We start from the raw sequence: 72089 nt of genomic DNA on the forward strand, positions 1-72089 counted from the left end.
AAGCAATCCTTACAAGCCAAAGGAAAACTGGAGGCATCATTGTGGACATACTACAAAGAGGACTGAAAACAAAAACAATAAAAAGAAAAGCCTAATAATGATTTATTGTGACTCACTTATTCCAGGAATGTTTCTATTTAGTTTCTCTTCATTCTTATACCTCAGCAGGAATCGAATAAAATCTAATGATTGCCACTCAGATATTTAGAATAAATGAAGGAAAATAAGACGGAAGAATGTGCTATAATGAACATTCAATGTTTATGACATTTTCTACTCACAAGTGTTTCTAAATATGCAAAATCCTCATTTCTAGGTGATAGTAGAATGTGACCAAATGCAGGAACCACAACTGACAAAGACTGTCTTTCAAGGGAATTTAGATATTTCTATATTTCTGTCAGATATCAGTTTCCTGTTGGCAATCACAGAATTACAGCTAAACCATTGGGAGATTTTGCACTTTAACAACATAGGTTGTTGTAAAGTCTATGTAGCCAGAGACATAAAAACAAACGGTGATGTGTCCCTGTGTGTTGAATGCACTCCAGAGACAGGTGTCATGCTGCAAAGCAATCAGGTTAGATGTTAAAGAGAATATAGAATATAATATGCTAAAGCAATTCAAAGCAGGTGGTGCTGGATAGAGCACAGCTCCCTTCAAGGTCAAGAAGAGACTGGGATCAGGGGTCAGATTCAGGAACAACTGGTCTGTGCTCAGGCAAGAAGCTCTAGGAGAGCTCCCACCCGGTGGTGTGGTACCCTACAGCAATTCGTTTTTCATGTTGGTTTAGAAGGATACGATCTCATTTCTGGATCAAAGGCCTAGTAACATGAGGATCTACAGGGCTGTCACTCAGACAGTGCCCAGTCCTTCCTGGGGAACCTGCACTCACACCGTGTGTCATCACATAGCACTTAATTTCTGATATCGAAAAGGAAAGGTTGACCTCCTGCCAGGAAGAGCTCGTTGTTTGGCTGGTTTCCGTTGCCATGGGACCATTGCCCTGTTCTCTACCCACCCTTTTCAGGAAAGCCTGAGGTACCTACCCCCTGAGACAGGGGTCGTGCGTGTAAAGTCCATTCACTGAGAAGGTTGGGGCACAATACTCCAAGACTGAAATACCAGAGCCTGAACCTGAAGACTTGCCAGGAGCAAGAGCCTACCTTGTGAGTCACAAGGGCCTCTCTATCCACAGATGGGAATGGCTTGAAACCTGGCCAGAGCTTGACACTTTGCTGACCGTATTGACGTTGGGGTGCATGACGTTGCTCACGGGACTCCCTGGTATAGCTAGTGGGTGTTCCATTTCTCTTCAGGCCACAGGTCTTTCTCACTCCTTGGAACCCACACTTGCCCAAGGAGTTGTGCTAGTAACATTAGCTCCAGCTTCTTTCTGTTTTCACCTGAGATGAAGAACCTTAGCCCTCAGTGTATTCTTTTCAATTTCCTTACACTTATCCTCACTGTGTGTTCATCGGGAGACATTCCGTGCTGGAGTCGGGTAGCCTTTGTCTCCAGTTTTATTGGTGGAGTCTTGCCAAGTTCCCATCAATTTGGAATCGCTTGAGGAACTGGTGTTCTGGTGTCTTCCCGATGTTCCTTGGGAAAAGGAGGTACTGGGGACATGAATGTGTGAAGCATAAGAGTCTTGCCGGTGGGTAAGGGCAGGTGATATTGGGAGACAGTTGGCCTCACTGCTGTGACAAAAGTTGATAGAGATGGGGCATTTAGGGCCAAAGTCAGAAGTGAAGAAAAAAATCACATAGATAGGGCTGACTAGTATTCTTTTTTTTCATAGTTTATTGATAAATTGGTTTCTTACAATACCCAGTACTTATTCCAACTGCCCTCTTCAATGCCCATCACCCATTTTCTCTCCCCCCACCACCCATCCGACCTCCATTTGTTGTCTCTAAGAGTCTCTTATGGTTTGCCTAAAACCCTCTCTGTTTGTAACTATTTTTCCCCTTCCCTTCCCCCACATTCTTCTCTTAAGCTTCTCAAGAAGCACATGTGAGTGAAAACATATACCTATCCTTCTCTGACTGACTTATGTCGCTCAACATACAACCTTCCCGTTCCATCTACATTGCTGCCAATGACTTGATTTCATTCTTTCTCATTAGAGATAGGGCCGATTAACTCCCATTGAGCACACATGAAGGTTTTTTTCAACCCCCACCAACAACTACTTTCTGATATCGATGAAAACATGTCCTCCTCAAAAAGTGGGGTGTTGAAGTCTCTTGTTGTGCAAGGACTATTACTGTGTTCTTTGCCCTGCCATAGACTGCCTCAACATGCTGCTTTCGGAGATTCTCAGGGATCATGCACGCCCAGTTGTTTCGCCAGCAGGTGAACGTCAAAGAAATGGCTCAACAAACTAAATAGAATCAAAACCCAGTCCTACAGACTGGGGCATCAACTGGTATTGTGACTCTGCCTTCCAGATCACCACTGCTTTTACCCACAGACAGGAAAAGCTGCAAAGCTGGCAAGTGCCCAAACCCTTTACACTGATGTCAGATGTAGGGTTTCTTTTGCTACATTCAGGCTCCCAGGTGTAGCTAAACTATGTTCTTTGCTCTATACCCCCACAAGTTTTCCATTGTCATAGGACGCCAAGCTTCCCTGGGGAATCGTGCAGTCACTTCATTCACAGATTTATTCCATTATCATCTGGAACAGGGTTTGGACCCAACTGCATCCCTTCTGACTCCCCTGATCCCATTCTAAACAAGTATTCCAGTGAAGGATTGAGATTCTTAGCCTGCAATTATGTCTCTATGATTTTAATTGTGGAGTCCTGCAACGTTGCCCTAGATCCAAGAGAGTGCGGACAATGGGTTCTACATGGGCTCACCTGTGACACCTCTCTTGGCAAGAGAAGGCAAAAAGTCTTCTGGAATGGGGCAAGTGTTACTGGGAGGGAGCCATCTTCACTCCAGTGAAAGGGGAGTTGGAGATCAGAGGTCAGAGTCAGGAATCATGTGACTGTTACTCAGAAGAGTGCCCAGCATTCACAAGCAGCTAACACATGGCAATTCCCAAGGACACAGTGCCCTCCCTGAGACCTGTGTGCTTGTTAGCCTGAGGGCTGTTGTGACCCTGTTCCACAGGTCGCTGTGAGGTAACCACATGGTGAGAAGTCCAGTGTTGGAGCATGAGCATTGTTCTTCCCCCGGTGGTACGGCAGACAGTCCATTCAAGGACTCGGGGACCAGAACCCAATTCCACAGACATGGCTGCCAGCCAGCACAAAGAAGCCAACATTGAGATAGGTCGCGAGCGCCTCTGCCCACTGGTTGTAAGTGGAAGGCCAGAGCCAGAAGCCTTCCTGCCCTACGTAGCTCAGGATGCAGTGCTCTTGTGACTGGTGCTTCCTTACATCCCAACCCCACAGATTTTCCTTCTTACTCTCAGGACAAATAGCTTGCCTGAGAAATGGTGCTCATGTCCGCGGTCCCAGCTTCATTCCATTTTCATCTGAGGTGGACAACTTAGGCCTTCAGTGTTTTTCTTCTCACTTATTATTGTGATTATGATTATCATCATAATCATCATTTTTATTTATTGGCAAGTTCTTCCCTGTGGTGTTTGGTGGCAGGAGTCTGGAAGCCACCCTTCTGATTTTTAATTGTCAACTTTTTTTATAGTAGGTTCCCTGGATGCGGGAAAGCTTGGAAAATTAGTGCTTCATGGGCTTCCCTGGAAAACGTACACTGGCAACAGGAAGCAGGTACCCCAACCCCAGTGCGTTGGAAGCATTGGGCGCAAGAAAGTTTGCCTGTGGACAGAAGGCCGGGTGGAAAGCAGCCTGCCTTCCTTCTAGGGCAAAATGAATATATCAGCAGGAAGTAGGAGCAATGCAGCTGCCACCCAGACAGCAATCTCCCAGCAGTTGGCAGCAAGCTCCCACACCTTTGTCCCACCTGGACAAATCTCTTTCTGATATCACTGAGGAAGCATTACCATCTTACAGAGAACGCGGTGCTTGGTAGGCTGTGGTAGGCATGCCAATGGTCACCCTGCTGACACCTTCCCCCTGCTGCCTGAAATGCCTGCATTCCTAGCAGCTGAAGTGTTGCCTTTGCACATTGCAATCTCAGAGCTGGTCAGCCAAGAAAAGGATCAAAGTGGACAAGACCAGAGCCCGGTTCCACTCCTGTGGAGCCAACACCATCACTTAATTACCCCTGCCTTTATACATTGAAGGAAAGAGCTGGAAGACAGGTGAAGGCCAAAAGACTCTTTGACCTGAGGTAAGAATGTACAGAGCTAGCAGAAGGGATCTCAAGTTTAGCGTGATAAAGTTTTGCGGGGTGATGGTGGGGTTTGTGTGGTTAAGAGCTGACGGCCCGGAAAGCATTCTTGAAGACTTCTTTGGTGCACAGAGGTGATTTTATTAAAGCAGTGGAATAAGACCTGTGGGCAGAAAGAGACGCCTGCACTGGGCTTATGAAGACTGACTGTATATCCTAGGGTCTTGGGAAGGTAAAGTCTAAAGGCAAGTTTCCAAGGACACATTCATAAGACAAAGTCTCAAAGATCAATGGAAGCCAAGCTTTTGTCAAACTAAGGTAATTTCTCCCTCTAGGAAAGCATTAACATTAAGATAATAGGAAGATCTTGGAGAACAATTTTCCTCTGCCAGCTTCAAATAATTGTCAATTACTACAGATTACAAAAAAAATTCAAATTTAATGTTTTGAATGTTTATTTTTTGAGAGAGAGAGAGAGAGAGAGAGAGAGAGGAGGAGAGAATGAGTCTGGGAGGGGCAGAGAGAGAGAGAGAGAGGGGGACAGCATGTGAAACAGGCTCCAGGCTCTGAGGTGTCAGCACAGAACCAGACATGGGGCTGGAACTCAGGAACCCTGAGATCATGAGCTGGGCCAAAGTCGGAAGTTTAACCCACAGAGCCACCCAGGCACCCTAGGAAATCCTATTTGATCTGCCATTTCCTTCTCGCCTTTGTTCCCCCATCACTATGGAGAGGTGAGTGATACTGGCCCCTCAGGAAACTGAGTAGTTTTCTGGAGATTAGCCTGTTGATAACATTGCCTTTGCCTTGTAATTTCCTAAGATATTGATCAGGGTTGGGGCAGAAAGAGGGTGAGAGGATCCAAAGCAGGCTTCATGCCATGAGTGCAAAGCCAGATGCAGGGCTTCAATTCATGACCCTGAGATCATGACCTGACCCGAAATCAAGAGTCAGCTGCTTAACCCACTGAGCTACCCAGGCACCCCAACACTTGCTGATTTTCTAACTCTATATTGGTTCCCACCAGGCACACTGGGCCTGTCCATAACTCAGTGTTAAACCCAGGGAATGGTGGAGAGCTCCTATTCTGTTCCCATGCTACCTGAAAGCAACCATTTGCTGATTTACAAAAAGATCCATTGACCCCCTTTCACTTATCACTTGGTGCTGAAAAGGCTGCAGTTGGCATAAGAGTTATGATGAGGGAGCATGAGCAAGGCTGAGGGTAAACCACAAGTTAGCCGCCCCCTGCCACCCCATGGGGGATCTGAGGAATATCCCTTGGACGCCCCTGCTACCCAAGAACAAAGGAAAGGGGCTTAAGCCCTTGCTGTGCTAATGTCGGAAACAAAGGCACAGGAAAAATTAAATTCCCTTAATGCCTTTAGGCCTTGGACAACACCTTGAAACCAGCAGTGACCTCTCCCTAAGAGCTCAGCTGCCTAGATGAAGGCACTTTGATGGGGGCAAAAGAGAACTGTAGCCTAACATTACCCCAACCTGCAGGACCTTGTAAGTCCACTTCCTTTGCTCAGTTTCCCCAAGATATACACCCGCAATCATCCTCCAACTTCTGGTCCCCGGTCTACATCTAAAGGGTCTCATGACACGTTTGATTAAGGGATAATAGTGTTTCCCAAGTAAAAGTTACCCCCTGAAGGTGCTGGAAACCTTGCTTCCAAAATTCCTCAGAGACTTATTCCATCCCTGACCTCCTGCCAACCTGAGGGAATATAATGATGAGTTAGTTGTAGGACCCCAACACAGCTCTTCCAGGCATTAAGAAAACCACCTTTTTGCACCAAAGACGTCTTCCAGAATTCTGTGTTGGTCATCAGCTGTGGACCAGTCCACCATCATTCCCAAACATCATTTTGGCGTCCGAATGTGGGGCTTCGAATCTTCTCACCTTGACTCTGTGCTTCAGTGTCAATTTGGTATGTTTTCTTTTTCCTCATTTACTCTCATTTCAGGGGATGTTTGAGAAGTGGGGTCTTATGGGAACACTTTTCTGGGGATTGCTCTGGCTGCAATCCTCTAGCCTGTGGTGACTCTACGGGGAGGAGAAAACCTGTCGTTTGGTTAGAAGTTAGGACCTTGGCCAGAATGGTAGTGAGATGCAGAAACTTGATAACTTCTCTTTATTCCTTTCCATGTCTAAAGTGGTCTGTCTTGGGCAGTGGACAGCCACCTGACTACCATGTCTGCCCATCTTAAGACTCCTGTGTGTGAGGATTCCTCCTCATTGGTCTAATGTGACCCCCTCCATATCTCTGGGCTAGCCTCTTCTGTATGCCAGATCTCCACTGAGAGCTGACCAAAACCAGTAAACAATTGAATTAAAACACAACAGGGCGCCGTTTCCTAGGGAAGTTGGCTATGAAGACTATGCAGGTTGGAATGTCGCTAATATCATGATGGATTTCTCTACTGTTTTCCGTCCATGTCTTATTTCCACTACTATTTAAAATTGGGTCATTTCCTCTTGTCAAACTCCTCTAGTGTTTTCCATGGGTTGAAAATGGCAGTTTCTTTTCTGCCTTCTCAGCAAGGGAGACGCAGGTCTGTAAGTCAGGCACCCATCTGTTGTCTAGAATGCAGTGGGGAAGCCGGTGGGGGGGGGGGGCGGGAGGCTAGCATCTCTCCTTCAGGAGCCCTTCGTCACCTGGTTGGCAGTCATAGTGATTTTGTTCAAGGGATGCCTCGGGTCACTTTGATACTTCGGGAACCCCTGACAATTCCTGTGTGGGGATTGCTACTGGGGAGTCGGGATGGATTCTAGGGGTAATGGACCTTCTCTCTCTCTCCCCTTTTCTCTCGAGGTGGTACGTGGGAGTTCCTCTTTGGTCCACAAGGATTCTCCCTTAGGATGCCTTTTGAACCCACTGGAAACTGTTGGGTTTGCAAAATGTGGAAAGGACTGATCCTGTAACACTGCATGGCCTTACTAAACAGGGCAAATGGACAGCTGTTGCCCTAGGTCCAACCCTTCGGGGCTGCTGGGACACAGGGGCCTCTTGCAGAATGTGTTTGGTCAGTAGCTAGGCCAGTGAGCTCCCCCTTGATATGTTGGATGACAATTGTCTAAATAGGCTTCCTCCTGAGAGAACTCAGAACTCAGTCGCTGAAGGTAAGAGAAGCAATCAATCCCTGAAAAGGCAACACGGACTCTTCCTCTCTGCATGATAGATACGAGGGCCTCTCCGTCATTCCTTTCGTGGGTTAAGGGCTATAACTGGAGACAAATGTGCTCGGTTTACCTCAGGATGGAGACTTTTAAGGAAAATTCCCAGGCAGCTGCTGAAAATCCACTTATTTCGGGGAAATTCCCTGTCTTTTCCGGCTTGACTTGAACTGCCTTATTCCATTTTGGTGGAACAAAAGACCTGGTGTCTGCTCTTCTGTCCCAGTTGACAAGATTAGACCCGGGAAATTTTCCTTCTCTGCCTTCTGCTGGTACCCCAACTCTTCTGCCTTCCCCTCCCCTTCCTCCTGTTTCTGCACCAGCTTGGGTGGGGTCTATAGAACTGGTTCCCTTACCGCCCTCAGTGCCTCAGGCACCATAGGCCCCTCTTCCCACGCTAAATGTCAAGGGAACAAGAGCCTCCCCTTGCACCACACACTTCAGGTTCTTGGAGCCCACTGGCATCTCTGGTAAAAACTGATAACGGTGGAACAAATGAGTGTAGGTCTTTTCTGTGGGTGTAGGTGAACCAATTCCGTGTTTCAGCTAAATGAAGTTTGTTGGTTTCATTAAGATAGACCTGTCTTTAGAGTTACCAGCATTCAGTGTGAAATTTTTTTCTATCAACCTTTATGAAAGGTCAAATATGCTCAATGGATCTCGATTGCAATTTGTTACCAAATGAGGACTTGAAATAATGGTTAATTTCAACTGTCTTAAATGGTTAATTACTTGGGTAATTCTGAAGATCGCTTTCAAAATCTTTAGAAACCTGAGACTTTAGACTTATGCTTTTAAGTTTACACGGTGAATGACAAGATGTTCATGGGACATCTAAGTCCTTTCCAAAGAGAATGCAGGAGAAAGCTTTCATTATTGGACATACAGGTGGTCTTTTAACTTCTTCCTTTTCTACTTTTTATGTTTATCCTTTCTGAAGAGACAGAGGGACAGAATGTGAGTGGGGGAGCGGCAGAGTGAGCGGGAGACACAAAACCGAAGCAGTATCCAGGCTCTGAGCAGTCAACACAGAGCCCGACGTGGGGCTTGAACCCATGAACGGCTAGATCGTGACCCGAGCCGCAGTCAGACACTTAAAGACTGAGTCACCCAGTCGCCCCTGTGCTTTTAATGCACAGGAACTTATGCAGAGGAACTCCTTAATGCATAGGAACTAAGGCTATTTGGGCCTGTTTGAAAACATGCTTTGTGCTTAACTGACTCATGAATTAGCCATCTAAAGAATTCTGGTGCAAACAGTTCTCAACTGCTTACTAAGTTTTCATTGGCGACTAAGGTTCTAAAAGTTCAAATTCTGCTAAGTGTACTTAAGACTCATGGAAATAAGGAAAGAAGCTTTGTATGTTGGAAAATAGGAGGTATGTAAGAAAGATACAAAGAATGGCAATACACTTTTTGTTGAGGGTAAAAGTAAATTTGTGTTAACTCAAAAGGGTTGTTTGGAGAGAAATGACTTGGGACAAAACCTGAAGGCAAAGGAAAGTTGTAGCAGGTTCATGAAGGGAAATCTTTGGAAAGGAAATTTACGGGTGGTAAAGATGGACTAAGCCGTTTGTGGATTTTACGACTACACTGATATAAGTTTAAAATCCTGTTTTCTTCTGTTTTGGAAAGACAAAGTTTTCTTGGATTGTTGATCTGCTCTTCATAAGAAAATGTAAGCAAAGTTTTGTTTTGTGGTGTTTTTTTTTTCTTTCTCTTTTGTATGCCAGGAAAACCAAAGCTTTAGATGTGTTCTTTGTCAAGTCTGATGACTTAAAGTGAAAACTTCTAAATGGTAAAGGAGTTAGGTTTTGCTGACAGCTATAAAATTGTTCCATATTTGCCTTTGGAATGTCGTCTTGCCATCTCGGTTAAGTATCAACTTAAAGTTTTCCTTTTTATCATTTATTTTTGAAACACAGAGAGACAGAACATGAGCAGGGAAGGGGCAGATAGGGAGACACAGAATCTGAAGCAGGCTCCAGGCTCCAAGCTGTCAGTGACAGAGTGAGACGCGAGGCTGGATTTTACAAATCACGAGATTATGACCCGAGCTGCAGTCAGACGTTTAACAAACAGAGCCACCCCAGTGCCCCAATAATTTAAAGTTTCACATGGGTAATGATCTGTAATTCTATCTAGAATGTGCTCTATCACTTCCTAAGGCTTGAACAAACTTTCCCAGGATTTCAATTGTAAACGAAGTATTTTTGACCAATTAGACCTTTTTATGTGGCATGTATGCTAATTTGCTTGGAGAAGCGTTGTCAATGGTAAACCTTAGGTTCTGTTGCTTGGGTCAATGCTGTAACTGCTCAAAGACATGCAATGCTCAAGTTAATTTGTTCTGCTCTAGGGTCCTCTCCTGATATTCTTTGTATCACAGTGTTATGTGCCACAGAAAGAACCGAATGCCCTTGTCAGTTGCTTCATCCTGAAGTCTCATCAGATCTTTAACACTGTCCATTTCTGAGACTTTAACACGTGGTATTGTTCTCTCACAAAACCTTTTTCATCTTGTAGGAAACTCACAATAAAACCACTTTCAGGAGAAATACAGGAATTTGAAATCTTTCTGGCCTGGATAGGCTACAATAATTCAGCCTGGAGTTTCCTTAGAAGGGATTCAAGCAAAATACACTTTCAAAGATCCTTAGGATCAATGACTCTTCTTGCAGAGCTTATGGAAATAAATGAGGCCAAGTTTTTCAAGAGTGGTGTTGTTTTGCAAATGAACTAGTCTGGATTTGGCTATCTTGGGCAATGAGGGTTTTTAGAGAGAAAATCTACATTTCAGCAGTGGGCACTTACAGATGTTAAATCCTAGGTGTCTTTAAAGGTTTGCCTAAACTAGACGTGAGGTAACCTCGAGAGATCCTATCACAATACCACAGGCATGGACAACCTTGTTCTGTGGGCATAGTAATAAGACCCACCCTGGGTATAATCTTTAAACAGCTTGAAAATGGGATGCGTTTCCCCAACAACTGTATGCAAAGTTCTTTCTCACTGTCTACCTATCAATGGACAGTGCTCTAGTATTCACTGGTAGCTGAGTTAATTTGTAAATCTCTAAGTATGCAAACCATGTCCTCCCTCCACCTGATCGGACAGTTACTCGAAACCCACCCCATATAAACCCCCAAGACCTGGTTTATTCAAAGGATGGAAAATCTCATGCAACAGGGGATTTAACTGAAATAAAAAGCCCTTACTACATCATATTATGTCTTCCTACTGCAGTCATTTAGAGGGGCAATCTTCATGGGTTCCCGTATCGAAATAAAACCTCTACCCACTTTACAGGAAGTCAGTGGGCAAAGGAATGTGCCTTCTTTTTCCGAGGAACCTGTACGAGATCTCAAACCTCTGTTAGGATGGTCGCACCTTTTTCACTTTCCTTTCTCAATTCATACTAACAGGTCCTTCTTACGATGGGCCAATCAAAGGATCATGGCAGACATTTGAGTTCCCAACTGGAAAGACCAATCGGATTCCTGCTGCCTGTTCTCACTTCCATCTGAGGATGCTTCAAACCTCACAGCTAAAAACCTCACTGGCAGCACTGGTAGACACGGGGTTTGGAATCTGCTCTGACAAAATGCTGTGTATACATTCTAGATTACCACCCAGAGAATTCTGGATTTCTGACTGGCATGCATACTTAAATTTGTGCTTTAAACAATGCCTCTCTTTCCTTTAGTGACTGGCTACACTCCTGGACTTGAGCATGTTTGTCAACTACCAAAGGACTTTGGGCTTCTCTCTTGTTTTTCTAACTACGCTTTGCAGGGTTCTCCCATGCCTCTCTGCCTGGTGCCGACCCCATCACTACAATTACTTGCCAAACGATGAGACTTTCTACTCAAGAAGGCCGAACTTGGATTCAGCTGCCGCTGCCTTTTGTAATTCTTTTATATGTTGCTTAAGAAACCAATAAGGGCCCATATAGGTTAGGACGACTTTACGCCTCTACTCAGCAAAACGAAGCTACAGAAGATGAAACCTTCTACCTTCATCAATCTTCAAGGTTTCAGGGTTGACGTTATTCAGTGAGGATATGATGAGGCAGACTGAGGGATAAACACAACCTAGTCCCTCTTCCCCCCCCCGCCCCCCGGGGGGGGGATATTATTGTTTTCCTTGGACACTCTTGACAACCCAAGTAGAGAGACAAGGGGCTTAAGAACTTGCCATGGTAATGTGTGATACAGCAAATGAAAATGAAATTCCCTTACTGCCTATAGCCCACTGACAAGTCCCTGAAATGGGCAGAGTGACCTCCTAGAAGCTCAGCTCCTCAATCATGGTGATGACACTTTGCTAGGGTCAAAAGACAACCTTAGCGTAACATTATCCCAACAACGAGGGCCCTGCAAGTCAACTTTTAATTCAAATGCCCCAAGATATATGCTGGCAGTCTTACTCCAAGCTTAAGCACCCCCGATATACATTCAATGCATCTCATGACTTGGGTTTTATTCAGTGGCATTTCCCTAGCAACACCTAGCCCCTCAAGGTGCTGAAAACTTGCTTCCAACACTGCTTAGAGACTCTATCCCTGATGCCCTGCCAACCTGATGGTGTGTAATAATGTTATCTTTCAGGACCCCAGTGCAGTTCTTCCTGCATGTGGGTTCTGTCCCCATCATTTAATAAAATCACCTTCTTTGTATGAAAGATGTCTTCAGGAAATCTTTCTTGGTCTTGGGCTCTGGACCACGCCCACCATCACCCCCATTCTTCATCAGTTCGACAACAGAACCCCAACCACAGGCGGCTACAGATGCCTTCACCATGCAGAGCATTGGCAATATTCTTCAGGAGGTGCCACATGCCAGACACGGCCCACTAAAGCACTAGTACAGCAGAGCCACTCTTCAAATACCTGAGGGTTAGCCACAAGCTAACTAATCTGGTAACTAGTTGTCACTACTGGCTTCAAAGGACAGGGCAACAAAAGACAATGCCAGAAAATTTCCACCCTTGTCTGAAGACACAGTGCAGGAAGTCTCCCTTGGTACTAGCCCATACATGGTTTTTACTCCTGAGGCAACCATTCTGTCAGGATACCGTGCTCGTTCGTTGCTTCATTGCTCTATCGCATTCTCTCGTGTTAAGAAAGAATTTTGGTCTTCTCTGTAGCCTCCATCCTGTTGCTCTTTTCCAACAAAGTTCTCCCTGGTGTCCACCCAGGGACAGTGTCTCAGGGCCATTTACTCTACTTTTAACTGGGGTGTCAGGCTATATTCCTGTCACTGCGGGATCCCTTCGGCCACAGGATCCCTCAACCATTGCCTTTCTGTACTCTGTGGACAAAGGTAAGCCCAGGGCATTTCAAATTGCCCAGCAGGAATGCCTATGTGGAGTCAGGGTCACCGATATTGGGAGGGAGCTATCCTCTCTTCTGGGATAAGATACGGAGGTAGACATTTCCATCTCAGCTTGATTCCATAATTTGCTGAACTGAAACACTTTTGCCCTGTTTCTAGCCATTCTGATTATCCTGACCATACGGATAACCCTGTATTGGGTCTCAGGCAAGGACAATGAGGCTGTCCACCACATAGTGTGTGCCGGCCACTCCTAACGAGCTCTGAATCTGGTCTGTGCTAACCAAGAGCAACCAGTTTCTGAGATCCCAAGGAAGGATTGCCTTCGTGAGAGTTCATGGTGTTTGGTTGGCTGGTATAAGAAATGATGGCTAGCCAACTTGTTTCCCTCCCTGGCCATTAAAGATGATTTCATTCTGAAGAGCAGTTGGTTCACCATGGTCAGCATTCTCGAGGACCTGCTTAGCACAGAGACCTTTCAAGAAATTCTGCACCCCAGCCCTGTTCCAAACATTTGAGCATTCGCCTGCAACACAAGCCTGTTACCTTGGAATCACTGTCGTCTCTATCCCCTGACAGGATGGCAAGGGAAAAGAGTGAACTCCAGAAGCTTTGCCTCTCTTTCTGAAGTAAGAACTCGGGCATCTTGCCTTTTGGCTCCCACTGTAGACGACGGAAGCTTTCCTTTGCCCCACCCTTTTGTGTTTCTTGTCTATCTGTATCTTATTCCTGGGACGATCATCTTGCCAGGGAGTTGTCCCAGTCATTTTATCTCATTTTCTGGACCACATGGTTCCCTGGGGAACACCACCAGATATCTAAAGCAGAGTTAATACCTATCCTACTCAATCTGTTCTAAAGAATAGAAATGGAAGGAAAACTTCCAGACTCATTCTACGAAGCCAGCTTTGCTTTGACTCCCAAACCAGAGACCAAGAAAAAAAAAAAAAGACTACAGGACAATATGCCTGATGAACGAGGATGCAAAAATTCTCAAGGAGATACTGGCAAATCAAACACACAGCATACGAAAAGAATTATTCACCATGGTCAAATGGAATTCCTTCCTGGGCTATAAGGCTGGTTCAATATTTGCAAATCAATCAATATGATATATCACATTACTAAAAGAACAAGAACCACATGATTCTGGCAATACAGGCAGAAAATGCATTTGACAAAACACAGCATACTTTCTTAATAAACACCTTCACGAAAGTTGGAATAGAAGGAACATACATACGTACACATGATAAAAGCCATTTATGATACAAGCCCACAGCTAGTATCCTCCTGGGGGAAAAAATGAAAGTTTTCCCCCTGAGATCAGGAACATGACAGAGATGTCAACTCTCACCACTGTTGTTGAACGTAGTTTTGGAATTCCCGGAACCAGAAAGCATACAACAAAATGAAATAAATGGCATCAAAATGGCAAAGATGAAGTCGAACTTTCACTCTTCACAGACCACATGATACTCTACACGGAAAACCTTACAGACAGCACCAAAAATCTCCTAGAACTGAAACATGAATTCAGCAAAGTCGCAGGGTATAAATCAATGTACAGAAACCCGTTGCATTTTCATACACGAATAATGAAAAAACAGAAAGGGATATCAAGAAAATGATCACATTCACAATTGCGCCAGAACCATAAAATACGTATAAATAATCTAAATAACAAAGGTACCTATCCAAAGATATAAAAGATCTGTATGCTGAAAACTATAGAATGGTTATGAAGGAAATTGAAGAAGACACAAAGAAATGGGAAAACCTTCCATGTTCTTGGATTAGAAGAAGAAATATTGTTAAAATGTCGATACTACCCAAAGCAATCGGCATATTCAATGCAATCCCCATCAAAATTGTGCCAGCATTATTTTCAAAGCTAGAACAAACAATCCTAACATTTATATGGAACCACAAAAGACCCCGAATAGCCAAAGTAATATTGAAGTCTAAAACCAAAGTACGATGCATCACAATCTCAGAATTTAGCTTCTGCTACAAAACTGTAATGAAGACAGTACGGTATGGGCACAGACACATAGGTCAATGGAATAGAATACAGAACCCAGAATCAGACCCAAAAATATATGGCTCACTAATCTTCCACAAATCAGGAAAGAGTCTCCAATGGGAAAAAACAGACTCTTTAACACATGGGAGAACTGGAAACAACACGTAGAAAAAAGAAGCTAGACCAATTTCTTAGAGATACCTCAAAAACTTAAAAAGGATAAAAACCTGACTGTGAGACAGGAATCCGTAAAAACTCTAGAAGAGAAAGGACAGACTCTCTCTTACATGACACATCTCCAAAGGCAAGAAAATTAAAAGCAAAAATGGACTATAGGGACCTCATAAAGATGAAAACCTTCTGCACTCCAAAGGAAACAATAAAAAAAAAAAAAGGCAACAGATGAAATGGGTATATTTGCAAATGACTTATCAGACAAGAGCTACTATCCAAAAACCTATAAAGAACTCACCAAACTTCACATCTGAAAACAATCCATTCATGATTTGGGCAGAAGATATGAATGGGTACTCTTCTAAAGAAGACCTACAGATCGCCAAGAGACACCTGACAAGATGCTCCTCATCTTGCTCTCAACGCCAGTAATCTTCACGGAAATACAAATCAAAACCACACTGAGATTGCACTTCACATCAGTCAGACTGGGGGAAATGAACAAATCAGGATACTATAGATGCTGAAGAGGATGGGGAGATACAAGAAACCTCTTGCATTGTTGGTGGGAAGGAAAACTGGTGATAGTTCTCTGGAAAACAATGCGGAGATTCCTCACCAAATTAAAAAGAGATGTACCCTATGACTCAGCAAAAGCACTGCTAGAATACAGGGGATTCAGGAGTGCTGGTGCATAGGGGACTCGTACACCAATGTTTATAGCAGCATTTTCAACAGTAGACAAATGATGGAAAGAGCCTAAATATCCATCAACTGATGAATGGGTAAAGAAATGGTCGTTTACATACATAATTGAATACTAAGTGGCAATAAAAATGAAATCTGGCCATGTGTAGCAAAGTGGATGGAACTGGATGGTGTTCTGCCAAGTGAAATAAGACAGAAAGACAAATACCATATGTTTTCATTCATATTTGGATGCTGAGAAACTTAGACCAGGGGGGAGGGGAAAGGGGGAAAAATTTACAGAGAGGGAAGGAAGCTTACCGTAAGAAACTCTTAAATACTGGAAAAAGCTGAGGCTTGATGGGGGGTGGGGGAGAGGGGAAAGCGGGTGATGGCCATTGAGGAGAGGACCTGTGGGGATGAGCCCTGGGTGTTGAATGGAAACCAATTTGACAATAAATTATATTGAATACAAGAAAAAAGAAAAGATGCTCAAAGTCACTCTTCATCAGAGGACTACAATTAAAATCCACACTGAGATGCCCCTTCACATGGGTCAGAGTGTGCCTCTGTGTGGGCAGTCAGCACTGCTGTTTTGCTGGGACACAGTTTGTCTTCCAAAAGCGACAAGGGGTGGCGGGGGGGGGGGGGTCTCGCGCCTTGGGAAAAATGGACAATCAGGACAATGAGGCTCCAACGTAGCCCAGGGTGTCCCGAACCTTGCCGATCAGTAGCTTCGGGGCTCGTATATGCTCTGGAACCCCTCTCGGTGGCCAAGGAGGGGGGTGGGGGAGAGGCTTGGAAAGAGCACATATGTGGGTTAAGATTGCACGGAAACCCGCCCATGCATATCTTGGGGGCGGGGGGTGTTTGGCTTCTTGGCTAGTTTTTTAGAGCAGTTTTAGCAAACGTGAGAGGACGCTCCAGATATGTCACACATATTCCTGCCCTCACTGCTGCAGAGTCTCTCCCAGGAGCAGGTATTCGCACAGCCCTCTGAGGCGAGGCCTTTGTTAGAACCCCAAACCTTTGCTGACGTGTGTCAATCGCCCAAGGTGCGCAGCTGAGATCGGGTTCTCTTCTGACGTTGTACCCGAGTGCGTCCGGGTGGGTGCGTGTTGATGAGTCTCCGCTGTTGCAGCGTACCACTGGATGGTCTTCCTGCCCTGAGGCAGCTGTTTCTCTCAGTGCTGGCCCCACAGCGCACTTGCCAGGCGGAGAGGTGGACGGGAGGAGAGTGGGTTCCTGAAGGCAGTAGGAAGGCTCGCGAAGTCTCCTGAAGGATGAGGAAGGCGAGAGAGGTGCTCCCTGAACGTCCCTCTTCTCTCTTGCTAGATAACTTCCAACTATGAGGATGTCACCTTGGAGCCCCTGCTTCTCAGAAGACGTCCCCATCGAGTCAGGTGAGTTCTGCAGAACACCTCGACACACGGACTCCCGCAGGGGTCACAGTGCCAGCCATGAGAAGCCGGGTGGCTCAGGGCGCCCTGGTTTTGCTCATGCTGGGACAGCATTTGGCCACCGTCGGGAGAAAGTACGGACTGTCCATGTGGACGCCCACAAGCGCCCATCAGTCGTGGTGGCTGCTTTTTGGCGGCAGGTTCGGTGTGTGGGGTGCTTGGCGGACCGTCAGGGCCCTTCTCACTGCAGGAGGCTGCTTCTGGGAGGTTCTCCCGGTGCCTGCCTCAGCCGCTATTGTGGTGTGAGGAGCGTGCTGCCCGCCCAAGCCGAGGCTGTCGGAGACCGTCCTGCCTTGTCTGTTACTTGGCCTCGCACAGGCTGCACATGTCCTGTCCCCCGAGGCGGCTGCCACGAACAAAGGCCGCCTTAGGCCCTTGCGTCCTGTGGGCCAGGCCCTAGAGAATTTTCTGAGCTGGGGAAACCCTATAGAAATTGTGAAGTTGACGAGAAGGGGAGAGTGCCCTTTGTTCCCTGGGTCAGTGTTTCTCAGACTCGGTGGTGTCGGGACACTTGGACATCAGGGGATTATTGAGGGCCCCAGAGAGCCTTCGTGAGTGAGGGTTGTGTCTCTGGATCTCTACTGTGGTGAGGTTAAACCAAGAATTGAAGCGGACGCCTGGGTGGCTATTTTAAGGGTCCGACTCTGGCTCAGGTGGTGATCTCACAGTTGATGGTTCAGAGCCCCATGTGGGGCTCTGTGCTGACAGCTCCCAGCCTGGACTTGTCTCAGATTTTCTGTGGCCCTCTCCCTCTTGCCCCTCCCCTTCACGTGCCCTGTGTCTCTCTCAAAAATAAACATTAAGGACGCCAAACCAACTCCAAACATTTCAGATGTGATGAATTCACGTAAAGACAATAAATTAGTACATATTAATGTAGTCATACCTTTCATGGAATAAATACGTACATTTTTAGAACAACACTGTGTAGTAGCATGGCATTGGCATTGGCTTAGTGCAAGATCTTCCAGATTCAGTTGAATCACTGAATTCGACTTCTGAAACCAATATGTTAACTAAAATTTAAATTAAAATAAGAAACAAATCTAAACAGCCCACTCACTTGGTCATGGTCCATGAAATGGTTTTGACAACAGTGTGTGACATTCTGTCTGACACCATCATTCTAAATACTGTATCATGGTCCTGTTGCCAGACGAATTGGATCCTCTCTGAGAAGGTGTCCCATTCAGGGCTCTTAGGGAAAAAACAAAGTATGACACATGCCTACATGAAAGTCATTGTGCAAATCCCTAATCCCTGTCTTTGGTCTCCAGAAGCAGACCCCTCCCTTCCGGAATCAAAGGTGATGGCAGCTGAAATCATGGCAACAATCACTCTCCAGTAAGAGTTGAGGTCCCCCCTCGCTACTGAAAAATGAGTGTCCTAATCTCAAATGCACAAGGGGTCTAATTTCAGGAGTGTGTGCACAACAAGGTGTCTAGTTTCAGGAGTGTGATGAGTTATTTTTGCTAGTTTTGTGGATGAGAAATTACACCAAACTCATCGTCCTATGTTCACTTTTCTAATGATGAGGCTGGATGTTTACCACTTACTGCCATTTCCAAAATATAGCCACTGTTCTCAGTTCTGGGTGAACCTGATGAACACACTTTCCTGGACATCCCCCGGGGACACAGACAGTGATCTGTGTCCAATCAGGAAACTTCAATCCTTGTGAAACCACTAAGCTGTTAGTGATGGGAGGTCAGTTTCAAGATTTCAGGACAGAAATTCTGTCACTTCTTACTTGCTTTGTCCCGTGTTTGTTCCATCTCTATGTCTACTCCTCTTTCTCTCTCTCTCTCTCTCTCTCTCTCTGTATCTCTCTCTCCTTCCCTTTTGTCTCTCTCTCTCTCTCTCTCGCTCGCTCTCTCTCTCTGCTCTCTGTCCTCATTTGCTCCCTATACCTCTCTGCTAACCCTGGAAATGGGGAATCAACCCTTGCGTTAGGGGCTACCATATGAGAACGTGATATAGGAGAGTAAGAAGCAAGTTTCCAAGTCAAAAGATTGAAATAGGCTCTCAGTTGCAACTGAGTTCTGACACTGTCTGTGTGAGTGAGCTTGGAAGGAAAGTATCTCCCTTTTGAGTCTCCGTTGAGACCACAACCCTGGCTTCATAGAGACTTACTTTGAGGCAGGGTCACACAGCTATGCTGTGACTGGATTCCTCTCCTACAAAAATTGTGAGCTATTCAATATTTGTAGTTTTAAGGTTCTAAATATCTAGACAATTCTGTCAGAGAGGAATGGAAAGCTAACAGTGTACCAGGTCCCAGCATCTGGTCTATGCTCTGGCTCCTTTCTGCCTCTCTCTTCCCAGGGTCCCACAGCCACATTCTCCATCTTTCTGATGTGCCTGGACAAACTCGATTCTGTCTCCTATTCTTGACCACAGCAATATCTTCTCCTGACACATTGCAGACACGGGCAGGGTGGTTCCCTCTTGTCATTCTGGCCCCAGCAGATGTCATCTCCAATGACTCCCCAGGCTGTCCTCACAGCACACTTGTTTTCTTCACCATTACAGTCCTTGAACCCCTTCCCTTTTTATTGGGACAAATCTTGTCTTTCATACCCTCGTTCATCTCCCCACCAGACTGTGGAGACCTGGCAGGCGGGGACCGCTTTGTCATTGTCAACCTTTCAGTTAGGCCTACAAGATCCCCTAGCACAAAGTACGTCCTTGGAGCAGTTACTGAATGAAGAAATTGAAGGACTTTGGAGCACTCTAGATTTAATGGGCTTACTCTGTGGAGATAACTGCTACTAATGGGGATTCCTGTTGTATCAGAGGCAGGGGGATTCCAGAATGACCTCTGCATGAACTTTCCCTTGTTCCATTCCTCCAGCAAGTCTCAGTGTGCATCACTGCCACAGGAAGCTGCCTGTTCCCTGGTGTCCGGCGCTAGCACTGCCGCGACAGGCATGAAGACCACCAAACAGAATCAGAGCTCTAACCCTAACTTAACCTAAACCGAAGCTAACGTGGCCCTCGAAAGTCCCTGAGTAAAACTCATAACCTACACGCCCAAGAGCTGTGCTATGGATCTCAGGTTTCTGTCGTCCCCCTTTGTCCATCCCCAGGGTATACTTGTGACTCATGAGGCATCTTCCAGTCAGCCAGCAAAATAAATCCCCTGTTTCCAAATGAAGAGCCTGGGGACCCTGGCCTGTTATTGGACTTGGGATCTGGACTCAGTGTACAGTGCTCTGACATGTCCTTCCTTATCCCAGCTCTCACCGCCCCAAGTCCCCAAAGCTTTCTAGTCTCTAAAGCCTTCAGCAAGTATCAAGCCCTTCTCTAGTATCTCAGAACACAGTGAAGCATTGATCGAGAACCAAAGCCAGTTGACACTTTATGATTTTACGGAACTCAGGAGAAACCCACTGGTAACACAAATGATTATGGGAGAACGCCGAAGCCTTTTCTTCTTTAGCTATTGTCAAACTAACGGGAGTTAGTGCATCATAATTCCAGGTGTCCAGAGAGGTGGACTGTAGGACCCTAGTCCTTTCCTCTGGAGGCTGGGTCAAGGATGGCCCTGGGTGCAGCAGACACCTATGAACATCAAGAATTTCTTGCCCATCTTTGGGCCTTTGTGCCTGCAGCTGTGACAACGGATGCTGCGGCCCCATGACAGAGCTCTCTCCCCCCTGTTTCTTCTTTCTGTTTTGTCAATGCCCAGCGTCCAGCCTCTCTTGAACATACCGTTCAGTGTGTGTGTGTGCCAGTTCATTTGTGGCATTTGGATAGCAAGATGACCCCAAATGCACAGCAAGTGCTGGCATGATTTCTTCTACAATATTCATCTCTCGTTTTTAAAGCAAACATGATGGGAGAGGTTTAAGCTATGGCCAATTTCACCAAAATACTTCATGAGTTACATAGAAATTACCCTAATAGAGAGGTATAAAATCTGTACTCTGAAATCTCATGAAAGAAATGCAAGAGGACACAAAGAAAAGGGAAACCTCTCCATGTCCATGGTTTGGACTACAAAATGGTAAAAAGGTCTATACTACGCCAAACAATCTACGTGTTAATGCAATCCTTATCAAAATACCACCACCATCTTTCACAGAAAAGGGATCCTAAAATTTGTATGGAATTCCACGAGTCCCCAGATAAAGCAATCCTTACAAGCCAAAGGAAAACTGGAGGCATCATTGTGGACATACTACAAAGAGGACTGAAAACAAAAACAATAAAAAGAAAAGCCTAATAATGATTTATTGTGACTCACTTATTCCAGGAATGTTTCTATTTAGTTTCTCTTCATTCTTATACCTCAGCAGGAATCGAATAAAATCTAATGATTGCCACTCAGATATTTAGAATAAATGAAGGAAAATAAGACGGAAGAATGTGCTATAATGAACATTCAATGTTTATGACATTTTCTACTCACAAGTGTTTCTAAATATGCAAAATCCTCATTTCTAGGTGATAGTAGAATGTGACCAAATGCAGGAACCACAACTGACAAAGACTGTCTTTCAAGGGAATTTAGATATTTCTATATTTCTGTCAGATATCAGTTTCCTGTTGGCAATCACAGAATTACAGCTAAACCATTGGGAGATTTTGCACTTTAACAACATAGGTTGTTGTAAAGTCTATGTAGCCAGAGACATAAAAACAAACGGTGATGTGTCCCTGTGTGTTGAATGCACTCCAGAGACAGGTGTCATGCTGCAAAGCAATCAGGTTAGATGTTAAAGAGAATATAGAATATAATATGCTAAAGCAATTCAAAGCAGGTGGTGCTGGATAGAGCACAGCTCCCTTCAAGGTCAAGAAGAGACTGGGATCAGGGGTCAGATTCAGGAACAACTGGTCTGTGCTCAGGCAAGAAGCTCTAGGAGAGCTCCCACCCGGTGGTGTGGTACCCTACAGCAATTCGTTTTTCATGTTGGTTTAGAAGGATACGATCTCATTTCTGGATCAAAGGCCTAGTAACATGAGGATCTACAGGGCTGTCACTCAGACAGTGCCCAGTCCTTCCTGGGGAACCTGCACTCACACCGTGTGTCATCACATAGCACTTAATTTCTGATATCGAAAAGGAAAGGTTGACCTCCTGCCAGGAAGAGCTCGTTGTTTGGCTGGTTTCCGTTGCCATGGGACCATTGCCCTGTTCTCTACCCACCCTTTTCAGGAAAGCCTGAGGTACCTACCCCCTGAGACAGGGGTCGTGCGTGTAAAGTCCATTCACTGAGAAGGTTGGGGCACAATACTCCAAGACTGAAATACCAGAGCCTGAACCTGAAGACTTGCCAGGAGCAAGAGCCTACCTTGTGAGTCACAAGGGCCTCTCTATCCACAGATGGGAATGGCTTGAAACCTGGCCAGAGCTTGACACTTTGCTGACCGTATTGACGTTGGGGTGCATGACGTTGCTCACGGGACTCCCTGGTATAGCTAGTGGGTGTTCCATTTCTCTTCAGGCCACAGGTCTTTCTCACTCCTTGGAACCCACACTTGCCCAAGGAGTTGTGCTAGTAACATTAGCTCCAGCTTCTTTCTGTTTTCACCTGAGATGAAGAACCTTAGCCCTCAGTGTATCTTTTCAATTTCCTTACACTTATCCTCACTGTGTGTTCATCGGGAGACATTCCGTGCTGGAGTCGGGTAGCCTTTGTCTCCAGTTTTATTGGTGGAGTCTTGCCAAGTTCCCATCAATTTGGAATCGCTTGAGGAACTGGTGTTCTGGTGTCTTCCCGATGTTCCTTGGGAAAAGGAGGTACTGGGGACATGAATGTGTGAAGCATAAGAGTCTTGCCGGTGGGTAAGGGCAGGTGATATTGGGAGACAGTTGGCCTCACTGCTGTGACAAAAGTTGATAGAGATGGGGCATTTAGGGCCAAAGTCAGAAGTGAAGAAAAAAAATCACATAGATAGGGCTGACTAGTATTCTTTTTTTTCATAGTTTATTGATAAATTGGTTTCTTACAATACCCAGTACTTATTCCAACTGCCCTCTTCAATGCCCATCACCCATTTTCTCTCCCCCCACCACCCATCCGACCTCCATTTGTTGTCTCTAAGAGTCTCTTATGGTTTGCCTAAAACCCTCTCTGTTTGTAACTATTTTTCCCCTTCCCTTCCCCCACATTCTTCTCTTAAGCTTCTCAAGAAGCACATGTGAGTGAAAACATATACCTATCCTTCTCTGACTGACTTATGTCGCTCAACATACAACCTTCCCGTTCCATCTACATTGCTGCCAATGACTTGATTTCATTCTTTCTCATTAGAGATAGGGCCGATTAACTCCCATTGAGCACACATGAAGGTTTTTTTCAACCCCCACCAACAACTACTTTCTGATATCGATGAAAACATGTCCTCCTCAAAAAGTGGGGTGTTGAAGTCTCTTGTTGTGCAAGGACTATTACTGTGTTCTTTGCCCTGCCATAGACTGCCTCAACATGCTGCTTTCGGAGATTCTCAGGGATCATGCACGCCCAGTTGTTTCGCCAGCAGGTGAACGTCAAAGAAATGGCTCAACAAACTAAATAGAATCAAAACCCAGTCCTACAGACTGGGGCATCAACTGGTATTGTGACTCTGCCTTCCAGATCACCACTGCTTTTACCCACAGACAGGAAAAGCTGCAAAGCTGGCAAGTGCCCAAACCCTTTACACTGATGTCAGATGTAGGGTTTCTTTTGCTACATTCAGGCTCCCAGGTGTAGCTAAACTATGTTCTTTGCTCTATACCCCCACAAGTTTTCCATTGTCATAGGACGCCAAGCTTCCCTGGGGAATCGTGCAGTCACTTCATTCACAGATTTATTCCATTATCATCTGGAACAGGGTTTGGACCCAACTGCATCCCTTCTGACTCCCCTGATCCCATTCTAAACAAGTATTCCAGTGAAGGATTGAGATTCTTAGCCTGGAATTATGTCTCTATGATTTTAATTGTGGAGTCCTGCAACGTTGCCCTAGATCCAAGAGAGTGCGGACAATGGGTTCTACATGGGCTCACCTGTGACACCTCTCTTGGCAAGAGAAGGCAAAAAGTCTTCTGGAATGGGGCAAGTGTTACTGGGAGGGAGCCATCTTCACTCCAGTGAAAGGGGAGTTGGAGATCAGAGGTCAGAGTCAGGAATCATGTGACTGTTACTCAGAAGAGTGCCCAGCATTCACAAGCAGCTAACACATGGCAATTCCCAAGGACACAGTGCCCTCCCTGAGACCTGTGTGCTTGTTAGCCTGAGGGCTGTTGTGACCCTGTTCCACAGGTCGCTGTGAGGTAACCACATGGTGAGAAGTCCAGTGTTGGAGCATGAGCATTGTTCTTCCCCCGGTGGTACGGCAGACAGTCCATTCAAGGACTCGGGGACCAGAACCCAATTCCACAGACATGGCTGCCAGCCAGCACAAAGAAGCCAACATTGAGATAGGTCGCGAGCGCCTCTGCCCACTGGTTGTAAGTGGAAGGCCAGAGCCAGAAGCCTTCCTGCCCTACGTAGCTCAGGATGCAGTGCTCTTGTGACTGGTGCTTCCTTACATCCCAACCCCACAGATTTTCCTTCTTACTCTCAGGACAAATAGCTTGCCTGAGAAATGGTGCTCATGTCCGCGGTCCCAGCTTCATTCCATTTTCATCTGAGGTGGACAACTTAGGCCTTCAGTGTTTTTCTTCTCACTTATTATTGTGATTATGATTATCATCATAATCATCATTTTTATTTATTGGCAAGTTCTTCCCTGTGGTGTTTGGTGGCAGGAGTCTGGAAGCCACCCTTCTGATTTTTAATTGTCAACTTTTTTTATAGTAGGTTCCCTGGATGCGGGAAAGCTTGGAAAATTAGTGCTTCATGGGCTTCCCTGGAAAACGTACACTGGCAACAGGAAGCAGGTACCCCAACCCCAGTGCGTTGGAAGCATTGGGCGCAAGAAAGTTTGCCTGTGGACAGAAGGCCGGGTGGAAAGCAGCCTGCCTTCCTTCTAGGGCAAAATGAATATATCAGCAGGAAGTAGGAGCAATGCAGCTGCCACCCAGACAGCAATCTCCCAGCAGTTGGCAGCAAGCTCCCACACCTTTGTCCCACCTGGACAAATCTCTTTCTGATATCACTGAGGAAGCATTACCATCTTACAGAGAACACGGTGCTTGGTAGGCTGTGGTAGGCATGCCAATGGTCACCCTGCTGACACCTTCCCCCTGCTGCCTGAAATGCCTGCATTCCTAGCAGCTGAAGTGTTGCCTTTGCACATTGCAATCTCAGAGCTGGTCAGCCAAGAAAAGGATCAAAGTGGACAAGACCAGAGCCCGGTTCCACTCCTGTGGAGCCAACACCATCACTTAATTACCCCTGCCTTTATACATTGAAGGAAAGAGCTGGAAGACAGGTGAAGGCCAAAAGACTCTTTGACCTGAGGTAAGAATGTACAGAGCTAGCAGAAGGGATCTCAAGTTTAGCGTGATAAAGTTTTGCGGGGTGATGGTGGGGTTTGTGTGGTTAAGAGCTGACGGCCCGGAAAGCATTCTTGAAGACTTCTTTGGTGCACAGAGGTGATTTTATTAAAGCAGTGGAATAAGACCTGTGGGCAGAAAGAGACGCCTGCACTGGGCTTATGAAGACTGACTGTATATCCTAGGGTCTTGGGAAGGTAAAGTCTAAAGGCAAGTTTCCAAGGACACATTCATAAGACAAAGTCTCAAAGATCAATGGAAGCCAAGCTTTTGTCAAACTAAGGTAATTTCTCCCTCTAGGAAAGCATTAACATTAAGATAATAGGAAGATCTTGGAGAACAATTTTCCTCTGCCAGCTTCAAATAATTGTCAATTACTACAGATTACAAAAAAAATTCAAATTTAATGTTTTGAATGTTTATTTTTTGAGAGAGAGAGAGAGAGAGAGAGAGGAGGAGAGAATGAGTCTGGGAGGGGCAGAGAGAGAGAGAGAGAGGGGGACAGCATGTGAAACAGGCTCCAGGCTCTGAGGTGTCAGCACAGAACCAGACATGGGGCTGGAACTCAGGAACCCTGAGATCATGAGCTGGGCCAAAGTCGGAAGTTTAACCCACAGAGCCACCCAGGCACCCTAGGAAATCCTATTTGATCTGCCATTTCCTTCTCGCCTTTGTTCCCCCATCACTATGGAGAGGTGAGTGATACTGGCCCCTCAGGAAACTGAGTAGTTTTCTGGAGATTAGCCTGTTGATAACATTGCCTTTGCCTTGTAATTTCCTAAGATATTGATCAGGGTTGGGGCAGAAAGAGGGTGAGAGGATCCAAAGCAGGCTTCATGCCATGAGTGCAAAGCCAGATGCAGGGCTTCAATTCATGACCCTGAGATCATGACCTGACCCGAAATCAAGAGTCAGCTGCTTAACCCACTGAGCTACCCAGGCACCCCAACACTTGCTGATTTTCTAACTCTATATTGGTTCCCACCAGGCACACTGGGCCTGTCCATAACTCAGTGTTAAACCCAGGGAATGGTGGAGAGCTCCTATTCTGTTCCCATGCTACCTGAAAGCAACCATTTGCTGATTTACAAAAAGATCCATTGACCCCCTTTCACTTATCACTTGGTGCTGAAAAGGCTGCAGTTGGCATAAGAGTTATGATGAGGGAGCATGAGCAAGGCTGAGGGTAAACCACAAGTTAGCCGCCCCCTGCCACCCCATGGGGGATCTGAGGAATATCCCTTGGACGCCCCTGCTACCCAAGAACAAAGGAAAGGGGCTTAAGCCCTTGCTGTGCTAATGTCGGAAACAAAGGCACAGGAAAAATTAAATTCCCTTAATGCCTTTAGGCCTTGGACAACACCTTGAAACCAGCAGTGACCTCTCCCTAAGAGCTCAGCTGCCTAGATGAAGGCACTTTGATGGGGGCAAAAGAGAACTGTAGCCTAACATTACCCCAACCTGCAGGACCTTGTAAGTCCACTTCCTTTGCTCAGTTTCCCCAAGATATACACCCGCAATCATCCTCCAACTTCTGGTCCCCGGTCTACATCTAAAGGGTCTCATGACACGTTTGATTAAGGGATAATAGTGTTTCCCAAGTAAAAGTTACCCCCTGAAGGTGCTGGAAACCTTGCTTCCAAAATTCCTCAGAGACTTATTCCATCCCTGACCTCCTGCCAACCTGAGGGAATATAATGATGAGTTAGTTGTAGGACCCCAACACAGCTCTTCCAGGCACTAAGAAAACCACCTTTTTGCACCAAAGACGTCTTCCAGAATTCTGTGTTGGTCATCAGCTGTGGACCAGTCCACCATCATTCCCAAACATCATTTTGGCGTCCGAATGTGGGGCTTCGAATCTTCTCACCTTGACTCTGTGCTTCAGTGTCAATTTGGTATGTTTTCTTTTTCCTCATTTACTCTCATTTCAGGGGATGTTTGAGAAGTGGGGTCTTATGGGAACACTTTTCTGGGGATTGCTCTGGCTGCAATCCTCTAGCCTGTGGTGACTCTACGGGGAGGAGAAAACCTGTCGTTTGGTTAGAAGTTAGGACCTTGGCCAGAATGGTAGTGAGATGCAGAAACTTGATAACTTCTCTTTATTCCTTTCCATGTCTAAAGTGGTCTGTCTTGGGCAGTGGACAGCCACCTGACTACCATGTCTGCCCATCTTAAGACTCCTGTGTGTGAGGATTCCTCCTCATTGGTCTAATGTGACCCCCTCCATATCTCTGGGCTAGCCTCTTCTGTATGCCAGATCTCCACTGAGAGCTGACCAAAACCAGTAAACAATTGAATTAAAACACAACAGGGCGCCGTTTCCTAGGGAAGTTGGCTATGAAGACTATGCAGGTTGGAATGTCGCTAATATCATGATGGATTTCTCTACTGTTTTCCGTCCATGTCTTATTTCCACTACTATTTAAAATTGGGTCATTTCCTCTTGTCAAACTCCTCTAGTGTTTTCCATGGGTTGAAAATGGCAGTTTCTTTTCTGCCTTCTCAGCAAGGGAGACGCAGGTCTGTAAGTCAGGCACCCACCTGTTGTCTAGAATGCAGTGGGGAAGCCGGTGGGGGGGGGGGGCGGGAGGCTAGCATCTCTCCTTCAGGAGCCCTTCGTCACCTGGTTGGCAGTCATAGTGATTTTGTTCAAGGGATGCCTCGGGTCACTTTGATACTTCGGGAACCCCTGACAATTCCTGTGTGGGGATTGCTACTGGGGAGTCGGGATGGATTCTAGGGGTAATGGACCTTCTCTCTCTCTCCCCTTTTCTCTCGAGGTGGCACGTGGGAGTTCCTCTTTGGTCCGCAAGGATTCTCCCTTAGGATGCCTTTTGAACCCACTGGAAACTGTTGGGTTTGCAAAATGTGGAAAGGACTGATCCTGTAACACTGCATGGCCTTACTAAACAGGGCAAATGGACAGCTGTTGCCCTAGGTCCAACCCTTCGGGGCTGCTGGGACACAGGGGCCTCTTGCAGAATGTGTTTGGTCAGTAGCTAGGCCAGTGAGCTCCCCCTTGATATGTTGGATGACAATTGTCTAAATAGGCTTCCTCCTGAGAGAACTCAGAACTCAGTCGCTGAAGGTAAGAGAAGCAATCAATCCCTGAAAAGGCAACACGGACTCTTCCTCTCTGCATGATAGATACGAGGGCCTCTCCGTCATTCCTTTCGTGGGTTAAGGGCTATAACTGGAGACAAATGTGCTCGGTTTACCTCAGGATGGAGACTTTTAAGGAAAATTCCCAGGCAGCTGCTGAAAATCCACTTATTTCGGGGAAATTCCCTGTCTTTTCCGGCTTGACTTGAACTGCCTTATTCCATTTTGGTGGAACAAAAGACCTGGTGTCTGCTCTTCTGTCCCAGTTGACAAGATTAGACCCGGGAAATTTTCCTTCTCTGCCTTCTGCTGGTACCCCAACTCTTCTGCCTTCCCCTCCCCTTCCTCCTGTTTCTGCACCAGCTTGGGTGGGGTCTATAGAACTGGTTCCCTTACCGCCCTCAGTGCCTCAGGCACCATAGGCCCCTCTTCCCACGCTAAATGTCAAGGGAACAAGAGCCTCCCCTTGCACCACACACTTCAGGTTCTTGGAGCCCACTGGCATCTCTGGTAAAAACTGATAACGGTGGAACAAATGAGTGTAGGTCTTTTCTGTGGGTGTAGGTGAACCAATTCCGTGTTTCAGCTAAATGAAGTTTGTTGGTTTCATTAAGATAGACCTGTCTTTAGAGTTACCAGCATTCAGTGTGAAATTTTTTTCTATCAACCTTTATGAAAGGTCAAATATGCTCAATGGATCTCGATTGCAATTTGTTACCAAATGAGGACTTGAAATAATGGTTAATTTCAACTGTCTTAAATGGTTAATTACTTGGGTAATTCTGAAGATCGCTTTCAAAATCTTTAGAAACCTGAGACTTTAGACTTATGCTTTTAAGTTTACACGGTGAATGACAAGATGTTCATGGGACATCTAAGTCCTTTCCAAAGAGAATGCAGGAGAAAGCTTTCATTATTGGACATACAGGTGGTCTTTTAACTTCTTCCTTTTCTACTTTTTATGTTTATCCTTTCTGAAGAGACAGAGGGACAGAATGTGAGTGGGGGAGCGGCAGAGTGAGCGGGAGACACAAAACCGAAGCAGTATCCAGGCTCTGAGCAGTCAACACAGAGCCCGACGTGGGGCTTGAACCCATGAACGGCTAGATCGTGACCCGAGCCGCAGTCAGACACTTAAAGACTGAGTCACCCAGTCGCCCCTGTGCTTTTAATGCACAGGAACTTATGCAGAGGAACTCCTTAATGCATAGGAACTAAGGCTATTTGGGCCTGTTTGAAAACATGCTTTGTGCTTAACTGACTCATGAATTAGCCATCTAAAGAATTCTGGTGCAAACAGTTCTCAACTGCTTACTAAGTTTTCATTGGCGACTAAGGTTCTAAAAGTTCAAATTCTGCTAAGTGTACTTAAGACTCATGGAAATAAGGAAAGAAGCTTTGTATGTTGGAAAATAGGAGGTATGTAAGAAAGATACAAAGAATGGCAATACACTTTTTGTTGAGGGTAAAAGTAAATTTGTGTTAACTCAAAAGGGTTGTTTGGAGAGAAATGACTTGGGACAAAACCTGAAGGCAAAGGAAAGTTGTAGCAGGTTCATGAAGGCAAATCTTTGGAAAGGAAATTTACGGGTGGTAAAGATGGACTAAGCCGTTTATGGATTTTACGACTACACTGATATAAGTTTAAAATCCTGTTTTCTTCTGTTTTGGAAAGACAAAGTTTTCTTGGATTGTTGATCTGCTCTTCATAAGAAAATGTAAGCAAAGTTTTGTTTTGTGGTGTTTTTTTTTCTTTCTCTTTTGTATGCCAGGAAAACCAAAGCTTTAGATGTGTTCTTTGTCAAGTCTGATGACTTAAAGTGAAAACTTCTAAATGGTAAAGGAGTTAGGTTTTGCTGACAGCTATAAAATTGTTCCATATTTGCCTTTGGAATGTCGTCTTGCCATCTCGGTTAAGTATCAACTTAAAGTTTTCCTTTTTATCATTTATTTTTGAAACACAGAGAGACAGAACATGAGCAGGGAAGGGGCAGATAGGGAGACACAGAATCTGAAGCAGGCTCCAGGCTCCAAGCTGTCAGTGACAGAGTGAGACGCGAGGCTGGATTTTACAAATCACGAGATTATGACCCGAGCTGCAGTCAGACGTTTAACAAACAGAGCCACCCCAGTGCCCCAATAATTTAAAGTTTCACATGGGTAATGATCTGTAATTCTATCTAGAATGTGCTCTATCACTTCCTAAGGCTTGAACAAACTTTCCCAGGATTTCAATTGTAAACGAAGTATTTTTGACCAATTAGACCTTTTTATGTGGCATGTATGCTAATTTGCTTGGAGAAGCGTTGTCAATGGTAAACCTTAGGTTCTGTTGCTTGGGTCAATGCTGTAACTGCTCAAAGACATGCAATGCTCAAGTTAATTTGTTCTGCTCTAGGGTCCTCTCCTGATATTCTTTGTATCACAGTGTTATGTGCCACAGAAAGAACCGAATGCCCTTGTCAGTTGCTTCATCCTGAAGTCTCATCAGATCTTTAACACTGTCCATTTCTGAGACTTTAACACGTGGTATTGTTCTCTCACAAAACCTTTTTCATCTTGTAGGAAACTCACAATAAAACCACTTTCAGAAGAAATACAGGAATTTGAAATCTTTCTGGCCTGGATAGGCTACAATAATTCAGCCTGGAGTTTCCTTAGAAGGGATTCAAGCAAAATACACTTTCAAAGATCCTTAGGATCAATGACTCTTCTTGCAGAGCTTATGGAAATAAATGAGGCCAAGTTTTTCAAGAGTGGTGTTGTTTTGCAAATGAACTAGTCTGGATTTGGCTATCTTGGGCAATGAGGGTTTTTAGAGAGAAAATCTACATTTCAGCAGTGGGCACTTACAGATGTTAAATCCTAGGTGTCTTTAAAGGTTTGCCTAAACTAGACGTGAGGTAACCTCGAGAGATCCTATCACAATACCACAGGCATGGACAACCTTGTTCTGTGGGCATAGTAATAAGACCCACCCTGGGTATAATCTTTAAACAGCTTGAAAATGGGATGCGTTTCCCCAACAACTGTATGCAAAGTTCTTTCTCACTGTCTACCTATCAATGGACAGTGCTCTAGTATTCACTGGTAGCTGAGTTAATTTGTAAATCTCTAAGTATGCAAACCATGTCCTCCCTCCACCTGATCTGACAGTTACTCGAAACCCACCCCATATAAACCCCCAAGACCTGGTTTATTCAAAGGATGGAAAATCTCATGCAACAGGGGATTTAACTGAAATAAAAAGCCCTTACTACATCATATTATGTCTTCCTACTGCAGTCATTTAGAGGGGCAATCTTCATGGGTTCCCGTATCGAAATAAAACCTCTACCCACTTTACAGGAAGTCAGTGGGCAAAGGAATGTGCCTTCTTTTTCCGAGGAACCTGTACGAGATCTCAAACCTCTGTTAGGATGGTCGCACCTTTTTCACTTTCCTTTCTCAATTCATACTAACAGGTCCTTCTTACGATGGGCCAATCAAAGGATCATGGCAGACATTTGAGTTCCCAACTGGAAAGACCAATCGGATTCCTGCTGCCTGTTCTCACTTCCATCTGAGGATGCTTCAAACCTCACAGCTAAAAACCTCACTGGCAGCACTGGTAGACACGGGGTTTGGAATCTGCTCTGACAAAATGCTGTGTATACATTCTAGATTACCACCCAGAGAATTCTGGATTTCTGACTGGCATGCATACTTAAATTTGTGCTTTAAACAATGCCTCTCTTTCCTTTAGTGACTGGCTACACTCCTGGACTTGAGCATGTTTGTCAACTACCAAAGGACTTTGGGCTTCTCTCTTGTTTTTCTAACTACGCTTTGCAGGGTTCTCCCATGCCTCTCTGCCTGGTGCCGACCCCATCACTACAATTACTTGCCAAACGATGAGACTTTCTACTCAAGAAGGCCGAACTTGGATTCAGCTGCCGCTGCCTTTTGTAATTCTTTTATATGTTGCTTAAGAAACCAATAAGGGCCCATATAGGTTAGGACGACTTTACGCCTCTACTCAGCAAAACGAAGCTACAGAAGATGAAACCTTCTACCTTCATCAATCTTCAAGGTTTCAGGGTTGACGTTATTCAGTGAGGATATGATGAGGCAGACTGAGGGATAAACACAACCTAGTCCTTCTTCCCCCCCCCCGCCCCCCGGGGGGGGGATATTATTGTTTTCCTTGGACACTCTTGACAACCCAAGTAGAGAGACAAGGGGCTTAAGAACTTGCCATGGTAATGTGTGATACAGCAAATGAAAATGAAATTCCCTTACTGCCTATAGCCCACTGACAAGTCCCTGAAATGGGCAGAGTGACCTCCTAGAAGCTCAGCTCCTCAATCATGGTGATGACACTTTGCTAGGGTCAAAAGACAACCTTAGCGTAACATTATCCCAACAACGAGGGCCCTGCAAGTCAACTTTTAATTCAAATGCCCCAAGATATATGCTGGCAGTCTTACTCCAAGCTTAAGCACCCCCGATATACATTCAATGCATCTCATGACTTGGGTTTTATTCAGTGGCATTTCCCTAGCAACACCTAGCCCCTCAAGGTGCTGAAAACTTGCTTCCAACACTGCTTAGAGACTCTATCCCTGATGCCCTGCCAACCTGATGGTGTGTAATAATGTTATCTTTCAGGACCCCAGTGCAGTTCTTCCTGCATGTGGGTTCTGTCCCCATCATTTAATAAAATCACCTTCTTTGTATGAAAGATGTCTTCAGGAAATCTTTCTTGGTCTTGGGCTCTGGACCACGCCCACCATCACCCCCATTCTTCATCAGTTCGACAACAGAACCCCAACCACAGGCGGCTACAGATGCCTTCACCATGCAGAGCATTGGCAATATTCTTCAGGAGGTGCCACATGCCAGACACGGCCCACTAAAGCACTAGTACAGCAGAGCCACTCTTCAAATACCTGAGGGTTAGCCACAAGCTAACTAATCTGGTAACTAGTTGTCACTACTGGCTTCAAAGGACAGGGCAACAAAAGACAATGCCAGAAAATTTCCACCCTTGTCTGAAGACACAGTGCAGGAAGTCTCCCTTGGTACTAGCCCATACATGGTTTTTACTCCTGAGGCAACCATTCTGTCAGGATACCGTGCTCGTTCGTTGCTTCATTGCTCTATCGCATTCTCTCGTGTTAAGAAAGAATTTTGGTCTTCTCTGTAGCCTCCATCCTGTTGCTCTTTTCCAACAAAGTTCTCCCTGGTGTCCACCCAGGGACAGTGTCTCAGGGCCATTTACTCTACTTTTAACTGGGGTGTCAGGCTATATGCCTGTCACTGCGGGATCCCTTCGGCCACAGGATCCCTCAACCATTGCCTTTCTGTACTCTGTGGACAAAGGTAAGCCCAGGGCATTTCAAATTGCCCAGCAGGAATGCCTATGTGGAGTCAGGGTCACCGATATTGGGAGGGAGCTATCCTCTCTTCTGGGATAAGATACGGAGGTAGACATTTCCATCTCAGCTTGATTCCATAATTTGCTGAACTGAAACACTTTTGCCCTGTTTCTAGCCATTCTGATTATCCTGACCATACGGATAACCCTGTATTGGGTCTCAGGCAAGGACAATGAGGCTGTCCACCACATAGTGTGTGCCGGCCACTCCTAACGAGCTCTGAATCTGGTCTGTGCTAACCAAGAGCAACCAGTTTCTGAGATCCCAAGGAAGGATTGCCTTCGTGAGAGTTCATGGTGTTTGGTTGGCTGGTATAAGAAATGATGGCTAGCCAACTTGTTTCCCTCCCTGGCCATTAAAGATGATTTCATTCTGAAGAGCAGTTGGTTCACCATGGTCAGCATTCTCGAGGACCTGCTTAGCACAGAGACCTTTCAAGAAATTCTGCACCCCAGCCCTGTTCCAAACATTTGAGCATTCGCCTGCAACACAAGCCTGTTACCTTGGAATCACTGTCGTCTCTATCCCCTGACAGGATGGCAAGGGAAAAGAGTGAACTCCAGAAGCTTTGCCTCTCTTTCTGAAGTAAGAACTCGGGCATCTTGCCTTTTGGCTCCCACTGTAGACGACGGAAGCTTTCCTTTGCCCCACCCTTTTGTGTTTCTTGTCTATCTGTATCTTATTCCTGGGACGATCATCTTGCCAGGGAGTTGTCCCAGTCATTTTATCTCATTTTCTGGACCACATGGTTCCCTGGGGAACACCACCAGATATCTAAAGCAGAGTTAATACCTATCCTACTCAATCTGTTCTAAAGAATAGAAATGGAAGGAAAACTTCCAGACTCATTCTACGAAGCCAGCTTTGCTTTGACTCCCAAACCAGAGACCAAGAAAAAAAAAAAAAGACTACAGGACAATATGCCTGATGAACGAGGATGCAAAAATTCTCAAGGAGATACTGGCAAATCAAACACACAGCATACGAAAAGAATTATTCACCATGGTCAAATGGAATTCCTTCCTGGGCTATAAGGCTGGTTCAATATTTGCAAATCAATCAATATGATATATCACATTACTAAAAGAACAAGAACCACATGATTCTGGCAATACAGGCAGAAAATGCATTTGACAAAACACAGCATACTTTCTTAATAAACACCTTCACGAAAGTTGGAATAGAAGGAACATACATACGTACACATGATAAAAGCCATTTATGATACAAGCCCACAGCTAGTATCCTCCTGGGGGAAAAAATGAAAGTTTTCCCCCTGAGATCAGGAACATGACAGAGATGTCAACTCTCACCACTGTTGTTGAACGTAGTTTTGGAATTCCCGGAACCAGAAAGCATACAACAAAATGAAATAAATGGCATCAAAATGGCAAAGATGAAGTCGAACTTTCACTCTTCACAGACCACATGATACTCTACACGGAAAACCTTACAGACAGCACCAAAAATCTCCTAGAACTGAAACATGAATTCAGCAAAGTCGCAGGGTATAAATCAATGTACAGAAACCCGTTGCATTTTCATACACGAATAATGAAAAAACAGAAAGGGATATCAAGAAAATGATCACATTCACAATTGCGCCAGAACCATAAAATACGTATAAATAATCTAAATAACAAAGGTACCTATCCAAAGATATAAAAGATCTGTATGCTGAAAACTATAGAATGGTTATGAAGGAAATTGAAGAAGACACAAAGAAATGGGAAAACCTTCCATGTTCTTGGATTAGAAGAAGAAATATTGTTAAAATGTCGATACTACCCAAAGCAATCGGCATATTCAATGCAATCCCCATCAAAATTGTGCCAGCATTATTTTCAAAGCTAGAACAAACAATCCTAACATTTATATGGAACCACAAAAGACCCCGAATAGCCAAAGTAATATTGAAGTCTAAAACCAAAGTACGATGCATCACAATCTCAGAATTTAGCTTCTGCTACAAAACTGTAATGAAGACAGTACGGTATGGGCACAGACACATAGGTCAATGGAATAGAATACAGAACCCAGAATCAGACCCAAAAATATATGGCTCACTAATCTTCCACAAATCAGGAAAGAGTCTCCAATGGGAAAAAACAGACTCTTTAACACATGGGAGAACTGGAAACAACACGTAGAAAAAAGAAGCTAGACCAATTTCTTAGAGATACCTCAAAAACTTAAAAAGGATAAAAACCTGACTGTGAGACAGGAATCCGTAAAAACTCTAGAAGAGAAAGGACAGACTCTCTCTTACATGACACATCTCCAAAGGCAAGAAAATTAAAAGCAAAAATGGACTATAGGGACCTCATAAAGATGAAAACCTTCTGCACTCCAAAGGAAACAATAAAAAAAAAAAAGGCAACAGATGAAATGGGTATATTTGCAAATGACTTATCAGACAAGAGCTACTATCCAAAAACCTATAAAGAACTCACCAAACTTCACATCTGAAAACAATCCATTCATGATTTGGGCAGAAGATATGAATGGGTACTCTTCTAAAGAAGACCTACAGATCGCCAAGAGACACCTGACAAGATGCTCCTCATCTTGCTCTCAACGCCAGTAATCTTCACGGAAATACAAATCAAAACCACACTGAGATTGCACTTCACATCAGTCAGACTGGGGGAAATGAACAAATCAGGATACTATAGATGCTGAAGAGGATGGGGAGATACAAGAAACCTCTTGCATTGTTGGTGGGAAGGAAAACTGGTGATAGTTCTCTGGAAAACAATGCGGAGATTCCTCACCAAATTAAAAAGAGATGTACCCTATGACTCAGCAAAAGCACTGCTAGAATACAGGGGATTCAGGAGTGCTGGTGCATAGGGGACTCGTACACCAATGTTTATAGCAGCATTTTCAACAGTAGACAAATGATGGAAAGAGCCTAAATATCCATCAACTGATGAATGGGTAAAGAAATGGTCGTTTACATACATAATTGAATACTAAGTGGCAATAAAAATGAAATCTGGCCATGTGTAGCAAAGTGGATGGAACTGGATGGTGTTCTGCCAAGTGAAATAAGACAGAAAGACAAATACCATATGTTTTCATTCATATTTGGATGCTGAGAAACTTAGACCAGGGGGGAGGGGAAAGGGGGAAAAATTTACAGAGAGGGAAGGAAGCTTACCGTAAGAAACTCTTAAATACTGGAAAAAGCTGAGGCTTGATGGGGGGTGGGGGAGAGGGGAAAGCGGGTGATGGCCATTGAGGAGAGGACCTGTGGGGATGAGCCCTGGGTGTTGAATGGAAACCAATTTGACAATAAATTATATTGAATACAAGAAAAAAGAAAAGATGCTCAAAGTCACTCTTCATCAGAGGACTACAATTAAAATCCACACTGAGATGCCCCTTCACATGGGTCAGAGTGTGCCTCTGTGTGGGCAGTCAGCACTGCTGTTTTGCTGGGACACAGTTTGTCTTCCAAAAGCGACAAGGGGTGGCGGGGGGGGGGGTCTCGCGCCTTGGGAAAAATGGACAATCAGGACAATGAGGCTCCAACGTAGCCCAGGGTGTCCCGAACCTTGCCGATCAGTAGCTTCGGGGCTCGTATATGCTCTGGAACCCCTCTCGGTGGCCAAGGAGGGGGGTGGGGGAGAGGCTTGGAAAGAGCACATATGTGGGTTAAGATTGCACGGAAACCCGCCCATGCATATCTTGGGGGCGGGGGGTGTTTGGCTTCTTGGCTAGTTTTTTAGAGCAGTTTTAGCAAACGTGAGAGGACGCTCCAGATATGTCACACATATTCCTGCCCTCACTGCTGCAGAGTCTCTCCCAGGAGCAGGTATTCGCACAGCCCTCTGAGGCGAGGCCTTTGTTAGAACCCCAAACCTTTGCTGACGTGTGTCAATCGCCCAAGGTGCGCAGCTGAGATCGGGTTCTCTTCTGACGTTGTACCCGAGTGCGTCCGGGTGGGTGCGTGTTGATGAGTCTCCGCTGTTGCAGCGTACCACTGGATGGTCTTCCTGCCCTGAGGCAGCTGTTTCTCTCAGTGCTGGCCCCACAGCGCACTTGCCAGGCGGAGAGGTGGACGGGAGGAGAGTGGGTTCCTGAAGGCAGTAGGAAGGCTCGCGAAGTCTCCTGAAGGATGAGGAAGGCGAGAGAGGTGCTCCCTGAACGTCCCTCTTCTCTCTTGCTAGATAACTTCCAACTATGAGGATGTCACCTTGGAGCCCCTGCTTCTCAGAAGACGTCCCCATCGAGTCAGGTGAGTTCTGCAGAACACCTCGACACACGGACTCCCGCAGGGGTCACAGTGCCAGCCATGAGAAGCCGGGTGGCTCAGGGCGCCCTGGTTTTGCTCATGCTGGGACAGCATTTGGCCACCGTCGGGAGAAAGTACGGACTGTCCATGTGGACGCCCACAAGCGCCCATCAGTCGTGGTGGCTGCTTTTTGGCGGCAGGTTCGGTGTGTGGGGTGCTTGGCGGACCGTCAGGGCCCTTCTCACTGCAGGAGGCTGCTTCTGGGAGGTTCTCCCGGTGCCTGCCTCAGCCGCTATTGTGGTGTGAGGAGCGTGCTGCCCGCCCAAGCCGAGGCTGTCGGAGACCGTCCTGCCTTGTCTGTTACTTGGCCTCGCACAGGCTGCACATGTCCTGTCCCCCGAGGCGGCTGCCACGAACAAAGGCCGCCTTAGGCCCTTGCGTCCTGTGGGCCAGGCCCTAGAGAATTTTCTGAGCTGGGGAAACCCTATAGAAATTGTGAAGTTGACGAGAAGGGGAGAGTGCCCTTTGTTCCCTGGGTCAGTGTTTCTCAGACTCGGTGGTGTCGGGACACTTGGACATCAGGGGATTATTGAGGGCCCCAGAGAGCCTTCGTGAGTGAGGGTTGTGTCTCTGGATCTCTACTGTGGTGAGGTTAAACCAAGAATTGAAGCGGACGCCTGGGTGGCTATTTTAAGGGTCCGACTCTGGCTCAGGTGGTGATCTCACAGTTGATGGTTCAGAGCCCCATGTGGGGCTCTGTGCTGACAGCTCCCAGCCTGGACTTGTCTCAGATTTTCTGTGGCCCTCTCCCTCTTGCCCCTCCCCTTCACGTGCCCTGTGTCTCTCTCAAAAATAAACATTAAGGACGCCAAACCAACTCCAAACATTTCAGATGTGATGAATTCACGTAAAGACAATAAATTAGTACATATTAATGTAGTCATACTTTTCATGGAATAAATACGTACATTTTTAGAACAACACTGTGTAGTAGCATGGCATTGGCATTGGCTTAGTGCAAGATCTTCCAGTTGCTTCTGCATTCAGTGTCTTGTGGCCAATTATGTTTAGGAAGGCGATGTGGAGGCCCCCAGATGAACAGCTGGAGGCGAGTAGGGTGTGGCCGTAGTTCTGCTGGCCTCTGGATGCTCTTTCCTGATTCCGCACTCAGATGGGTGGGGCTTCCTTGCTTCTCTTGGGGGTTAGCTGCCCCCACAGAGAGGCCTAGTTGTGTGGCACGCGGTGGACGTTTGGAACATCCTAGGCCACTACTTTCAGCTGATCTTCCATAGTTTTCACAGCGATCACAGTCTTGGAACCACCACCTGGATGACGAAATGCAACCTTACCGTGCTTCCTACCTCCTACTGACTCCCACCGAACGTCCCCCAAAGGTAACTACGGTCTTGACTTTCACCAGCGATTGCTTTGGCTTGTTCTTCGCTTCATGTTGAGCTAACCCTTGAGGGTTGTGTGTGCACAATGCACCTGCTTTCCTTGTGTGGCTCTGCTGGTCCTCCCCTGCTGTCAAAGGCCCAGTGAGTGTTCACAGCACGGTTTATTCTTTCTCCTGTGGGTGCTCCAGTTTGTGCAGAGGCTGCTGCAGATCCACATGCATCGTATTGGGTTGCCTTGGAGGCGCAGGGCCTGAATGGTGGCACATGTGTCTTTTCCCCACGAGGAACAGAGTGCGGGAGCTCCCCGGTGGCTCATGCCTGCTATTGCGGCTTCTCTTGTGTTTCCTGTTTGCTGGGGCTCAGGTGTTGGGAGGTGTGGAGTATTCGTGCTGCTCCCGTGGGACCCGCCCCTGAGTGCTTCTAGGCCACTTCATGTTTCTTTTGTCAAATATTTGCGTTTTGCAAGCCACTTTGTGATTGTTTTGTGCGATTTGTGTTTTTTTGTTTTTGATTCAGAAGAGGTCTTTCTATGAGTGTGGAATATATCTGTGAATGGCAGAATTTTTCATATTCTTGTGTATGTCTGCCTTTCATTCCCCCAATGGTGCCTTTTGTAAGTTTCTTTTGTTTCTTTCCAGTAGTATGACCATTTTCATTTTTCTTGCCTTGAACTGGTTAGGGCCTCCAGTACAGTGTTGAATGGAAGTGGTGAGAGTATGTTTCCTTGTCTTCTTCCAGATATTAGAGAGAAGGTTTTCTTTATTTTGTATATATTTTCCAAACTTTATTTATTTATTTATTTAGAGCACACGCATGGGAAGGAGAGTGAGAGGGGAAAACAGGATTCCCAAGAAGAGTCTGCATTGTCACCTGAGAGTCTGATGCAGGGCTCCAACCCATTAACCGTGAGATCATGGCCTGAGCTGAATCAAGAGTCGGAAGCTTAACCAACTATAGGCCACTCAGGAACCCCAAAGATTTCAGTATTTTACCACTACATATGACACCTGTGGCGTTACTGGTAGAGTGTTGTATCCAAATTTGAAAATTCTCCTCTATTTTTAATTTTCTAAGATTTAAAAATCATCAGTGAAATAGACTAAATTTTCTGAAATGTGTTTTGTGCATCTTTTGCGAAAAGACATTTTCTTTTTAATGTATTGGCTTAATGTAAAACAACTCTTGACCTTCTAGAATAATCCGAACCTGTTGTCTATGTATTCTCTTTTCACTTGATTCCATTTGTAACTATTGTGCTTCGGATTCTTGCATCTGTATTAGAGAGTAGTGGGTGTTCACTTGCACCCAATTGTGCTGTCTTTCCTGGGGTTTGAGGTTAAGGTCGTGCTTGCCTCCTAAAACACTCTTGTTTTCCCAGATTTTTTTGTGTGTGTTCTTTACTTTTGGGAAAAAGTGATAGGCAAACCTGCTGGTGTTAGGTTTTCCTTGAGAGAAGAGATTTCATTGTAGATTGCTTTTTTAAGTGGAAACAAGATTTTTCTGATTTCCCATATCTTCTATTGTCTAGATAAGGCATTTTGCTTTCGAAGAATTTGCTCAGACCACCCAACCTTACCAAGAAATAAGTGCAAACTGGCTTATAATATCCTTCCTATCTGCAGCATCCGTTGTAATATTTGCTTTAGTAATCCTTGATAGTGGTAAAATGTGCTTTGTCCCTTTCTCAGACAACCAACTTTGGCTTTTTTGATTGCCATCTACTATTTTTTTCTGTGGCATTGATTTCTGCCTTTTATTGTTCCATCTACATGGTGATTGCTGTCCTTTCTTGTAGTTCTAGAACGAAATCCTTCATTTGATTTTTAGCCTTTGTTCTTTTCCAGTATGTGTATTGTATTTGCTTAATGGTGTGTTGATTCATTTTAGAATGAGAGCATGAGCAGGGCAGAGGGGCAGAGGGAAAGAGAGAGAGACAGAGAGAGAGTCTCAAGGAGGCTCCTCACTCAGGGCAGAACCTTGCTCGGGGCTCGAACTTGTGACCATGGGATGATGCCCTGAGCTAAAATCAATAGTTGGTTGCTGAGGGACTGAGCTATCCCTATGATATATGTATTCTAAAGCTATGAGTTTTCCTTAAGCACAAGTTTACTGATCTCACAAGTTTTGATAAGGCAAATGTTTATCTTTATGTGAAACTGTTTTCTAACGTTCATTGTGGCATCTTTTTCTTAATTCATCACAATTTTTAGGAGTATAACACATCTTGATATTTCGGGGATTTTCTCGTTCTCTTTGCGCAGATTTCTAGCTTAATTCCATGAAGTTATCTGTCCCAGTGTTTTGGGGTGGTTGTAACAAAATACCATAGACTGGCTGCCTAATAAGCAACAAAAGCTTCTTTCCTATAGTTGAGGAGACTGGGAAGTTGTCAAGATCAAGGCGTCTACAGATTCAGGGTCAGGTGAGAGTCAGCTTCCTGGTTCATCGACAGCCTGCTTCTCCCTGTCCTCATGTGGTGGCAAGGGTGACAGTGCTCTCTCAGCCGCCCATGACTGGTCATCACCGGAAGTCTCCTTGTCTTCACACCATCACTTTGGGAGTGGTGAATTTTGGGGGAAAATGAACTCTTCATTTAATACAAGCCCTAAATATTCCCTGCAGTATTTCAGTCCTTTGAGATGAGATGACTTTCCTAATGCCCTAGCATATATGAGTTTTCATGAACTGTTCTTTGGTCACGTGAAAAAAATATGTATTGGTAAGATATGCAGTATTTCTATAATTATAAGTTAGATGAAGTTTGTTAATGACAGAATTCCGATTTTAGTAACCACTTTAAATCAAGTAATAGACGAGAATGAGTTTAATATTACTAACAGTCATATCACAGTGTTTAGCCACTGTGAGAAAAAACAAATTGAAAGATTTTTATTCTCTTTTATCATGTTGTGTTTAAAATGTGGTGTGCATTTTATACTTTCCATACATCGCAGTTTGGAGGAGCCTCATTTCATGTACTTATAATAAAGTACGTTACCGCATTTTTGACAGCACCATCCCGCTCTCTTGATTTTTCCGTTGTCTTCAGTTCTGTCCGACACTGAGAGATATTTCAAGTCTCTCCTCGTGCTTATGGATGTGGCTATTTTCTATGTCAGTTTTTCTGTAGTTTGAGATTGCTTTATTAGTTATATGCAAGATATATTAGTCTTGTTTTCTTGGAAGATGGAATTCTCATCGCAAAACGTTCCTCTTTGTCTCTAGTAGAGCTTTTTGCCATAGAGGTTATTTTATTGGAGGGTCTCAGTGGCCACATCAGTTTTCTGTTTGGTAGGATTTGCTTGGCGGTCTTTTACTTCCACCTGTCAGTGATCATACGTTTTAATGTGTACCTTTTTGACCAGTGTATGTTTAGTTTCCTTTTAATGAATTTGATAGTCAGTCTTTTGCTGGGAGTATTTGAGTACGTGTAATGACTGATATATTGGTTTACTTGTACCATATTACTAGTTTCTTCTTTGTCCCACCTGTTCTTTGTTCTTTTGGCCTCTGACCTTCCGTTAGAAATAGGGATTTTTGAATTGTACACGTATCTGGTAGGTAATTGGAATATATTTCTAGAGGCAGGTGCATTTTAAACTGACTCCTGCCTTATTCAGGACTTGCACTGCTTCCCCGACACTGCCCTCTCATTTTTCTTTTCTTTGTTTTAATATTTATTTGTTTTTTGAGAGAGACATAATAAAATTGGGGCGGGGCTAGAGAAAATGGAGACACAGAATCTGAAGCAGTCTCCAGGCTCTGAGTCATCAGCACAGAGCCTGACACGGGGTTCCAACTCACAAACCGTGAGATCGTGACCAGAGCCAAAGTCGGACATTCAACTGACCGCGTTAACCAGGCACCCCTGCTGTTTCCTTTGACACTTGAACCACAGTGAACTCCCCTTCATCTTTTTCCGGTAAACTTTTAAAGTTTTAGATGGATTTTGGCGTAGTTGTCATTGTTTTGTGCCTTTAATGATTGTTAAGACTTTTTCTCATAGACTTTCTGTTGGGACGTTGTTCTGCAAGCCTTGATTTTTCCTATATCTGTCAGAGTCTAGGTTTCTTTTCTTTAACGACGTGTTTTAATATTGCTTTTAGTTCGTGTGTGTAGTTGTTTCCTAATCTTATTTTATGTTGGTTTTTTCTCATTTTGCTTTTGTTTTTCCTGGAAAACATCTTTACCTTGCCTTCACTTTGAAGAAGTTTTTTGTTAGGTAAAGACTTCCAGGTTGGTGGTTATTTTCGTTCAACATTTTCTAGATTACAATCGTCTGGTTTCATTTGCTTTCTGGAAACGTGAGCTGGTAGTCTTGTCCCATGGAAGCCTGTATCTTTTCCCTCTCATTATTTTTAACATCTTTTTGCCTCAAGCATTCTTTGTGGAGTCATTTTCATGGTTCTTTTATCAGTTTTTGAAAGTTTTGATTCTTCTTTTTGTAGGGATCTGGTAACCCCCATTCTGTGTTTTCTCTACTTTGAAGGTTCTCATTGGACCCTTTAACCATATTTTGTGTGTCTTTTGGGTTTCTCTATTGATTTTTTTCTCTGTGTATGTTGTAGATAAATTTTTACCTACTTATCTTCCAGTTCACTGTGGCTCTCTTCACCTGTGCCTAGTCTGATATTAAGCCCAAATAGTTGTTAAAGTTACTAAAAATATTTTTTTACTCTTATTTATGTTGGAGAGACAGAATGTGAGCAAAGGAAGAGCAGAGAGAGCGAGACAGATACCGAAGCAGGTGCTAGGCTTTGAGCACTCAACACAGAGCACAAAGCGGGGCTCAAACTCCCGAATCACAAGATCACGACCTGAGCTGAAGTCAGATGCTTAACAAAATGAGCCATCCATGCCCCCAGAGTTCTTAATTTTTTTAGGCTTGGAATCTGTTTTGATTCTCTGAAAATTTCCCAATTGTCAAGTATGCTTGTTGGACAATTGACCTTTGTATCCCGTATTCCAGTCAGTGTGTCTCCCCTTGGTCTCTTTCTGTTCTTTCTTCTTTTGGTCTATATGATGTAAAACCTGGTTTTTTTTAAAGTTTATTTATTTTCAGAAAGGGAGTGAGATTACGCGTTGGGGTAGAAGCCGGGGGTGGGGGGGGCGGGGCGTAGAGACTCTTGAGAGGCTCCATTCTATCTGTAGAGAGACCAACACAGGGTTCACACTCACAAACCAGAGTCGAAACCAACTTTTGGTCACGTAAACGAGTAACCTGAGCTATCCTTGTGCCTTTCTCTGTTTTTCTTTCTTATTAAAATAATTTTTAAATATTATTTATTTTGAGAGAGGTAGAGACAAATCTTGAGCATGGGAGGGGGAGACACATGGAGACACAGATTCCAAAGCAGGCTCCATGCTTTTCAATGTTAGCATAGAGCCTGACACGGGACTCAAACCATAAAACCTGATTCATGACCTGAACCAAAGTGGGATGATTTACTGAGCCACCCAGGCATCCCTTTTCTTTTTTCTTTTCTTTCTTTTGTTTCTTTTTTTCATTTCTTTTCATTTATTCTTTTTCTTTTCCTCTTTTCTTTTTTGAACTTTGTTTTGGCATTATGGAAAGGCATAGAGGCTCTTCTTGTGCTTGCTTTTCTTCAGCCTTTCATCCCACACACACTGTGATGGTTATTGAGCCCAGTCAGGCCTGAATGACTTGTCACTGGGCCCCAGTCTTTGTAAGGTTCAGTGTGAGTGGGACTCACAATGTTCACCACCCCCGTGTAGTCCTCCAGGATGTCCATCTTGAGGGCTGGAGTGTTTTCCAAGACCTCTCTTTGAGGCTTGGTCCAAAAACCCCGGTATTTTCTCCGCATCACAATGAGATTATGGGAGGCTCAACTTCTCAGGCAATGTTTGCCGAGTGCCTGGCTCATTTTCTGTGCCTCCATGTGCTGTACAGTGCTGGTTATCTGTGACTTTCTGCTCGGCTGTCTGTTTTGTTGCTCCGTGGTATATTGCCTCAAATCCCTGAAGAAATTCAGAATCCTCAAATTCCTTGAGGGAGAGAGAGGACCCTGAACATTAGAGTTGGCTCAGTGGGCTTCCCTTTTGTTGGGGTCTCAGTTCTTCCAGTTATGACTGCCTCATTGTCTCCGTGATGCCTTCAAACATGCCTAAAATTGAAATCGTCTTTCCTAGTTCATGATAGGTTGACTAACAGAATACTCACACGTATAAGAGCGGGCGGAGAATAAAAAGAAGTCATAGTAAATATTTTGGTCAACAGCATTTGTTACAGGAGAAAACGAAACCCACTAGTCCTTGCCTAGTACCCGTCGTTCTAAAATGGCAATCCAGTTTGCCCACGCTCAGCCAGCATCCATTGAGTAGTGATGTTGTGTCTCAGGCCCCCCCCCCCCACCGCCGCTGCCCTCCTCCCCTTTCAGGTGCTTGCCCCAGGGCAAGCATTGCAGTGACGGGCTGGATGTGGCAAAGCAGGCCAAGGAGGTGAATGGCCTGACACATTCTGTGAGTGCTTAGTTTTGCCTTTTTAAAAAAAAAATTTGTAAGGTTTATTTACTTTTGAGAGAGAAAAGTACGGACAGAAGGGCAGAGGAAGAGAGACCCAGAAACTGAAGCAGGCTCGGGGCACTTTGCCCCTCAACTGTAACAGTGCAACCCCGACAAGGGTTTCTGGGTTGGTGCACCTGCATCATCTGCACAGACACAACCAGACACCCTTGTTGAGCCCATTTGTGACTCAGCACCATTGTGGTAGCTGGGATCTGGCATCCGTGTTCCTCGGAGACGGAGGTGGAAGCACATCTGAAAGAGTTTATCCGAAAGAATGATGCAGTTTGGAGGAATTGCTTACTTGCGCACTGCGGTTCAGGAAAGGACTTTTCCGGAGAGGTCCATCAGGAGCTGAGTCTAACAGAACACTTTCCCAGCAGTCTCACTTTGGGGCCAAAGGCCAGAATCAAGGAGAAATGTGCCTTTGTTTTAAGCTATGGAGGCGGAAGTGGAGCCTAGTGAGGCACCAGGCAGCTGGTGTTAGAAACTTCCCCATAAGGATTTTGGTATTCAGAGAAAGGCCTTGGGTCATTGTGTCCTCAGGGGAAAGGACTGACATGATGTTAAATTTTTAAAACCTGGTGCTGTTACTGTGTGAATAGTGGGTTGGGAGGTGACACGACTGGAAGCAGGGTAGACGCCATTGGGTAGGGTGGCTCCTTCTATTGTGTGGTTTGAGCTAATAGATTCGTGCTTTAGGCAATAGATACAACAGCATCACATCACCCATCACATAAAGCACAGGACAGTTTGTGTCTTTATACACTACACAGAACTACGTAATATTTTTTTTTTAATTTTTTTTTTCAACGTTTATTTATTTTCGGGACAGAGAGAGACAGAGCATGAACGGGGGAGGGGCAGAGAGAGAGGGAAACACAGAATCGGAAACAGGCTTCAGGCTCTGAGCCATCAGCCCAGAGCCTGACGCGGGGCTCGAACTCACGCACCGCGAGATCGTGACCTGGCTGAAGTCGGACGCTTAACCGACTGCGCCACCCAGGCGCCCCCAGAACTACGTAATATTGGAAAACAGTTTATGTAATATTTACCTGGGTGAGTACAAGGCATACACTGAAGTATTCACCTGTTTATTGAGTGCATGACAGGCACTCTTCTAGGCATTGAACTGAGTATGTGCTGCAGGTACTTCACCCAAAGACTTATGCGGTTTTACGGAGAGCAATAGGACATGGGAGTGTGTGGTTCGGTGGAATCGGGGGAACGTGTGCACAGTGCGGCTGCAGGATGGCTTATTTTGTCACATGAGTCTGAGTCATTCAGAATCAGGGAGGCGATTCTTCTTTGGAGGTTCAGCCTCCCTGAATTCTCCTTCATCCACCCCTGTCTCTTGGACACCTTTCCGAGCGCCTCATAGTGAAGCCCCATCTGGGTGGGTTGTCGGCTCTTTGAGTTCCACATGGGCCACAAATCTGCTGCAAACATCTCTGCCTCCTCCTGTGAACGTAACAGCTTGCTACCTGGTCCGGTGGTCAGAACCAGGGAGAAAGATTTGCCTTTTTCCTTCTCTTCCTTCTCCCTGCTTGTCCCTGGGTACTGTGTCGTGGAGCTTGCATGTCTCAGAGGCCATGTGCGAGGTCCCTGGAGATCTGAACCGTGTCTTCAGTTTGGTGGACTCGTGGAGGACCGAGTCCTGCAGTCTTCCCTGAACCTGCCTCACCCGCCTCTCAGCAGCTTGGCTGTGCTGGGATCGCCTGCTGCTGTGCAGAGATGCCGGCATCCTGTCCCATCCGTGTACAATAGGCCATGATCTCTGAGAAGACGGCCTTCTGAAACTGTGTACTGCTTGTTGGCCCTTTGTGCTGGCTTTTGCTAAGCAACTTAGCAATTAACTCTTTTGGGGAAACACGTTTGCCTCGTGCACAAGGAACCCCCAAACTGCTCCTATTCTGTTCCTGAGTGGCTCAGTAGGTTAAACGGCCAACTTCAGCTCGGGTCATGAACACTGTGTTGGCGAAGTAACCCCCGAGTCTGGCTCTGTGCTAACAGCCCAGAGCCTGGAGTCTGCTTTGAATTCTTGTCTCCTTCTCACTCCGCCCTTCCCTTGCTGCTCTTTGTGTCTGTGTCTAAGAAATAATGAATAACATTTAAAAATTAAAATAGCAAAATTCGTTCTATTTTACTCTTTTCTGTTGACAATGGTAGTGCTTTCTCCATTCTTCCCCGCGGATGACTACAGCTGATCCTAGAAAAACTTGGATCTCGGTTTTAAATCCTGCCCACAATTGAAAATCCATGTATAACTTTTCCTCACCAGAAGTCTTAAGTTTTCAAACTCTCCTTTTGTCCAGAAACCTTAGTAGAAACACAAAAAATCCATTAGCACTTGTATGTTTTATGTCATATATACCATATTCTCCGAGTAGAGGAAGCTATGGAAACAGTTACATAGAAAACAAGTTCACAGCTCTGTGCTGTATTCATACCTGTTTATTCTCCGTTTTGTTTCTAGGATAAATTATCTATCAGATCGCGCATCACTGTTGACAGGTTACACACTAAGCTGTTTTTAAGTGTATCTCCAGAACTAGTCATCAGAAATGGAGATATTGGAAAGATTCTTGTATATTTACATTGTTACATGTGTAACAATTCATGCATTAACATTGAAGAGTGAATGCTTCATGATTGCTTAATGTAATCAGTACGTTTGCTTCTTCATGGCCTAAGAGATACAGGGGTGAATGAATTGTTATAAAGATTTTCTAGCCTGCAGTTTTACAGCCATATTCCTAATACAGTCTGAACACACTGTTGCATTACAAAAAACGCCTGTGATAGTAGACTGAGAGGCATTTTCTCCGGGCAGGGACAGAGACAGGCATGCTACAAGGTAATGTCATTTTTTGAAAGACTAGTTATGGAAAACACATTACTCAATTTATATCAGATCTTATGTCCCTTATATCCGTGTGTGGGTAGGTTGTCCAAGTGCAGAAAATTCACACACGATATTCCTCCGGATGAACCCTTAGGTGGTAGTGACACACATGCGTCTCGGGCTGCATGTTCCTTCGATTTTCACGCACAGACGTGTGTATGGCAGGTGAAGAGATTCACTGAGCTCCTTTGTGAGGATTTGCTGTCTGGAAAGTGAGGGTGGGTCTCACAAATGTCCTGATGTGCAGAGCTGCATGGGGTGGGGGGGGGACCCGCTATCTGGGGCAATTTTGGGTCTCGGGGCCTGGCCGTATGTGGTGGATGCGGGCACTGTCTTTGCCACTTTTCAGAAGGGCCTTTCTGGCCAATGTCTCCATAGACGGCTGGCTGGCTTTAGTCCCAGCGCCCTTGTCATGGAATGGTCCATGTGAGACAGTAGACGAGACTCTGCCGGATCACTCCTGGTGGCAGAAGGCTTTCTAGCGATGCCAATTCCATTCAACTTTCCTCGCACTTTGGCTTTTTCAACAGATCTCCTCTCTGTGCTGTCTTCTGTGACCTCCCCTGGGTTTTTCTCTACACTCTTGACCTTCTTTAGGATACACATTTTGAATCTCTGCATCTCCCAAATCTTTTTCTTCTTATTATTATTTTTTTACCATATTCAGAGTCACATTCATGAGTTTCCTGATTAGCTGTGACATAGGTCCTGTGACCACATTTGGACAGTCTTCTCTAGCAGGGATTTCTTTATTGTTTTGGCCGTGACGAAGTTTATAAAAACTTCCCTTGGAATCTTCCTGACTTTCATATGTTTCCTCTGAGGTTGTTCTCTTTGGTAGCATTGACTGTCCTTGTAAAGTGCCTGTGTCATGAGCTTCACAGGTCCTCGTGGCCCCTGCTCCACAGGCTGACTTAGACTTGCCATCCAGAGCGAGTTAGCCGCCAAGACACGTTTGGTGGTGACCCGTGGGGCTCTGGGTGGCCAGGACACTGTCCAATGTCAAAGGAACTTTAGAGGACAGTCCCTTGCTTTCAGTGTACTTCCTGAGTTGAGGGACAGAGCCGGGATGGAAGTTGTCCAGGGAAAGGGCTCTGGTTGTGCAACCAGACCACTGGCCACTGGGACTTGTTGCTTTCAGGACACTGGGGTGAGCTTCCTACACAGGACAGCTGCCCTGATCACACACCCGACTGTATCCGATTAGACGGTAGCTGCTTCACCCCTTTCTACCCAACATCTTGGTGCTCACTTGTCTTTCTCATGAATAAATGTCGTTTGTGGCATTTTCCCCCAACAGGGCACCTCCTTCTGCATGAAAAACCTGTGCAGTTGCCTTGGTCTCCTCAACTAGTTTTCTTGGGTTTTTCACTTTTTGTGTTGGAGTAGTTCACATGCGGTGGATGGTCGTTCCTTCTCTGCAATATTCTCTGGGACATCTGGGAAACCGTGTGCTTCCTCTTCGTGGTAGAAGCTGCTTCTCCTATCGTCTTGAGCATTGTAAAAGCCAATCCCCTTTCTAAAATCACCAATCTTTACTGTGCATGCATTGAAATGTTGCAGTTTTTGATCCTTCCCTCCATTCTGTCTTACGTTGTGATGTCAAGACTTGTCTTTCGTTTGAGTCGAGACTGCACGTGTGTCCGTCTCATAACATTAGTACATCCATAGAGATGCCACATCTTCAACACGAGACAAAAAGATGTCTCACAAAAAATCACCAGGCTTTTCATGTGCTGGGATAGCCACAGCGAGAGCTTTGAAAATTTCCCTTTTATGTGCCCCCATGGTCTTCACACTGGCCGGCTGGCAGCTGCAGCTGTGGGCCCCAGTACATGTCAGGCCATTCAGCCTTTTCTTGTCATAACATGACTCTTCTTTGCATCGCGGGAGCACGTCCAGCACCCTACAGACACAGACGGGTCCAAGGGTGTAATCCATGGTTGATGGTATCATGCTTAACACGGTGACAATTACGCAGGAACCGTGAGAAATCACGTTTCCTTTGGTGCTTGATTTACTGGAGAAATGAAGGGCTTACCAAGAGCTGATTAGCAGATTCGTGCAACACTTGAGGTGACCTCAATAGCAACAGGAGGTGGTGCACACTTCCCCCAGAGGAAAGCCTCTGCTACAGCTCGTGTTATGCGGTTAGGACTTAATCCTGTGTCTTCACATTTGTTTGCCTTTCTCTTGACTGTAAATGGCATCGTGTGGGTATTGTCTGTTTCAGTGCAGAAGTTTTGGTAAGTTTTGAAGCTGCTCAGCTCATCTGCCAGTCTTTCCAAACGTCACACATCTCCAGAAAATTTTCCAATGTATTTATTGGAACAAAATCTCCACATAGAAATGGGTTTGCACAATTCTACATCAAGGATCAGATAGGCTTCTGTAGGTTCACCTTGTCAAGTCAGATTGCAAGGAACATGGTCAGTTCTGTGATAAAATTCCTATTGATTTGTAAAGGGGCAATTTATGAAGGATCTTGAAGAATGTCACCTGTTTATACACAGATTTTCTAGAATTGCCGAAGTCAACCACTCTTTATTTGAATGTCAGTTGTTAAGTGAACCTTTATTCCATTTGTCCTATAACGACAAAACCTCTGAGGCGCCTGGGTGGCTCAGGAAGTTAAGCGTCTGACTCGGTTTCAGCTCAGGTCATGATGTCAGGGTTCACGGATTGAGCCTTGCATCAGTCTTTGCGCTCGATTGACTGGAGAGTGTGCGTCTACCTCCTTTGAGCCCACATGTATGCCATGTCCTGGGTGGGCGCTCAGTATTGGAAGAAAAACCCCACGCGGGGTTGTAGGCCCTGGCATCTCTCTACTCAGAAACCTTTCATCCAGAAATTTTCCTGCTTGACTAAGGAAATAAGTCTTAAACTCTTCTTTCGTCGAATCGTACCATAATTTTGGAACAGTTCATTCTGTATGGTTGACTTTGACCCAGTTATTCAGGCTGTCAGCAGCTTTTGAGTCCCGTTGCCTTTCCCCACTGCCGCTCCACAAGCCTGCTTGCCAGACGAGGCCAGAGGCTGGGAGTGGGCAACAGCCTTCTCGACCTGTTCCTGAGTCAGCAGATTTCCTCTGTCATAGACCTGCAAGCCACCTGAAAATATCTGTCCCATTGAGTCTCAGTTCCTACGAAAATCCCTGGGACTCCTGTGAGTGATGAGGAAGGGACTTATGTGTGTGCTACTTGAAGGTGGTGGGTGATTGGAGTAGAGTGAGTGGACTCAGGAGAACCACGGAAGCCTGGTGAGCTCTTGCTAACGACCACCTCTGTTTCTCCACTTTTATCCCGTCTGCAACCCCAGGAGTTTGCAGGACTCACTAATGAGCTCATCTGCAAGGAGCAGCTCTCACACAGAGAGGAAACCACAGAAATGAAGGCAGAGAGAAATAAGACCAGGGTCAGTAGGTTCCCTGCCAGTGTATTTACACACAGGACACCATTCTTTCCCTTGTCCACATGTCCCAGTGGAGTTGGATGGGACTCATTTTTCTCAGACTTTGTTTGATCTGTGAGGAAAAGTAAGGCCCACATATGCTTGGGCGGCTCCCTACCTCAGAACTGAATTGAAGGGATTCAGACTTGGTTTTGCATTTGGTGAACTTGAGGCCCGGAATTGAAGGTGTTCTTGAAACACGGATTCTTTTTGCCTCTCCGGCCAGCTGCTGCTGGAACATTTGGAGTTCATTTTCTCCAGGCACGAGTGATCTCTCTGGATGACAGTTGTGAGGCAAGGGGTGAAGTCTCAGGCTGGCGTGTCCAGTGAGCTGGAGATGCTCAAGGCCCTGAATTCTATGTTCAAGAGCCACAAAACGGATGAAGAAACTGTGCCTAGCCATGGCGGTTCTTGACTTGTGCACATGTTGTGTGTGATCAGGCACACATTGCGTGTTTGTGTAACTGGAGTTTCCTTTTAAACTTCTTGAATTCTTGTAAGTCAGACCTTTATGGTTAAAAAGCAGTGGTTAGTGGAAATGTTGTGTGTATCGATTGGCTGGTACAAATTTCATAATGTACTTTTCTTCGGGGAAGTTTTCTCTCCAATGTAAAATTGAAAGCTGTTAACAAGCAACTGTGGGAACATAAGCAACCGAGAAAGACCTTACCAAATATTCTCTCATGTTATATGAGGCGAAGGGGACCTTAGGGTAACTCTACAGTAAAGACTAACGAAAGACTTCTGAGTAGAAACTCAATCCCTTTGTTTCCAAGTGAGAGAACGGTTACTTGTGGCACAGAGAGGTAAAGTTCCGTAGAAGATTTAAGGGCCACATTCAGATTTCAGCTCCAGACGTCATCACAGGATTTGATTGGGTTTCTTTTTTCCCTTGTTTTTTAAACACAAGACTAGCTGTGGAGCCCGTCCCTTGCTTCCCTTTTTGGCTTTCAAAGGGGGAGAGCTAGATGAAAGAGCACCTGGCTCTCCTCTCCAGTCTCGTGGTCAAGCTGGAAGAGGACCTAGACACCTCAGGGAAGGACCTCTTCATTTCTGAAGAAAAGAACACCAAGTTGCAGCGAGATATCCGTGAAGTCAGTGCCATTTGAAATGGCCACGCCGTCGTCGAGCCAAACGTGGGGTGTTTGGTTCAGTCTTTGCCCAGTGTGTCCTTCATTTCCCACGGGTTTGAGCTTTTGGAGTTTGATACAAGTGGCAGCAGAAAGGAAAGTTACTCAGGGGCCTGGGCGGGCCGTCTCCCCATCTGCGTGGTTGAATCTGTCTTCCCCGGGCTCTCCCTTTTTGAGGCCTGGCGGGCAGGTGGCGGAGTGCCCTCGGGTGTGGAGTGTGGACCACCTGAGCTTGGCCCATGCTGTGCTCTCGAGTCCGTTTTGGGAACACACTCGGCACGTAGGAACCAGCGTGGTGCTGCCATGTCGCTTAAGGGGGCACGACCGTGCGAGGGCGGCTCTGCCGAGGGGCCGTCACAGCCGCCTCTGCCGCCCTGCCCTCCTCCCAGGGGTTCCGTGCCCCTGGTCGTGGTGGTCAGAGTGAGCGAGGGGCAGCCCGCTGGTCCTGGTGTAAGGTCATGGAGGAGTGAGGCCGCTTCTGCACTTGTGGTCCTCGATGGGAATCTGATCATTGTCACAGAAACTAGTAAAGGTAGGATGGTTTCTCTGTGCCTACTCCTGTCCCTGTGAGCTGCCCCTTGTGGACAGTCCCCGCACACCCCAAACCCAGCCCAGCCATGCCAACTCAGGAAGACAGTTTCAGACCCTTGTGTACGTACATGTGCAGTCTGTTTAGTACCTTAGTGTGGGTGAGGTCGTGTAAGAATTTAAAACAAAAGTATTTGCAGAAATTATGTAACCCGTTCAGTGGAGTTGTTTGCCCAAGATGGGGGGAGACCCCGCAGCAGAGATCAATATGCGGAGAATTCAATCGTTTAAGAGTCCTCACTTTCACTCTTGAGACTGCTGACATAAATTGCTTAGTAAACGGAAGGCTGGAAGAGGAATCTTTCGGGTGGTGGACAAGAAAGTCAAGGCAGAACGTTCTTGTTCCATTTGCAGTTTCAGATACCATGGGATACAATTTTGTTACAGGATTAAGCTACAGATGACTTCCAATTATATTGAAGGTTGAGTTTGGTTTCCATTTGTTAACACCGCTGCACCCTTCTCCCGGAAAAAGGATGGTTGTCTTATGGTGTGTGCCTCCAGACGGAAGGCCCTGTACTGTGGAAAGCTCACTTGTGTCCGGAGGCAACCAAGGAGATTTTTTTTCCGGGAGATTTTTTCCGAGAGATTTTATTATCTTTTTGTCTTTGAAAACATCGGAAAGAATAAGGCTGGGTAACTGAAGAATAAGGCTGCTGAGTGCTCAAAATCCCAAGCAGCTTCCGCAGTGTCGGCGCTGAGCCTGACATGGGGCCAGAATTCACAAATCGTCACCAGCTGAGCCACCCAAGTGCCTCGAGGATGCTACTTTTCTCTTTTTTTGGAAATTAGGATTTCACTCTGTTTTTCTGTCTGGAGTATATTAATATGTCGTACACTAATTCTTTCCTGTTTTTTCTCTGATATACCTGCTGTAGGCCATGGCCCAGAAGGAAGACATACAAGAGAGGATCACTACCCTTGAGAAGTGTTGTCTCAGGGCACAGCATGAAACCACCTGTCTGCAGGACCTCAAGGATAAACTTGAAAACGAGATAGCAAAGAAAGACTGCATTGTCGTTTGCATTGAACTTCATTCCTCTTTTGTTAATTACAAGTGAAGTTAAAGACCTAGTCTCATTGTAAAGTTTTCAGGATGTTAAAATTTTGTGTTGAAAAACGGGGTTACTTCAACGTCATGGGATTAATTCTTTCAGATGTTATGTAAGCATATGTTGCTACCCTCCTTGATTCCTTCTTATGTGTTAACTGCACGTTATTCTTTTGTCTGTTAAGCACTCTTTCCAAAGTAGCGGTGAGTGTCCAGGAATTTGTAGGCAGCTGACCGTTTTGGTTAGTACTTGAGATCGGGTGGAAAGTCAGGTGCAGAAGCATAGCCTGGCCTGAGGATGCAAGACCCTGTGTTTTGGGAAGCCGCACGTCTCTTCCTTGGTTGTCTCAGGTCATCCGGCAGTAAAAAGGAAAACCTCATCCAGCTTCTGGGGAACAGTTTGCCTGGTGTGTTTGTAAAATGTGTCAGTAGACATAAAATGACAATATAAGTGAAATACTAGGAAGCCATTAAAATGACATTCGGGAACACTGTTTGAGAGCACGTAAGATGTTCCAAATCATGACTGTAAAAGGCAGATTGTGAAATACAATGTGTACAGCATGTTATTTATTTATTTGAGGGTTTTTAGGCCGGGTACCCGGTGAGTGTATACACACAAAGCTAAACTCAAACAGAATTTTGTGGGATTAAATGTTAACCTTTCAGGAACCTCTCCTTATACATAATTTTAAAAGGACTTAGATACTTTTAATGCTTATTTATTTTTGAGAGAGGGAGCGACCGAATGAAGTCATGGTCAGGGGAGGCCAGAGAGGGAGGGAGGGAGACAGAGAATCCAAAATGTGCTCCATGTTCTGAGCTGTCAACAAAGAGACCGAAGCGGGGCTTGAACCCATGAGCTATGAGATTATAACCTAAGCCGAAGTTGAACGCTTAACTGACTGAGCCACCTCGGAGTCCTTAAAAGTCTTTTAAAGGGGCGCCTGGGTGGCGCAGTCGGTTAAGCGTCCGACTTCAGCCAGGTCACGATCTCGCGGTCCGTGAGTTCGAGCCCCGCATCAGGCTCTGGGCTGATGGCTCAGAGCCTGGAGCCTGTTTCCGATTCTGTGTCTCCCTCTCTCTGCCCGTCCCCCGTTCATGCTCTGTCTCTGTCCCAAAAATAAATAAACGTTGAAAAAAAAAGTCTTTTAAAAAAAATCTTTTTTTCCAGGTTGACTTATTTTTCAAGAGTGAGAGTGTTTTTGTAGAATAACCATACACTTGCAAAAATAACTCCACAGGCATCAGGCATGCTCTCCGAAGCTCTGTGCTGGCCGATGTGCCACCTCAGAATGCGCTATGTAGCGAGCCCTAAGACAACAGTTTATAATTATGTAAGACCGAACTCTTCTCTCCTTAACTTGTCAGGAAGAACGAGAAAGCTCCTAGAGAAGATGGCTTTTCTTTAATGTGTGGGAATTTTTTGTCTTTTCAAAGACTTCTTTGAAGATACAGAAGCAGAGCAAATACTTTGGCAAGACATGTTTTGCACAGTGAAATGAGGCCCAAGGCAATGGGTGACTCCTTGTAGAAAGGACATGTTTACTCTGAAACACCTACCAAAAACATTGGCTTCGGTCAGAACTTACAATAGATCTTTGCATTTAGATTTTGTTTCACTTTATTCAAAATGGAAAAGGAGAGAAAACTTGCTACACTTTGATGCTTTGCCTTCATTTCCTAGACTGCAGATCAAAACAGCCAGTTGCAAGAGAGCCTGGAGGTGGTGGAGCAGAAGATGCAGCAGACCCTGAGGAAGGTTAAGACGCTGTGCGAGGTGGAAACCAAGCGGGCCCAGATGGTGGGCGCCCTCTGAAATGTGGGGCCCGCCTTTCCTCCTGGGTCCCATGATGGGAATGTCATTTTCATGGCCTTTCGATCTTGTATCACGATTATCACCGGTAACATCGGCGAACCAAAATCCGTTAACAAGGTGAGATCTCTTTTCGGTATTACTTTGAGACTGGAATGCTTTTCAAAAGGCAGGCATCATCCCCATTTTTTTCACCTCTCGTTTTGTCCGATGTGTGGTTTGCAGTTGGCTGCAACAAAGACTCACTGCTTTTCAGAGTTACGTCAACGACTTAAATCTCAAGATATTAGCCTTGGATAGGACAGGGGTGCTTGGCGGGCTCAATCTGTGGAGCTTTGGACTGGATATCAGCCTCACGAGTTTGAGCCCCACGTAGGATATAGAGCTTACAAAAAATTATTAAATGAAAGCATGGACTATTTCCCAGAAATAAGAAAATCTTATTCTGTTTTTCTTTTAATATGAAATTTATTGTAAAATTTTGTTCCATACAACACCCAGTGTTCAACCCAACACATTCCCTCCTGAATACCCATTGACTACCCTCCCCTCCCTCCAACCCCCTATCCGCCCTCAGTTTCTTCTCAGTTTTTGAGTCTCATGCTTTGGCTCTCTCCCACTCTAACCTCTTTTTTTTTTCCTACGCCTTCTTCATGGGTTCCTTTTAAGTTTCTGCGGATTCACATAAGAGTGAAAACATATCGTATCTGTCTTTCACTTACCATTAACACTCTCCAGTTCAATCCACATTGCTACAATGGTCCATATTTTATTCTCATTGCACGTAGTACTCCATTGTGTATATAAACCACAGTTTCTTCATCCATGATGAAGACGGATCATCCATCAATGATCCGTTGATGGACATTCAGACTCTTTCCACAATTTGGTTATTTTGACAATGGTGCTATTAATATTGGGATACAGGGGCCCCTATGCGTCAGTACTCCTGTATCTCTTGAGTAAATTCCTAGCAGTGCTACTGTTGTGTCATAGTTCAGATCTATTTTTAATTTTTTGAGGAAACTCAACACTGTTTTCCAGAGCTGTTGCAGCAGTTTGCATTCCCACCAACGGTGCACGAGGGCTCCTGTTTCACCACATCCTCGCCAGGATCTATATTCTCCTGAATTGTTCATTTACCCCACAATGAATGGTGGAGGTGATATCTGAGTGTCCTTTTTATTTGTATTTCCCTGATGAGGAGCGAGGTTGAGCATCTTTTCATGTGCCTGCTGACCATCAGGATTTCTTCGTTAGAGAAATGTCTATTCATGTTTTGTGCCCAATTCTACACTGGATTATTTGCTTCTCGGAGCGAAGTGTGGTGAGCTCTTTTTAGGTTTTGGATACTAGCCCTTTGTCCGATATGTCATTTGCAATCTTTTCCAATTCCTTTTGTTCCTTTTATTTGCTGTGAAGCTTTTTATCTTCATGAGGTCCCAATAGTTCATTTTTGCTTTTAATTCCCTTGCCTTTGGGGATGTGTCAAGTAAGAAATTGTTGCAGCTGAAGTCAGAATGGTCTATTCCTGTATTCTCCTCTAAGGATTCCATGGTTTCCTGTCTCACAATCAGATCTTTTTTCCATTTTGAAATAATTTTTGTGAATATTTTGAGAAAGTGGTCTAGCTTCTACCTTCTGCATGTTACTGCCCTGTTCTCCCAGCGAAATTTGATAGACTGTCTTTTTCCTTGGATATTCTTTACTCCTTTGTTAAAGATGAGTTAGTCATAGTTTTGTGGGTCTACTTCTGGGGTTTCACTTTTATTCCTTTGGTGTTTGTGTCTCATTTTTGGCAATACTAGGCTGTCTTGATGATTACAGTTTTGTAGTAGAGGCTAAAGTCTGGGATTGTGATGCCTCCTGCTTTGGTCTTCAAAATTACTTTGGCTTTCGGGGCTTTATTGGTACAATATGAATTTTAGAAATGCTTGTTCTAACTTCGAGAAGAATGCTGGTGCAATTTTGATTGGGATTGCATTGAATGTGTAGATAGCTTTGGGTAGTATTGACATTTTGACAATATTTATTCTTCCGACCCATGGGCACGGAATGTTTTTCAATTTCTTTGTATCTTCTTCAATTTCCTTCATAAGGTTTCTATACTTTTCAGCATACAGATCTTTTACATATTTTGTTAGATTTATTCCTAGGTATTTTATGCTTCTTGGTGCAATTGTGAATGGGATCAGTTTTTTTTTCTTTTGTTGCTTCATTATTAGTGTTTAGGAATAAAACTGCTTTCTGTACATTGATTTTGTATTCTGCAACTTGGATGAATTCACTTATCATTCTAGTAGATTTTTGGTGGAGTCTATTGGCATGTATAATATCCTGCCATATGCAAAAAAGGAAAGCTTGACTTCATCTTTGCCAATTTTGATGCTTTGATTTCCTTTTGTTGTCTGGTTGATATTGCTAGGACTTCCAACACTATGTTAAACGATCGCAGACATCCTTGTCGTGGACATACCTGTCGTATTCTTGATCTCAGGGAAAACGCTCTGTTTTTCCCCTATTGAGGATGATGTTAACTGTGGGATTTTCATAAATGGCTTCTATGATTTTTAAGTATGTTCTTTCTATCCCGAAATTCTCCAGGGTTTTTATTAAGAAAGGATGCTGAATTTTGTCAAATCCTTTTTCTGCATCGATTGATAGGATCATATGGTTCTTATCTTTTCTTTCATTAATGTGATGTATCACTTTGATTTTTGAATGTTGAACCCAACCTGCATCCCAGGAACGAATCCCACTTGATCATGGTGAATCATTCTTTGTATATGCTGTTGCATTCGATTTGCTAGTATCTTATTGAGAATGTTTGTATCCATAGTCATCAGGGATGTTGGCCTGTAGTTCTCTTTTTTTACTGGGTCTCTGTCAAAGTAATACTGGCTTCATAGAATGAGTCTGGAAGATTTCCTTCCCTTTCTATTTTTTCGAATAGATTGAGGATAGGTATTATCTCTGCTTTCAACATCTGGGTGAATTCCCCTGGGAAGCCATCTGGTCCTGGACTCTTATTTTTTGGGAGATTTTTCAAGACTGATTCAATTTCTTCGCTGATTATGGGTCTGTTCTTTTCTATTTCTTTCTGAGTTTTGAAAGTGTGTGGGTGTTTAGGAATTTGTCCATTTCTTCTGGGTTGTCCAGTTTGTTGCATATAACATTTCATAGTATTCCCTAATTGCTTGTATCTCTGAGGGGTTGGTTGTAATAATTCCATTTTCATTCATAATTTTATCTACTTGGGTCATCACACTTTTCTTTTTGGGAAGCCTGGTTAGAGGTTTGTCAATGTTTGGTTTTTTTCAAAAAAACAACTCATGTTCAGTGATCTTCTCTACATTTTTAAATTCTGTATTGTTTATTCTCTATATTGTTTATTTCTGCTCTGATTTTTATTTCTCTTTTTCTGCTGGGTTTACTCTTTGATATTCTGCCTGTATTTCCTTTAGGTGTTCTGTTAGATCTTGTATTTGGGATTTTTCTTTATTCTTGAGAAAGGCCTGGATTGCAAATTATTTTCCCCTCAGGAGTGCGTTCGCTGCATCCCAAAGCGTTTGGATTGTTGTATTTTCATTTTCGTTTGTTTTCATATATTTTTAAATACTTCTCTACGTGGTTGACCCATTCTTTCTTCAGAAGGGTGTTCTTTAAACTCCATGCTTTTGGAGGGTTTCCAGATTTTTTCTGTGATTGATTTCAAGCTTCATAGCATTGAGGTTTGAAAATATGCATGGTATGATCGCATTTCTTTTATACTTATGAAGGGCTCTTTTGTGACCCAGTATGTGGTATATCTTGGAGAATATTCCATGTGCACTCGAGAAGAAAGTATATTATGTTGCTTTGGGGTGAAGAATTCTAAATATATCTGTCAAGTCCATCTGATCTGAAGTATCATTTATGGCCATTGTTTCTTTATTGACCGTGTGTCTAGATGATCTATCCATTTCTGTAAGTGGGGTGTTAAAGTCCTCTGAAATTACCACATTCTTATCAAGGTTCTTTATGTTTGTGCGTAATTGTTTAATATATTTGGGGGCTCCCGTATTTGGCGCATACACATTTATATTTGTTAGCTCTTCCTGATGGATAGACCCTGTAATTATTATATAATTTCCTTCTTCTCTAATTGGGGCCTTTAAAGTCCAGTTTGCCTAATTATGGCTACTCTAGCTTTCTTTTGACTTGCAGTAGCATGATAGTTTTTCATCCCTTCACTTCAATCTGAAGGTTTCCTCAGATCTAAAATGAGTCTCTTGTAAACAGCAAATAATTGGGTCTCGTTTTTCTATCCATTCTGATACCTTATGTCTTTTGTTTGGCGCTTTTAGTCCATTTACATTCAGTGTTGTAGAAAGATATGAGTTTAGAGTCATTGTGATGTCTGTAGGTTTCGTGCTTGTATCGATGTGGGTACTTTGTCTCACAGGATCCCCCTTAGGATCTCTTGTAGGGCTGGTTTAGTGTTGATGAATTCCTTCAGTTTTTGTTTGGAAAGACCTTTCTCTCTCCCATTCTAAATGACAGATTTCCTGGATAAAGGATTCTCGGCTGGATATTTTTTCCGTTCATCACGTTGAAGATTTTCTGCCATTCCTTTCTGGCCTGCCATGTTTCAGTAGAGGGATCCGTCACGAGTCTTATCGGTGTCCCTTTATGTGTTACAGCATGTTTATCCCTAGCAGCTTTCAGAAATTTCTCTTTATCCTTATTTTGCCAGTTTCACTAAGATATGTCCTGCAGATAGATTCAAGGTACATCTCTGTACCTCTTGGATATCAATGCCTTTTTCCTTCCCCAGATCCGGCAAGTTCTCAACTATTATTTTCAGTACACCTTCAGCACCTTTCCCTCTCTCTTCTCCTCTGGAATACAATTTATGTGTAGATTATTTCTCTTCAGTGCATAATTTGTTCTCTAATTTTCGTCTCATACGCCTGGATTCTTTTTGTCTCTTTTTTCTCAGCTTCCTCTTTTTCCATAATTTTATCTTCCAGTTCAGCTATTCTCTCTGCATCTTCAATCCGAGTTGTAGTTTTCTCCATTTTATTTTTCAGCTCGTTTATAGCATTTTTTAGCTCCTCCTGGATGTTCCTTACTCAAGCCCAGTGATTAGTTTTAGGACTATTATTCTAATTTCACTTTCTGTTATATTGTTTAAATCCTTTATGATCAGTTCATTAGCTGCCGTTATTTCCTAGAGATTCTTTGAGAGGAATTCTTCTGTTTGGTCATTTTGAATAGTCCTTGGATTTTTGCGGAATGGTGGGGCACTTCTGTGCTGTCTTGAATAACTTGCGTTGGTGGGCGGGGCCGCAGTCAGACGTCTGCTGATGTCTGCCCCAGCCCACCGCTGACCAGCCCACAGTCAGACAGGTATGTATATTCTGTCCCCCTCTCCTAGTGGCGGGATTCACTGTGGGTGGCGTGGCCCGTCTGGGCTACTTGCACACTTCCAGGTTTCTGGTGCTGGGGATCTGGCTATTAGCTGAGGTGGATCAGCAAGGTGCACAGGGTCCGGATGGGCAGGCTCAGCTCACTTTTCCTTCAGTGAGCCGCTTGAGGAGGGGCCCTGCGGCACCGGGAGTGAGTCTGACCCGCCGCCGGAAGGATGGAGATGCAGAAGCACAGCATTCGTTGTTTGCACGGTGAGAGTTCCCTGATAAGAACTGGTTCCCTTTGAGGTATTGGCTGGGGGGGATAGGCGAGGGAGATGGCGTTGGCGAGCATAATTGTTCCCCACCACACTGAGCTCTGTCGTCTGTGGCTCAAGGCTCCCTCCCATTGTCCTCCAGCCCTCCTGCTCTCCGAGAAGAGCTGTTAGCTTAAAACCTTCCAGATAAGTCCCGCTTGCTCCCCTAACACACTCCATCCGGTCCCTCCACTTTTGCATGCCAGACTCAGGGGCTTTGCTTTGCCGGTGGGCTGCCTCTCTCCCTCCCGCCAGTCCGTTTAGCATGCACAGCCTCTCTGCCGTTCCTACCCTCTTTTCTGAACCTGTGGTTTACGCTTGGCTTTGGAGAATCTGTTCTGCTAGTCTTCTGGTGATTTTCTGGGTTATTTAGGAAAGTATGGGTGGAATCTAAATGATTAGCAGGACATGGTGACCCCAGCATCCTCCTATGCCACCGTCTCCCTGAAGGCTCCTCAATCTTATTCTCTTTTAAAAGTAATCATTTTTTATTAAAAAATTCTTAAAGATTCATTTATTTTGAAATTCACAGAGAGATTGGGCACATGCATGAGTAGGGAGGAGGTAGAAAGAGAGAGAATCCCAAGAAAGCTCCAGGCTGTCAGCACAGAGCGTGACACAAGGCTCGACCTCACAAACCTTGAGTTCATGACCTGAGCTGAATCCAACAATCAGAAACCCAACTGACTGAGCCACCCAGACACAATTGTAAAAAAACATTTTTAAGTAAATCAGTCCAAAGTTCAACAATAGAGGAAAGGCATGTGCCAAACAAATTCCCTGCCCTCATAGCTCTCACAGCCCTCACCACCCATGGGGGAATCCAGCAGTTGAAGATGTAGTTTCCAGATATGATGTCGTTGCGGGATCGAGTGGTCCACACAGGACGAGGAAGCACGTGAGTGGGCAGTCAGTCCATCCTTCCGAAGCCTGGGCTGAGGGAACCTGTAGCAGGGAACATGTCACTGCTTCTGTGTCACCGATTCTATTGCTGTGAGGGTCCCAGTAGGAAGGGGGTGAGGTTGTCACGGTTTGTTGACCCACAAGGTTGCCATTAGATCGGGCAGGCAGTACTGGGAGCTCTCAGGCCAACATCTCCAACTGATCTTCTCTTCCTTTGTGATCTGCATGTCAAGTCTTCATTTTTTTTGTCCCCTGTCCTCTCTCCTGTCCCTGGTTGACCGTGTAACCCGACGGTTTGTCTTTGGACACTCTGTTGCTGAGGAAGCTAAACTGTTGGAACTCACTTCCCAGCTCATGAAGACAGCACGCCTGTTTGCTCTGTCGTGCTTGCTGTTTCCTGCGCTCTGTGTTGAGTGGCCATAAGTGTCTGCTGGGGGACGAAGCACCTTCCAAGTATCCGGGGCCAGGGGTTAAGACGGGACAATTAGCTAGACCCTGTCACCACCATGGAACCCTACAACTACCCATACGCATACATGAGGCTACCCACAGGCACGCACGAGTCTGGTATTGACTGTGAGCAGGATAACAAGATGTCGAGTGTATGTGCAGCGTGTGTTGTGGGGCAGCCAGTTCTTTTGACCCTGCTGTCAACCACAGGCCGAAGAGAAGAATGGCAACATCGAATAAAGGCTGCGCGAGTTGGATGCCAACCTGGAGGAAAAGAACCAAGAACAGCAGAGGATATGTGTCCAAGGGAGTGGCCGCACACCTGGCAGTGGTTGAGGATGAGGCCCAGGCTGGGGGTGTGGGGATAAGGAGTGTTCCTTGCCACTTCTCCAAATGTGGACGGCAGGCCCCTTCTTGATCCCACAAGGGATACAGTAGACTCTTGTGAGTCAAGGTGCCACCTTATTCCCCAGGATTTACACATGAACTCACCCACTCTCTGGGAATTCTACACCCTGGGTTAGGTCAAAGTATGCATCAATGATTAAGTGACCATGTTGTTTGATACTGGTGGAAGATAGGTGATGCATTCATGAGAGTTTACTGTACATCTTCCTTTGGCAATTGTGTAGAAGTTTCTAGAATAGAAAATGTTAGAGGTTGTTTCGGGATCCCCTCTGTGCGATAGATGCTCTCAGCCTGGAATGACTGCTCCCTGGTCCTCAATTTGGAAGTAAAGTAGCCCGGATTCGAAATTTGAGCTGCAGCGGCAGCGGAGACACAACTCCCATCACAAACAAGCGTGCCAGGGCCGATTCTATCTTGCCCCTGCTTTAACATTTTGATTCCTGTGACATCAGGATGCGTCCTACAAGTGGTGACATCATTGACGCTGAAAAGTGGCCTATGATGACATCAAAGTCACGATGGGAGGTAGGTGCTTCGCTACTACTCCCTTTGAGAAGTGGAGTCTAAGGCCTCCTCTTGAGCCTGTACCGGGCTCAGTGACGTGATTGATCAAATGGATGTGCAGATGGGATGCCGGGGACCCTGTGGTTCTTGTGTGTGACAGAGTGGCTCATGGATATAAGTGGCATATGCTTGACAACTGGCTTGTTTCTAGGGAAAGAGGGCACTTTATTTCTCTGCTCTGTAATGCTAACCGTGGGGTGCCTGTCGAGGCTGCTGTATCATTTCTGGGAGTTAGTGGGGACTCGGTGGCTTGACGGATTGGTGTCTTGATCTCTGGGCAGTAACCATTACTTTTCATTAGAATTGCAGCCGGCTTCTCCTTTTGCTCCCAGAAGCTCCCTGCTTTTCATGCAGACAGGATTCCCTGTGCTGTGTTTGTCTCCCAGCTGCAACACGGTCCCTTCAGAGAGGTTTCCTTGGGTTATGTAATTTATTGATTTATTTATTAATGTTCTTTTTTGAGAGAGGAAGACAGGGTGTGAGCAGGGGAGGAGCAGAGAGACAGGGAGACACAGAATCAGAAGCAGGCTCCAGGCTCCTAGTTTACAGCACAGAGCTGGATGAAGGGCTCGAATCCACAAACCTCGAGATCATGACCTGAGTCGAAGTCAGACGCTTAACCTACTGCGCCACCCTGGTGACCCTTTTGTGTGTGTGTGTGTGTGTGTGTGTGTGTATGTTTTCCTGTGTGAGTATGTGTTTAACTCACAGAAATATAATTTTATAACTTGTAGCAAAGTCCTCATTTACAAGGAACAAACACTGGAGGCCATGAGACAATGTATGCTGGCATGTTGCAGCAATGATTTGTTTGCACGACGAGAAAAATTTATGCAGCTACAAATCTTTGGAAACTTGTTATTTTCTGTAGTTATCTGGTGTTAACTATCAGCTAAAGAAACTTGGAGTGGAAAGCTGATTGAAACACTGTGAAAATCTCCCAGGGCCGGTATGCTGTTTCTGAGCCTGGTCCCTGGGGGCCTGGGCAGTTTGCCTGGAGTGACCCGCACAAGCTGGGAGCTGAGGCCCCAGAGAGCCGGGGTGGGGCAACCTGGCCACCTCTTCCCCGAAACTCTGCCCGCCCCCTTCTCACCCCCAACCCGAAACTCAGACCCCTGGCAGCAGAACTCTCAGAGGACCGATCAGGGTGCACTGGTCTCCCACCTCGGGCCAGGGCGCTGGGTGCTCAGCACAGAGCAAGATGCAAGATCCTGGAAACAATGTAGTGCAACTCTAATAAAGGCCTTATTGTTCTTACAGAAATCAGCTGTTTAGATTTGTTTGTAAACAAGTTTGAGTGGACCTCATTCTCCATTTGTAGATTTTATTTAATTTTTTTACGTTTCTTTATTATTGAAAGAGAGAGAGAGAGACAGAGCATGAGCATGGATGCTGCAGAGACAGGAGAAGACACAGAATCCGAAGCAGGCTCCAGGCTCTGAGCTGTCTGTCAGCACGGGGCCCGACGTGGGGCTTGAACTCACGAACTGTGAGATCATGACCTGAGCTGAAGTCGGACGCTTCAGTGACTGAGCCACCCAGGCGCCCCATCTCCACGTGTAGATTTTGAGGAGACAGCCATTTCAGGTTATACCAGTAGCCAATGTAACATCATTTTGAGGTGGCATATAGAAAAGCCACCAAGGAATGTGCTCAGATCATGGTGTCTTATTTCTTATGTAGCTGGTACAGAGATAGAAACGACATGTCTCTTTACATGTCGTTTCTGCTTCTCATTGGACGTTTGACAGTTTCCCTGTGTTTTTCTATTAATCTTTTGTGAACTTTCTGATTGTATGACAGAGTAGGTACCGTCTACTTTGAACTATTTTTATCACGGTATTATTTATTGCTGGCTTTCAAGGCAGTAGTGGAGCGTTTCCCACTGCCAATAAAGACTCGTGAGAATAAGCTGCCATTGACTTGAGAAGTGGCTGCCGTGGTTTTCTCTGGTGCTCGGGGCCATGAAGGCACTTCTGCCCTGTGGAAGTAGTAGTGTGGAAACCAGCTGATAGAATACCACAGCTGGAAGTGGAAGTTCAGGACAGGGGTGTCCTCCACAGGAGGGCCAAGTGCCCAGACCCTAGGGTAGCGGCCCCGGAATCAGTGCAGCCGGGGGCCCAGGCAACAGGCCAACAGGGCAGGGCGACTCTTCCACGGTCAGGGCCGGCTGGGGCTGCTCTTCCTCCAGGACCCCAGGAGACTGGAGTGTGTGCGTGTGCGCATGTGTGTGCAGGCGCGTGCTTTCCACCCAGTCTCCGCTCCTCTTCCATCCTCTGTGTGGGCTTTCCTGTCCTGCTGCTGTCCTCTCAAGGTCCCAAGAAGTGCCCAGGGCTGCATCCTTCCCCATCGTCTCAGCCCCTGGGGCCCACTAGGCTGCTTCTCCCGAAGCTCAGACCCAGTGCTGAGTCTTACAGCAGCCAGTGTGGCAGGCGGGAGGGTCTGCCCGCACCGGGGGCTGGCAGCCACCACCAGGCCAACTCGTGAGGCTCTGGCACAAGATTCCTGTCGCTCAGGCGACTCTGGGACGGTTCCTTCCCTCCCCGCCACGGAGAGGCTGCACACAGGGTTTCGGGGACACGCACTGGGGCACATCCAGCAGTTAGAGGGTACGTTGGCCTCTCCTGTGCAACCGGTGGCCACCGTCTCACTGGCTTGGAGTGTCTTTGGTGTGTCCGGCCAGCCATCCTCAGAGGAGGCGAACAGAACCTTTCTCCACTGGCGCTGAGGGGCGGCCCGCAGCCTAGCCTCCAGGCCTCAGCACCATGGCTCTGGTTTCCAGGCCAGGATGCTCTCGGAAAATTAAGTGAAAGCTATTTTTAAACTTATAATGAGAACAAAATATGGAAATTGCTTTAAAAATCATTAACTAGGGGTGCCGGTGTGGCTCAGTTGGTTGAGCGTCTGCCTCTTGCTCTTGGCTCAGGTCATAATCTCACGGTTTGTGTGGTTTGAGCATGGCATCGGTCTCTGCGCTGACAGCACGGACCCTGCTTGGCATTCTCTCTCTCCCTCCCCCGCTCACGCAAGTGCCTGCTCTCAAAATGAACGTAAAAGAAAATAAAAAATAAAAAAATTTAACTTGTAATTAAAGCAGTGACTAAGGGATTGTCACATTGCACAAATAGAAGGTTGAGGATGTCCTCATCTCCAACACCTTATTTTCTTTTTTATGTTACCTTTTAAATTTTGTAACAGTTGTGTTCATTTTGACAGGGACAGAGAGAGAGAGGAGGAGGGGCAGAGAGAGAGGGAGAAAGAATCCCAAGCAGGTTCCTCACTGTCAGCACAAACCCGACATGGGACACAACTCTCACCAACAAAAAGGTCATGATGTGAGCTGAAATCAAGAGTCAGAAGCTACACAGACTGAGCCACCCAGGTGCCCCTAATTTCGATTTATTTTTTAAGATTTTAAGCAACGTCGGCACAGATCCATGACCCTCCAACAAGACTTGTATACTCCCCTGAGTGGCAGCTGAGTGACCCTGTTTTTTTTTTTTACTATTTCAAATGTTTTAATGTTTGTATATTTTTGAGAGGGAGAGAGAGACACACACACAGAATGTGACTGGGTGAGGGGCAGAGATAGAAGGAGATACAGAATCCAAAACATGGCTCCATGCTCTTGGCTTTCAGTACAGAGCCTGACGCAGGGCTTGAACTCACCAATGGTAAGATTATGACCTGAACGGAAGTTGGACACTCAACTAGCTGAGCCACCCAGGGGCCCCTGTTTTTAACGTTTTGCCCAAAGTGCCACCACACTCATTATTTCAAGAGAAACTGTGGCTGCTCCCACCTTGGTTTTTACTCCCCTCCCTACCCCATGTGATACTATTCTAACCATTTCCTCCCCTTGCTTCCTTAGAAACTCATTTGTGGCCAGTGTGAGCCCTGGCAAATCCATTTCAGATTTACCCAGTGGCATCCAGGTAAGAAAGTGATATGTATTGCTCAGCCACGTGGATTGCAAGGAGGACAACACAAAGGGCTCACGGTGCTACCGTATGTCCCGGTATTTACACGTGCACTCACCCACCCTCTGGGAATTCGACGCCCTGGGTTAGGTCAGGGCATGCATCAATGATTAAGTGACCATGTGGTTTGATACTGGTGGAAGATGGGTGATGCATTCATGAGGGTTTACTGTACATCTTCCTTTGGCATTTGTGCAGAAGTTTCTAGAATAAAAAACATTAGTGGTTGTTTAGGGATCCCCTCCGTGCGATAGATGGTCTCAGCCTAGAATGACTGCTCCCTGGCCCTCATTTTGGAACGTAAAGTAGCCCGGGTTCAAACTTTGAGCTGCACCGACAGCGGAGACACATCTCCCATCACAAACCAGCGTGCAAGGGCCGATTCCATCTTGACCCTGCTTTCACATTTTGATTCCTGTGACATCAGGATGCGTCTTACAAGCGGTGACATCGTAGACTTGCTTAAAGGGGGCCTATGATGACATCCTCATCGCGATGGGAGGTAGGTGCTTCGCTACTACTCCCTTTGAGAGGTGGAGTCTAAGGCCTCCCCTTGAGCCTGGGTCAGCGTCAGCGATGTGTTTGTCAAAATGGATGTGTAGATGGGATGCCGGGGACCCTGTGGTTCTTGTGTGTGACAGAGTGGCTCATGGATATAGGTGGCTTATGCTTGAGACTGGCTTGTTTCTAGGGAAAGAGGGCACTTTGTTTCTCTGCTCTGTAACGTCTAACCGTGGGGTGCCTGTCGAGGCTGCTGTATCATTTCTGGGAGTTGGTGGGGAGTCGGTGGCTTGACGGATTGGTGTCTTGATCTCTGGGCAGTAACCATTACTGTTCATCAGAATTGCAGCTGGCTTCTCCCTTTGTTCCCAGAAGCTCCCTGCTTTTCATGCAGACAGCATTCCCTGTGCTGTGTTTGTCTCCCAGCTGCAACACGGTCCCTTCAGAGAGGTTTCCTTGGGTTATGTAATTATTTATTGATTGATTTATTTATTAATGTTTGTTCCTTTTTGAGAGAGGAAGACAGGGTGAGCAGGGGAGGAGCAGAGAGACAGGGAGACACAGAATCAGAAGCAGGTTCCAGGCTCCTAGCTTACAGCACAGAGCTGGACGAAGGGCTCGAATCCACAAACCTCGAGATCATGACCTGAGTCGAAGTCAGACGCTTAACCTACTGCGCCACCCTGGTGACCCTTTTGTGTGTGTGTGTGTGTGTGTGTTTGCGTGTGTGAGTATGTGTTTAACTCACAGTAATATAATTTTATCACTTGTAGCAAAGTCCTCATTTACAAGGAACAAAGACTGGAGGCCATGAGATGTATGCTGGCAGATTGCAGCAATGATTTCTGTTTGCAGGAAGAGAAAACTTTATGCAGCTACAAATCTTTGGAAACTTGTTATTTTCTGTATTTTCTCAATGTGTCTGAAAACCGGTTGAGCTATTTGGTTAGTCCAAAGCACTTCCTCCTTCCCTACTTCGGTTTTCTTCACAAAGCAGTGTGAAGTGTGGGAGGATGTCCTGGAGTCCTGAAAAGGTCTGCACACCTGACGACTTGCCCTGGCAGCAGATGTCCTCCTGACGTTTTTACTCTTCATCGTGTTACCCACGGATCCCTCCAGATGCCTGGGATTTCCTCAGTAGATCGTTGGGTTTCAGAGAGAGACCTGTGAGCAGCCTCTCACCTTCCGCCAGGAAGATAGGTCTGTGCCTTATCAAAATGAATGAAATCTTGCCATGTGCAGCTACATGGATGGAACTGGAGGATATTATGCTAAGTGAAATTAGTCAGAGAAAGACAAAAATCATATGACTTCACTGATATGAGGACTTCAAGAGACAAAAGGGATGAACATAAGGGAAGGGAAACAAAAATCATATAAAAACAGGGAGAGGGACAAAACAGAAGAGACTCACAAATATGGAGAACAAACTGAGGGATACTGGAGGGGTTGTGAGAGGGTGGGGTGGGCTAAATGGGTAAAGGGCACTAAGGAATGTACTCCTGAAATCATTGTTGCAGTATATGCTAACCAATTTGGAGGTAAATTTTCAAAAATAAAAAAAATAAAATTATAACAAAAAAGAAAAAAGAAAGGTATGTCCCTTGTCACCATTGTGTTCCCTCCACTGAGAACACAGGAGTGAGTCCCTGAGCAAGGAAAGGGAGGGGATTCTCCCTTTGGGTGTGCGAAGATCAGATCAGGACAGAAATTCTCTGGGAGGATATTTTGTTGTTTGAAAGGTATAATCAAGAGGGCGCTTGGCTGGCTCTGCTGGAATAGCCTTGACTCTTGATCTCGGGGTCATACGGTCGTGAGTTAGCGCCCCACGTTAGGTGTAGAGATTACATATACATTAAATAAATAAAACAAATAATTAATTAATTAAACAACATTGAAAAAATCCAGCCCGGTTTCCAGTGATGCCTGTAGTTTCCAAAGAGAACTCTGGAGCTGAGGAGCAGGAAGCCTGTGGACGGTGGGCAGGGCTGCCAGGCAGGATGTGAGGAAGGAGGCACAGGCGCTCCCCCTGTCCATTCGTGTGACCATTTCCTCTGGCCCGAACTACAGGTGGCTGAATTCCTGCAGTTGGGTGGCCTCTGTCCAGCTCAGGGCCGTGGGACCCACTTGACTGGAGAGGCAGAGACTGTGGGCAAATCACACATCTTCCGGTTAGCCGTTCTTTCATTTGTGAACGGGCTCCCTGGGACAACACTATCTGGGTTCCCCTCCCAGGGCTGAGAGTTGAGTCTGTTTGCTGTCTAAAAGGTGGCAAGAGCAGATTACATCTGGGAAATTCTTGCTGGTCTTGGGGCACCTAGACAGAGTGGAGCTTTGAAGTGGTGGCTTAGAAGGGACAGTGTGGATCCTGCCTTACCTGCTGGC

At 45.4% G+C, this 72089-nt stretch overlaps 1 long non-coding RNA gene across 1 annotated transcript; it reads left to right on the top strand.

The window, feature by feature from the left end:
- Positions 1 to 30247: 30247 nt before the first annotated feature.
- On the top strand, positions 30248 to 58410 carry LOC123576531. The gene is made up of 3 exons (XR_006701473.1): positions 30248 to 30390; positions 39634 to 39726; positions 57063 to 58410. It is a non-coding gene; the product is annotated as an uncharacterized LOC123576531 (long non-coding RNA).
- The last annotated feature ends 13679 nt before the right edge of the window (positions 58411 to 72089 follow it).

This window comes from Leopardus geoffroyi, chromosome D2, assembly GCF_018350155.1.
Source record: "Leopardus geoffroyi isolate Oge1 chromosome D2, O.geoffroyi_Oge1_pat1.0, whole genome shotgun sequence".
In the NCBI taxonomy this organism is placed as follows: domain Eukaryota; kingdom Metazoa; phylum Chordata; class Mammalia; order Carnivora; family Felidae; genus Leopardus; species Leopardus geoffroyi.